The sequence below is a fragment of the Bufo gargarizans genome, chromosome 3 (assembly GCF_014858855.1).
Source record: "Bufo gargarizans isolate SCDJY-AF-19 chromosome 3, ASM1485885v1, whole genome shotgun sequence".
Taxonomy (NCBI): Eukaryota; Metazoa; Chordata; class Amphibia; order Anura; family Bufonidae; genus Bufo; species Bufo gargarizans.
In genome coordinates, this window is record NC_058082.1 from 215,288,212 (window position 1) to 215,360,300 (window position 72,089).

The window sequence follows — 72,089 nt, forward strand, 5'->3', positions numbered from 1 at the left end:
TGAGCGTTCGCGATGGAGCGCTCTGTATGCGCGATTGTACCGGCGTTTACAATCGCGCATACAGAGACAAGCGAACGCCCATTGTCGCGCGTTCCCGAAAGTCTATGTGCGGGAACGCGCGACAAAACGCCCCAAAGAAGCTCAAGAACTTTTTTGAGCGTCGGGCGTTTTACAGCGCGATCGTACGCGCTGTAAAACGCCCAGGTGAGAACCATTCCCATAGGGAAGCATTGGTTTCTCCTTGTTGAGCGTTTTACAGCGCGTAGGAACGCGCTGTAAAACGCTCAGTTGTGAACCCAGGGTTCGGCTACTTTCACACTTGCGTTCAGAGCGGATCCGTCTGGTGTCTGCACAGACGGATCCGCTCATATAATGCAGACGGTGGATCCGTTCAGAACGGATCCGTCTGCATTATATTGTAAAACAATTTTGAAGTGTGAAAGTAGCCTCAGACGGATCCGTCCAGACTTTACATTGAAAGTCAATGGGGGACGGATCCGTTTGAAAATTGAGCCATAGTGTGTCATATTCAAACGGATCCGTCCCCATTGACTTACATTGTAAGTCTCGACGGATCCGTTTGCCTCCGCGCGGCCAGGCGGACACCCGAACGCTGCAAGCAGCGTTCAGGTGTCCGCCTGCTGAGCGGAGCGGAGGCCAAACGGTGCCAGACTGATGCATTCTGAGCGGATCCGCATCCACTCAGAATGCATTAGGGCAGTACGGATGCATTCGGGGCCGCTTGTGAGCCCCTTCAAACGGAACTCACAAGCGGAGCCCCGAACGCAAGTGTGAAAGTAGCCTTATTACTGTAGGTTAAATGCTCCAGAATTCTAGCTCAATATGTACCACAAAAGTGGAATACATGTACTGTGCCCCCATTATGAGTTTTAGGGTGTGGCAAAAAAAAGGGGGGGTGGGGGAATAGTTAAGGTCCAAACTAAGTCAGCCAACTGGTGGTATAAAATCAGTTAAGCCATGCAAATTATCATGGTATAATAACCAACTTCACATACAACCAAGATATCAATTGAAATATAAAAGATAATCTGCTAAATAAGTCGCCAAATTATACACCATATTGTACTTGAAAGATCATTGTTTGTGCAAACTTGCTTCTAACTAGGCACTTAAAGGGAGTCTATCAGCAGTTTTGACCATGTGGTAGATAAGAGCCTGGGAAATCATGACAAACATAAATTTTTGGGAGATTTTATTATCAGAAGTATTGTGAATAAGAAATTTTATTCCGCCAGGTTCTACTCCTGAGGGTGTGCTGGAGGCAGAGCTTCAAGGTGAAGTGCTCTCTGCATTGAGATGCTTCATGGCCCCTCCCCTCTGCTCTGAGTGACAACTGTAGCGGTCTCTTCGTTGGATGCTACAGCTACCAAGAGAGGTTGGTATAGCAGCTCAGTGCAGAATGTACATCACAGTCAAGGTCGGTTTTTAAGGCATTTGTGGGACCAGCAGAATAAATGTTCATATTCACACAACTCCTTATAATAAAAGATCTGCAAAAGGTATGCTTGACCTGCTCTCCCTCGTCCCATATCTAGTGGTTTCAGCGGTTAAGCATGTCAGAATTGCTGCCAGGCTCCCTTTAAACTATGAATGCATGCACTAAAGCCATTCCCAGGCAATTCAGGCCTATTGAATATCAATCATATTAGGCTAAATGGTTTGCAACATTATAGTCTAGGACAGCAGAGTGGCCATCATAATAGTGGTTACAATACCTAAACTGTTAAATTAAAATCTGTACATAAGTAGCAACTCCTCAGATATAAACCATGGCTTTAAAAGGAGACATCATCTTACTTTGTATGTTGTCTATATGTATTAGTAGTTATTGCACATGTCCCTATTTAAGATTTAGCATACTTCTATGTGCTATTTATTCTCTTTTGTGTTTGCCGTTTGCTGGCCCATCATAATAGGACTTACTTTTGTACATTAGGAAAATGGATGCTAATGCCAAGACAGCTCCAAGCTGTGGTGGGCCACAAGGGCTATATTCTTGTGCAATTCCTGAGAAGAGGGGAACAACTATGCGTCCCACTGATGTCACAGACTGTCCAACACCAATAAGCGTACCACTTCCATGCTTCTGACCTAGTGTGAGTTCTAGGTCCACAATGCATGTTCTTCCTATACTTGTAGAGAAAGCCAAGAACGTTGAAGACAGTACAACAGTCCACATCTTGGGTGCCACGGAATACAAGAGGATGGAAAAGAATGTGAGAATGCTGGAATGTAACAACATTGTATAAATATTATATTGATAAAGTCTCGACAGTGGTCCCAGCGAAAAACCAGCAAGAGCTCCCAGAGTGCTACCATAACTTATTAAATAGCCAGTCATCCGTGGAGTCAGGTGGAATCTTTCTTCCATTGCCAATGCAAAGTTGCTGTAGTACAGCATCACAGCAACTGCCATGAGCAGACGAACTAAAAATATGTCCCACATCTGAGAAAAAGCCACGCCTGTGACTTTATTAAATACATATATAATCTGTGCCCATAAAGTATGTGCAGGTTCGTTTGGTATTTCTTCATTGAATTCCTGTGAGGCGTGAACAGGATTATCAGATTTAGATGGCATACTATTGTGCGTGTTCACATGGCTACTAGGTGTAACCATGTTGGTTCTGTCTGTAGACTGTGGCATCATCCAAACAAGACCTAAAAATGAAAATATTACATAAATGACTTGCTGTATGTGTCTATGGGTACAAAGGAGCAACAAAGGCACACTAAGCTAAGTAAAATGGGTTGACCATCTTTCAGTGGATCTGGCTGAACTTCGTTGGACATCCTGTGTGTAAAGGTCCTTTTAGGGAGAACACCAGAGAAGAGAGTTACTAAAAAGAGAATGACCGCTTATTTCAGAGGGCCATTGCAAATAGATCATTCATCAACTCTAGAGTGATTGGCAGCTGATCCCACACATGTTCAACTGGTCACAGATGGGCCTACTAAAGTAAATGGAATCAAGGTGTCCAATGTAGACTAGTCCTAAGAGCAAATGGCAAACATTTTCAGTTACTTTCCGGTTTGTCCATTAGGTCACTATCAGCAGTCCAACAGACTGCTGATATCATGTAGCCACTTTAACTCTTCCACTGCTGCAACAATTTCCATACTTCTGACCTAGACAAAGATAAAGCCTGAATTCTAAAACTAAAATAACAATCATATAATAAACAACACCTACCTATGTCTTTTATAATGACATGAGCATGTAGAACAATAAACCTTACTGATAGGGCCAGGTTCCTGCATATTTATCTCGCCTTACCCTGTCAGTGAAGAAGGGAGAGAGGGACTTGGCCAGTGTACTTAACTGCTCATCTGCATATGGATTAACCCCTTCATTAACTTCTACTGTACATGTAAGGCAGATGTCAGGTCTTCAATGGTGGTGCCCAATCAGTAGCTGACCTGGTGCCATAGCTGCCAAGTTTACGCTGTTTTAGGGCTCATGTACACGAGCGGCCCATGCTACAATGCAGGGCACTGTCCATGTGTACGCCATTTGCGGATGTGTACACATTGACTTGAATGGGTCTGAGATCCACAAGAGACCGCAAAAAATAGGACATATTCTATTTTTTTGCAGTGTGGAGGCACGGACCAAGATCCCCCGGAAGAGCTTCTGATCCGTGCCTCAACTACGCTCTGTATTAATGATTAGATTGCCCACTAAATAGCCATCATAGAACAGTCCATTTACAATATACCAATACAGTGCTGCCACCTGCTGGCCTGTATTGGTATAACCTAGTAATAGATACAAAAGCCCTTGAGGCTTCCGGCTATTACTATACCGTAACAGGTTCTCCGATTTCAGCTAGGAAGCATTGTTACGGGAGCGGTAGTGCACATCTCTATTTTCTGGACCGCTAAGATGGCGTGGTTGGATGGCTATCTTTAAACTGGCAACTTCTGCAGTACATGTATGGCGGAGGTTGCCAAGGGGTCAAGTGGACGTTATCAGTATATTCAGCTGAGCTGGCCCTACAAGACACTGTGCATGGTTTAAGTCTTGTGACCGACTTCCTTTAATCCACATATCAAAGTAGTAAACCACAACAACTTACAGTATATTCACCTATAGTGCAACAAACGTGAATCAAACAGCTCCACACAGTACTATCCCGGAGAACTCAAGACTGTTGCACTTTGGGTGAATATATTGTAAGTCGTTATACTTTACTATTTTGATATTTGAATAAAAGAAGCATTTAAAATAAGAAGGTTTCTTATGGCGCATGACAGTTTTGTGACTGCAATTTTCAGGAAGGAGCTATAGCTGTGACGGTACTAAATACCCTTTGGCATAAATATAATCTATTGAACGTATATACCTTATACATTGCAGAAATGTCACCCCGTGCTTTACACTCATCAGAGCCTGTGTGCAATTTCATCAAGGTTTAACCATGTATAAGGCCTCTGTTCAGTGTTTTTTTGCGGATAGAAGGGGGACCCATTCATTTCAATGGGTCAGCAAAAAATGCTGATAGTTCATCCGTTTGTGTTCAGCGTCCGTTGTCAGTGTTTCCCTTCAGCAAAAAAAATAGTGCATGTCCTACTTTTTTTACATTTGCGGAGAAGGATAGGCATTTATTACAAGGGCTCTGTGGAAAAAATATCTGTTTTTTTTAGCAGTTGCAAAAAACAACTGCATGAGGCCTAAAAATCCACAAAAACCTGAGTTTGTGACATGGTTTATCCCAAGCAGAGCTTGGAATACATCACACCTCCCAGAAACAAACATTACAAAACATCACTTATACCTACAGTATTGCTGGATTTAAATGGCCCAGTTTTCGGGAATCAATATTCATACAAATTTTTATTCCCGATAATCGGTCCATGCAAAGGTGCCACAGGTCGCCCGATGAGGAGAAAAAATGATCTTTCTTGTGGACACATCAATCATTATTTCTGGGCAGCAGATCATGCTGTGTAATCAGCGTTCTGCTGCCCAGAAACAATGAATCTGTATGAGGATGAGCGATAGCAATATCGATCACTTGTCTCCATACAGTGGAGTGATCACTGCATGTAAAGGCAGCCCCTTCCACCACTGACTAATGCCTCCTTCCCAATAATTGTCTTCTCGCTTGGCATGTGTAAATGTGTCTTATGTCTATGTGCACATATCTTCACACACTCACCATAACCGAAAACAAAAACTATCCAGGAACCAGATGCCAGAGTTTACGAGTGGCCCGATTAGGTGTAGGAGTTGATTATATGTACAACTGGTACTCATTTAGAGGAAAACAAAGCATCCCCTAAATGTGACAATTAGTGGTTACTGAAAGGCTGTACAAGAGAGATTACACGGATTAATTAGGTCTTTGTTGGAGGGTACAGTTAGAGTTCCTGTTGCCGATTCAATGCCAGAACCCTACAGACCCCATTCTAAGTCAAGGGTGTAAGTGGGGCACAGGTAGTAACTGCTGTATGTTGGATCCGGCAGAGTACTGTGTCTTCCATAGTGAATGGGAACCAGAACGCAAGTGTGAACATACCGTAGGTTTATTTCTTACATTTTACCCTATTTTTCATGGGAATTCTTGTTCAGGAAAGTCCATATTTGTGTGTTGTTTGCCGATTGCTTTATTTAGACCCCCTACAAATAGGGAAATTATGTTGGTAGCCATTATAGCATTAAAACGTTATTTCCATCCCATACATTGGGGGTGTATCACTAGGAGGTAGGACCTGCACCTATACCTGAAACGGAGCCCGCAATGTCCTGGAGGGCGCACTGCGCATGTGCAGCCGCTCTCCATTCATTCCTATGAGGGCACCAAAAATAGCTGAGCGCTAGCTCAGTTATCTCTGTCAACCCCATAGAAGTGAATGGAGTGATGGCCATACTTGTGCGGTGCACCACCGATTCATTTCAATAGTACTTCCAAAAATATTGAAATATCAGCTATCGCACAGCTAAGTAGCGGTTCAACTGAGAGAACACAGGGTCGTACAACCCAGTGCACACCATGTTCTGATCAGCGGCTGCACTCTGTGTCAGTGAACCCTTAGGCTGGTTTCACACGGGCGTTGCGGATTGGGGCCGGATGCGTTCAGGGTGCGTTCAGTGAAACTCGCACAATTTTGCAAGCAAGTTTAGTCAGTTTTGTCTGCGATTGCGTTTAGTTGTTCAGTTTTTTCCGCGCGGGTGCAATGCGTTTTGATGCGTTTTTCACGCGCGTGATAAAAAACGGAATGTTTACAAACATCATCTCTTAGCAACCATCAGTGAAAAACGCATCGCACCCGCACTTGCTTGCGGATGCAATGCGTTTTTCACGCAGCCCCATTCACTTCTATGGGGCCAGGGCTGCGTGAAAAACGCAGAATATAGAACATGCTGCGATTTTCACGCAACGCAGAACTGATGCGTGAAAAACAACGCTCGTGTGCACAGACCCATTGAAATGAATGGGTCAGGATTCAGTGCGGGTGCTATGCGTTCACGTCACGCATTGCACCCGCGCGGAAATCACGCTCGTGTGAAAGGGACCTTATAGATGTCCGGACTCCGCAGTGCTGTTCCTCATGCCCCTGATGAAGCCTGGGACGTCCTGGTATTGTGCTGAATGGAGGAGATGATTCCTGTGCACCTAACTCAAGGGTGAAGTGAGATCTTCTGAGAGTCGCTGGCAGTCGCACAAGCCTGGCTCATTATACCCTCCTACTAATGGCACCTGGCAACCTCCCCGCAGCACAACATTAGGAAGAAGGGAACATAAGAAAAGTATAGGACCCAGCCAGACCTCAGTGACCATCAGTGAGCTCTGGCCCAGATACACCCGCACGTACACTACAGAGCGCTCCAGCAACTCGCTCTGTCAGCCCTGAGAGCAGCTGCGCACAGAGCCAGATCAACCACATTTTTTTCATTTCAGTGTAATGACTCAGCCAGGAGCAACAACTGGTCACTGGCACATCAGGGGTTAACAGCTACTACAACCCCAGCAGGGGAAGGATGCACGGCCAACAGGTGCGGGGTGACAACCACTGGTGGCAGACTTGCAATAGACCATGAATCTGTATTGTTATTCACCACCTCATTGCCTGGTGTCAGTATGCGCTGTCATAGCGAATCTGGCATTTAATTCATGAACTAGGTGGCTCAGGATGAGCACAACTATAATACAGCAGTGCAGGACAGCCACTACACTCAGTGTTTGTGACCCCTGAGGTGGATGTTGGAAGATTAACCCAATGTTGGTTGTCCATTGTGTGAAGTGGTACTTGATGGGGTTACTATTAGGCCTCCTGCAAACGAACGTGTGCGCCCCGTGGTTGGGACGCAATGCACGAACACCGTCAGTGGGGCAGCCGCAGCGGATCGCGGACCAATTCACTTTAATGGGTCAGTGATCCGGCCGTTCCGCAAAAAGATATGATATGTTCTATCTTTTTGCGGAACGGAAGTACGGGACGAAACCCCACGGAAGCACTCTATAGTACTTCCGCTCCGTGCTTACGTTCCGCACATTCCGCATCTCCGGATTTGAATGGGTCTGCATCTGTGATGCGGAATGCCCACGGAACCCGTGTATTGCGGATCCGCAAATGCGGTTCGCAATATGGCAATGGGGCGCACACGTTCGTGTGCAGGAGGCCTTAATGTGAGAGACATGGTTTTATCAATTCGGACCTCCATGAGCCTTACATTAATAGCAAGTAACCATGCATCCGAGGACTATATATTTGTGTGGGTTTCCCCCAAGTATCAATTTGGTATCAAGTATTGGGATCAAAATCAAAGTTCAAATTCTGGTCTCGTGATATTCTGGTCATATAGAAACGGTGCTTACATGGCAACCTTGTGATGTGAATTCCCACTTTAAGTTATTATTTTGTAACTTTTCCTGGAAGTACAGTATGTTTTTTGGGTCAGTGATTAGTGTTTTCTATGGGTTCACAAATAATATACTACATATATCGTAATTTATGAGATTCACAGAAAGATGATCCACCAGTGCTCATGACTAGCAGTAAACCCTTTACCAGTTTGAAGTGGAAGTAGATAACTGAGAAAAATAAAATAGCAGTAAAATCCTGATTAACTCCTTACCTGCATTGATAAGGAATATGCAAGTACAAAGTATGGAGGTAATATAAAAACCACCCTGCAGCTCTGTGAGGTAACCACCAACGACAGGTCCCAGGATAAACCCCATGCTGGAAGCCGAATTAAACCTTCCCATGACATGGGGACGCTCTTTCTCAGATACAAGGTCAGAGAGGAATGCTTTTGAAATCGAAAGTGAATGTTTAAAAATTCCTATAAAAAAAGGAAACATATCTTTTTAGCAATATTTAACAATAAAGTTTTCTCATTTGTGCTATTGAGAGAATCATCTGTGTACACATCTGTCTCTCACTAAATCAATGCAAGCAGATAAAAATCATTTCTTTTTAGTGAACCACCAGTTTTTTCTTATGTAGGTCTTTTAAACTCAACAAATAATTTACACTGGTCAGTCGAAGCACTGAAACATCCTGCCTATTTTGTGCAGGTGTCCCTTGTGCCGCCAAAACAACGCTGACTTCACAAGACCTCTGGAAGGTGAGGAGTCCTCTGGAATCAGGCATCAAGGCTACTTTCACACTCGCGTTTTGGGGCGGATCCGTCGTGGATCTGCAAAAATTGATCTGTTACAATAATACAACCGCATGCATCCGTCATGAACGGATAATCCAGAGACGGAACGGAGGCAAACTGATGCATTCTGAGCGGATCCTTTTCCATTCAGAATGCATTAGGGCAAAACTGATCCGTTTTGGACGGCTTGTGAGAGCCCATGACGGATCTAACAAACGGAAAGCCAAAACGCGACTGTGAAAGTAGCCTTAGACGTTTTCAGCTGATTCTTTAAGTTCTGTAAGTTGTGAAGTGGGGCTTCCATGATTTCCCAGCAGAACATTGTCCAGAGCATGCCTGCTTGTCTTCTTTCTATAGTGCATCTTAGTAACACCACAAGATGTGTGTATTGATACCTTCCTAGCATAGCCAGCATTAACTGCTCCGTAATTTGTGCGGGAATCTTCTGTGGATTCACATCTTAGTGGCTAGCCTTCACTCCCTTGGTGCATCAATGAGCCTTGGGCAACCATGACCCCGATGCCGGTTGTCCTTCCATGGACCATTTATGGTAGGTACAAACCACTACATACCAAGAACACCCCACAAGACCTGCCTTTTGGAGGTGCTCTGATCCTGTCTTGAAATCACAACTTGGCCTTTGTAATTTTTCCTGCTTCCCACTTGTCAAATGCAAGAATGGACTCTTCATGTGCTGTCTAATATATTTCACCCTATAGATGCCACCATACCAAGATAAATAACGCTATTCACTTCACCTGTCAGTGGTTTTAATGCCGTAGCATATTCATTTAGGGCTATCTTGTCCAACCTATACTGTTGACTGCAATGTAGTCTTGAGAGGTCTTAGATCTATTTAAAAAAAAGCAACAAGACCTTTTAAAAGGGGATTCTCGTCACCCTGTAGAGAGCTCTAACCCTGCTCATTCAAGTGAATAGAGATGGCATCGGTGTTGAGCACAGAAGAAACTGAAGGAGCGTTATCATGAGGGTCCCTACGGTTGGACCTGTAATCATCGGTGAGTAAAGGCATATCCTAGATATATGTCATCATTTATTGTGCAAGAAAAACACTTTCAGGATTGTCTCAGGGTTTTCACATGTTGGATTCTAAGGACATATACAGTATTCTATTTCACTTTTCTGCTTTGCCTTTATTAAAGTTATTTATTTCAATTATCCAATTGCAGTTGAAATTGAGGTCAACAGCAGCTAACAATAAGACTGGGTCTCTTTGGGATTCACCATAGAGTTCCGCTGTAAAAAAAAAAAGGTTTTTCCCCCCAACTTATAGGTTAAACAGATGGCAAAAACATGATGTGAACCCATGTGCACTATACTGCTTAGCAGAAATTTTTTAGAGTAATTGTCTGGGTTGTGAATACGGTTCTCACATCATACTCTTGATTTGAGAACTTTTATAAGTAAGATATCTACCCAAAAAACAGTAAGGACGTTAAATCACAAATGATCCACCTGGATCCTCAGCTCATGTACGGGTAACTTTTCATTTTTTTATTTATTTATTTTTTCCTCTCAGTTTCTCATTATAGTAACTATGGAAGAATTTTTATTTTTTTGGTAACTTTTCATTTTAACAAATACTTACCCACAGGTATTCTAGCAATTGCATAGATATATATGTTAATGGATAAACCAAGAAGACCATATCCAAGCGCACTAATAAGAATACAAGTAATTAGTGCATACCGTCTTCCAGCGATGTCACTCCAACTCCCCTGCCAACATAAAAGGAAAAACATTTCAGTCTCTTAAAGGGAACCTGTCACACTGAAAATGCAGTGCAACCACCAGGCAGAATGTTACGTAGCAGGAGGAGCTGAGCAGATTCCTGCTCATTCTGGGCTTTGAAGTCCAGGAGTCGGTCCTATCAGTGACTGACAACCTTCCCTCTATGACTGTGTATACAGAGATAGCTGTCAGTCACTGATAGGACCGCCTCCCTGACTTCAAAGCCCAGAATTAGTAGGAATTTAACTGTATAAATTACAAATTATACTGAATCTTTTCCCACAAAACTATATACTTGCTCTACTCCTCCCATTCAATCACAGGCTGCTGCAGATTGCAGTTCATTTTCATGGGGTTGGCTAATTGCATATTAGGCCATGTTCACATTGTCGTTCTTTATTTCAGTCGTTCTGCTCCATTATAGTAGTAAAACAACAAAAATAAGGGAAACGCTGGATCCGTCACATAACAAACATGAACTGTGCCCGAAAGGGAGGGACACAACGGACTACAATGGAGTCCACCAGCTTTCCAACATGGACCCTGGCATTTTACTGTATAAAATAATGCGGCATACTGCCCTATTTTGTCCTGTATTTTGGATGAAATAGGCCCCTAATGAAGCTTCCAGTGCAGATCTGAGAGTAGTTCCATATGGCGACCCCTAATGAAGCCTCAGATGCAGGTGTGAACATAGCCTAACAGCCCCTTTATACTGCTCAAGCTGAGCAGACCATTGTTTGAAGGAAGCGTTCCTTCCCGACAATCGCCTGCTCGTCAGTGGAGGAGACCACCGCATTTACATGCAGCAATCTCTTTCACGGTATGGGGAGGAATGATCTCTAATGCCATCACTCGTCCCCATACTGAATCACCGTTTGCCAGCAGCAGAGGCTGTTTAGACGGCACAATCTGCTGCCAGCAAATGTTGATTTAGGTGTCCGCACAATCGATAATATTACCCGATGAACAAGCGTAACCTTTACACCTAAGAAAGGCTTGCCAGTGATGATCTGCCCAATGCTCGGTCAGTGTAAAGGGGCCATTATGCAGTTCCATATGGAGGCCCATAAAGTGCCTACTGTTCTGCACACTTGGCTTTACTGTGTGCATGGAGGTTACTACAAGAAGAAAGCAAACACAATGCAAAATGAAACAAGGGTAAAAAATAAAATTGTTGCTCTCTGCAAACATTGAAAAGTCTTAGCAGCGGGTAAAAGTGGGTATTGCCTAGAGACATGTGGTACATGTGCTTTTTATTTCGCTGTGTATGTACCGGTATGTAGTTTCTTCAGTGAAGTAACCTCTCTGTCAGGATATGATTAGAAATTCTGGAAACACAGCTGAATATTATATAAAGGAAGCTGTGGTCAGATGGGATTAAAAGCAAATGTCTAGCAGATTAACAAGAGAGCGTCCGCTCGCTCCATATAAGGTCCAGAGTGGTAGCTACTCCCATAAAGGCACCGCCATTTACATTACAGATCAATGTGGGATTACTCGCCATGAATCATCAGGCATGCAGAGGCAAAATATCCCCCCACGGTGATACCAAAAGGATGCAAAAGCATCCAGGACCCAGCTGTGTCCAAATTATTACTGCCAAATGGCTTCTCACAAGTTTCACTCAATATCCTTCTGCTCCGGGTCATCTAGCCTTTCTACCTATCTCACTGAGTGATCCATAAGGCTTCTGAAATGTGGAGGTTTTCAGCTTAGGTAACTAGCTATAGGTAAAAAAAAACACTAGTCGTCGTATAGTAATATAAAAATAATAGTTATATCAAAATTGTTAGTCTGTGCCAAGTGAGCAGGACCACTTTAACCATAAGGCCCTTGGCTGCCCTGAACCCACCGAAGAAGCATTGCATGACATGATGTGACGTGAAACAATCTAAGAAATGTATGGGAAAATACAGTATATATGATGTTACCAACATAATGCAGTACATACACCTTTAACAGGACATTGCATTGTACTATCTGCACTACGTAACTGGGCACTGCATAGAGATACTTATCTGTGCAATGTACCGTACGCACATTTATATGGGTAATCACCGTTAACCAGGGCAAAGTCCCTACTGTTAATAATGGACTGTATTTTGTGCACTGTATTACACAAGTATGCAGACACTTTCTGATACTGCTACTATCAATGACAGTGTAGTAAGGAAGCAGGGTGGTTCAAGTCAGTGTAAATGTTGTTCCTATATCCTATATACTTCCCCTATATACACCGCTCAGATGACCATTTAAAGGGGTTGTCCAGTACTTTTATAATGATGACCTATTCTCGGACTAGGTTATCAATATCTGATTTAGGGGGATCTGACACCCTGCCAATCACATGGTCAGCAATAGCTACAGCGCCAGAAGAAGGCCCCAAAGCTACACAGGTCTGTCCACTATGTAGTGGAAGGAGCTGGTTACTGCAGCACTGCTCCCATTCACTTCAATGGGGGCAATACTGCAGTAACCAGCTCTGTCCAGTACACAATGGACTGTGTAGTTCTAGCTCGGGAGCGACTGCAGAACAGCTGACTGGTGGGGTGTAGGGTGTCGGATCCCTAGCATTCGGAGAATAGGCCATCGATATAAAAGGAGTGGGAAAACCTGTAACAGTAAGACAGCTCTCACTTTGACAGATACAAGTGGGCATTTATAGAGAGGGTAGACTGAAGCAGCAGCTCTAACATACTGGGATGGGGGCAAGTTATCTTGTGACGTGGAATCCTTGGGCCCACCAATTTGTTATAATGACATCAAATATAGCTTTTAAAAAATACTCAGCATGACTCTTACCACAATTGAGCTAGAAAACAGTTGAAGGATACCATAGCAGGAACCTAAAAATGAATGTGGATATTACTATTAGTTCCAGAAGCCAAGAATCTGATTGTGCCAAAAGACACTCAATTGCCTTTTCAGATGCATGTTAATTCTGATAGTGACTGACGTGAAGGAACCACTTCCCCTTCTTAAGGCCCCTTTCAGACGAGCGAGTGTCACGGTCCGGACTCGCAGCACAGAACCCGTACCGAACTTCCAGCACTGCCAGGGTCGCATAGCATTATATTGATTTATGATGCTATGTAACCCTTAGAGGTCTGGAATGTATTCAATAACACTGACATAGTGGTGTTAGTGTTATTCTATACATTCCAGACCTCTAAGCGTTACATAGCATCATGAAGCAATATAATGCTATGCGACCCTGGCAGTGCTGGAAGTTCAGGACGGGTTCTGAGCTGCAAGTCTGGAGCGGGACACTCGTTCGTCTGAAAGGGGCCTAAAGGTTTTCTCCGGTACTTAGGTGCTGATGACCAATCCTCAGGATAGATCATCAATGTGAGATCTGCAGGTGTTCGCCTCCCAGCTCCCAAGCCAATCAGCTGTTTATACTGGTTGCAGCGCTAGAACAACACAGCTCCATCCACTGTGCAGAGGCTGTACCTGGCTGCTGCAGCATGGCTCCCATTCAAGTCAGGTGAATGAGAACTGAGCTGCCATATGCGAGAACGGCCACTATACAGTGCACAGGCGTAGAACATGGTGTAAATGTAAGACCGATAGGAAGCTATCTTACGTTTAGAGCGTTGGTGGATGCGCTGAAGTTATGGAGAGGCAGGAGCCCCTACATAACTTCGGCGCATCCACGCCAGCTAAAGGGCTTATTAAGACAGGCGTGTAAAATGCTGGTCTTAATAAATGACCCCCACAGTCCTTTCATTTCATTTCTCCCTCAGTATAGAAGCTACTTTTCATTTCTGCAGATTACACAGAAATATGATTTTAAATGTATTTATTTTATGCACTTATATATAGCCCTACTATATACCGCAGCGCTTTACAGACATTATCATCCAACTGTCCCCAATGGGGCTCACAATCTAAGGTCCCTATCAGTATGCCTTTGGAGTGTGGGAGGAAACCAGAGAACCCAGAGGAAACCCACGCAAACATGGGGAGAACATACAAACTCCATGCAGATGTTGTCCTTGGTCGGACCCCAGCGCTGCAGTGATAACCACTGGGACATCGTGCTGCCCATATGATGTTAAATTACTACTGCAGCTCATCTTACTTGTAATCTTATAATAGGGCAACAGGGTGTATGGCTGGCATTACACTATGGTGGGCAGTGGGTGCATGTCCTTGCCTCCAGCTAGAGCTGTCTGCAATGTGGCAGGAGGGATTCCTCAGAATTTACATAAACCACCTTGACAGTAACTTACCAGAAAGGCCTCATGCACACGACAGTTTATTTTCACGGTCCGCAAAAACGGGGTCCGTAGGTCCGTGATCCGTGACCGTTTTTTCGTCCGTGGGTCTTCCTTGATTTTTGGAGGATCCACGGACATGAAAAAAAAGTCGTTTTGGTGTCCGCCTGGCCGTGCGGAGCCAAACGGATCCGTCCTGAATTACAATGCAAGTCAATAGGGACGGATCCGTTTGATGTTGACACAATATGGTGCCATTTCAAACGGATCCGTCCCCATTGACTTTCAATGTAAAGTCTGGAGTTCTTTTATACCATCGGATTGGAGTTTTCTCCAATCCGATGGTATATTTTAACTTGAAGCGTCCCCATCACCATGGGAACGCCTCTATGTTAGAATATACTGTCGGATATGAGCTACTTCGTGAAACTCAGATCCGACAGTATATTCTAACACAGAGGCGTTCCCATGGTGATGGGGACGCTTCTAGTTAGAATACACTACAAACTTTGTACAAGACTGCCCCCTGCTGCCTGGCAGCACCCGATCTCTTACAGGAGGCCGTGATCAGCACAATTAACTCCTCAGGTGCCGCACCTGAAGGGGTTAATTGTACTATCATATCCCCCTGTAAGAGATCAGGGCTGCCAGGCAGCAGGGGGCAGACCCCCCCCCCCCCTCTCCAGTTTGAATATCGTTGGTGGCACAGTGTGCGCCCCCCATCGGGCCCCCCGTCCTCCCTCTAGTGTAATAAATCATTGGTGGCACAGTGTGCGCCCCCCATCGGGCCCCCCTTCCTCCCTCTAGTGTAATAAATCGTTGGTGGCACAGTGTGCGCCCCCCATCGGGCCCCCCCTTCCTCCCTCTATTGTTATAAATTGTTGGTGGCACAGTGTGCGCCCCCCATTGGCCCCCCTCCCTCTATAGCAGTAACAACATTGGTGGCAGTGTGCAGCCTCCCATCCCCCCCCCCAGTTTGAATATCGTTGGTGGCACAGTGTGCGCCCCCCATCGGGCCCCCCGTCCTCCCTCTAGTGTAATAAATCGTTGGTGGCACAGTGTGCGCCCCCCATCGGGCCCCCCCTTCCTCCCTCTATTGTTATAAATCGTTGGTGGCACAGTGTGCGCCCCCCATCGGCCCCCCTCCCTCTATAGCAGTAACAACATTGGTGGCAGTGTGCGGCCTCCCATCTCCCCCCCCCCCCCCCCGATCATTGGTGGCAGCGGAGTTCCGATCGGAGTCCCAGTTTAATCGCTGGGGCTCCGATTGGTAACCATGGCAACCAGGACGCTACTGCAGTCCTGGTTGCCATGGTTACTTAGCAATAGTACAATAGTAGAAGACTCATAGTTACCTGCTTGCTGCTGCGATGTCTGTGTCCGGCCGGGAGCTCCACCTACTGGTAAGTGAAAGGTCTGTGCGGCGCATTGCTAAAGAACTGTCACTTACCAGTAGGAGGAGCTCCCGGCCGGTCACAGACATCGCAGCAGCCAGCAGGTAAGTATGAATCTTCTACTGTTGTACTATTGCTAAGTAACCATGGCAACCAGGGCTGCAGTAGCTTCCTGGTTGCCATGGTTACCGATCGGAGCCCCAGCGATTAAACTGGGACTCCGATCGGAACTCCGCTGCCACCAATAATGGGGGGGGGGGGGGAATGGGGATATGATAGTACAATTAACCCCTTCAGGTGCCGCACCTGACGGGGTTAATTGTGCTATCATATCCCCCTGTAAGAGATCGGGTGCTGCCAGGCAGCAGGGGGCAGTCTTGTACAAAGTTTGTAGTGTATTCTAACTAGAAGCGTCCCCATCACCATGGGAACGCCTCTGTGTTAGAATATACTGTTGGATATGAGTTTTCACGAAGTGAAAACTTAGATCTGAAAAAGCTTTTATGCAGACGGATCTTCGGATCCGTCTGTATGAAAGCAACCTACGGCCACGGATCACGGACACGGATGCCAATCTTGTGTGCATCCGTGTTCTTTCACGGACCCATTGACTTGAATGGGTCCGTGAACCGTTGTCCGTCAAAAAAATAGGACAGGTCGTATTTTTTTGACGGACAGGATACAGGGATCACGGCCTCCGCTGCAAAACGGTGCATTTTCCGATTTTTCCACGGACCCATTGAAAGTCAATAGGTCCGCGAAAAAAAACGAAAAACGGCACAACGGTCGTGTGCATGAGGCCAAAGGCTGAGATATATTTAAAGAGTATTGTAGTATTTCTGCCATTTGCATTGTGTAATAATTTAAGTTCTTACCTATTATCCCTGCTGTAGTTGGACTTGCCCCCAGTGATTTCATATGATGGTTCAGTAATGGCACAATCATGCTGACACCAAAGAGGTCCTAAGGGGGGAAAAAAAGCACATTTCAGCATAGGCTAAGTGCACATCACATTTTTGCCATCCGTTTAACGTATTAAAGAAAGTATATACGGTACGTTAAGGGATAGGGATGCCTCAGACAGACGCCATAGATTGGGATTAGTTCACCATATAGTAAAAAACAAACAAACAAAAAAAAAAATGTTCACATATAATTTTTTTTACTGGAATCTTTAGAATACAAAAAAAGTGTTTTTCGCTTTTGCATCTTTTTTTTTTTACAATGTATCGTTAAACGAATGGGAAAAACGTGATGTGAACCCACACTTATAGACACTAGATATAAATAACATTCTACTTTATGAAGTGTTGCAGTATTATTCATTCTGTATTGTTGTATAGATACAATGTGAAAAGAAAATCCAAACTAGATTTAAGCCCTGCACCTTTAGAAAAGTTCAAAAAGTCCCAAATAATGGTGCAAATAGGGCATGTCCCATAATTTACACCTTTTTCACGCCACAATAGTAAATACCCCTGATTTTCTTAATGGGTTTCTATACTAGGCTGGAGTCATGGTGGAGTAAGAAAAAGGTAATGCATGAATGCATGCTGGAATGTACGTTACAAAGAATGTACCCCCCTGATTATGGCCTTTATATAGATCACTTAGTGCTTGCCGGGACTAGAAACACTGGCCCCGATTTACTATTGTGTGTACACCAAAAATCTATCTAAAAAAGTGGGGCAAATTGGCATATCTAGGGTTTGTATTTCTCGACAATTCTGGCACAAAAATCAGCCTCAAAGTAAGCCAACCAATAGTTGGTACAGAGTCAGACAAAAGCGTCTATCCATGCATCATATGTACCATCTCACCCGAACCACTGTGATAAATCTGGTGGAGCTCTAGGGTCAGTCTAAGCTTACACCATCTATAGGATTAGTAAATCTGCCCTACTGTTCCTATATCATGTGCATACACTCTGCATAATACAGGCATTCCCACATTTAATAGACAAGAGGCAGCAGTACAGTGATGCATTAGAAAACGGCACCCTCAACCTTTGCCTGTAGGTATCTAGAGAGCCATTATTTATACCCCTGAATTAATAAGAAGTGGAGAAATCTTGTAATACAAACTTATTATTCTAATACACTTGATATGATTATCACATTATATATTAACACATCTATTAACAGTTTAAGTGTCTCTAAAACTTTAATCAGACATAACCAGCCTTTCAAGCTCTCCGTCCCTAAGATAATTGAACACAGAATATTGTATACAGTTGTTACATAGTTCTTGCAAAATGTAAGGGCACATGTAAAAATAGCAATGTATGCAAGGTCATTCTGTATGTTAACCGTGTACCATACCAAGAGAAGGACATGCCAGGACCAGCGGCAGCCATTCTATATATTACCTTCTGTCTGTTAAAAGTAAATGATAAATATGCTCTCTGCAGTTTCAAGTGACCTTCACAACCATGGAAGAGCTGACATGACTTCACTGTACACCACACACAGCCATGGTAGGACGTAAATATCATGGATGTGGACTCGATGTAGATAATCACTAGGGTGCACATATCAATATCATGGACGTGGCACTAGATGTAGATAATCACCAGGGTGCACATATCAATATCATGGATGTGGCACTCGATGTAGATAATCACTAGGGTGCACATATCAATATCATGGACGTGGACTCGATGTAGATAATCACCAGAGTGCACATATCCATATCATGGATGTGGACTCGATGTAGATAATCACCAGGGTGCACATATCAATATCATGGACATGGCACTCGATGTAGATAATCACCAGGGTGCACATATCAATATCATGGACGTTGCACTCGATGTAGATAATCACCAGGGTGCACATATCTATAACATGGATGTGGACACGATGTAGATAATCACCAGAGTGCACATATCCATATCATGGATGTGGACTCGATGTAGATAATCACCAGGGTGCACATATCAATATCATGGACATGGCACTCGATGTAGATAATCACCAGGGTGCACATATCAATATCATGGACGTTGCACTCGATGTAGATAATCACCAGGGTGCACATATCAATATCATGGACATGGCACTCGATGTAGATAATCACTAGGGTGCACATATCAATATCATGGACGTTGCACTCGATGTAGATAATCACCAGGGTGCACATATCAATATCATGGACGTTGCACTCGATGTAGATAATCACCAGGGTGCACATATCTATAACATGGATGTGGACTCAATGTATATAATCACCAGAGTGCACATATCTATAACATGGATGTGGACACGATGTAGATAATCACCAGGGTGCACATATCAATATCATGGACGTGGACTCGATGTAGATAATCACCAGAGTGCACATATCCATATCATGGACGTGGCACTCGATGTAGATAATCACTAGGGTGCACATATCAATATCATGGACGTTGCACTCGATGGAGATAATCACCCAGGGTGCACATATCATGGACGTGGCACTCGATGTAGATAATCACTAGGGTGCACATATCAATATCATGGACGTTGCACTCGATGTAGATAATCACCAGGGTGCACATATCAATATCATGGACGTTGCACTCGATGTAGATAATCACCAGGGTGCACATATCAATATCATGGACGTTGCACTCGATGTAGATAATCACCAGGGTGCACATATCTATAACATGGATGTGGACTCAATGTATATAATCACCAGAGTGCACATATCTATAACATGGATGTGGACACGATGTAGATAATCACCAGGGTGCACATATCAATATCATGGATGTGGACTCGATGTAGATAATCACTAGGGTGCACATATCTATAACATGGATGTGGCACTCGATGTATATAATCACCAGAGTGCACATATCTATAACATGGATGTGGCACTCGATGTAGATAATCACTAGGGTGCACATATCTATAACATGAATGTGGCACTCGATGTATATAATCACCAGAGTGCACATATCTATAACATGGATGTGGCACTCGATGTAGATAATCACCAGGGTGCACATATCTATAACATGGATGTGGCACTCGATGTAGATAATCACCAGGGTGCACATATCTATAACATGGATGTGGCACTCGATGTATATAATCACCAGAGTGCACATATCTATAACATGGATGTGGCACTCGATGTAGATAATCACTAGGGTGCACATATCTATAACATGGATGTGGACTCGATGTAGATAATCACTAGGGTGCACATATCAATATCATGGATGTGGACTCGATGTAGATAATCACTAGGGTGCACATATCTATAACATGGATGTGGCACTCAATGTATATAATCACCAGAGTGCACATATCTATAACATGGATGTGGCACTCGATGTATATAATCACCAGAGTGCACATATCTATAACATGGATGTGGCACTCGATGTATATAATCACCAGAGTGCACATATCTATAACATGGATGTGGCACTCGATGTAGATAATCACTAGGGTGCACATATCTATAACATGGATGTGGACTCGATGTAGATAATCACCAGGGTGCACATATCTATAACATGGATGTGGCACTCGATGTAGATAATCACCAGAGTGCACATATCCATATCATGGACGTGGCACTCGATGTAGATAATCACTAGGGTGCACATATCAATATCATGGACGTTGCACTCGATGTAGATAATCACCAGGGTGCACATATCATATCATGGACGTTGCACTCGATGTAGATAATCACCAGGGTGCACATATCAATATCATGGACGTTGCACTCGATGTAGATAATCACCAGGGTGCACATATCTATAACATGGATGTGGACTCAATGTATATAATCACCAGAGTGCACATATCTATAACATGGATGTGGACACGATGTAGATAATCACCAGGGTGCACATATCAATATCATGGATGTGGACTCGATGTAGATAATCACTAGGGTGCACATATCTATAACATGGATGTGGCACTCGATGTATATAATCACCAGAGTGCACATATCTATAACATGGATGTGGCACTCGATGTAGATAATCACTAGGGTGCACATATCTATAACATGAATGTGGCACTCGATGTATATAATCACCAGAGTGCACATATCTATAACATGGATGTGGCACTCGATGTAGATAATCACCAGGGTGCACATATCTATAACATGGATGTGGCACTCGATGTAGATAATCACCAGGGTGCACATATCTATAACATGGATGTGGCACTCGATGTATATAATCACCAGAGTGCACATATCTATAACATGGATGTGGCACTCGATGTAGATAATCACTAGGGTGCACATATCTATAACATGGATGTGGACTCGATGTAGATAATCACTAGGGTGCACATATCAATATCATGGATGTGGACTCGATGTAGATAATCACTAGGGTGCACATATCTATAACATGGATGTGGCACTCAATGTATATAATCACCAGAGTGCACATATCTATAACATGGATGTGGCACTCGATGTATATAATCACCAGAGTGCACATATCTATAACATGGATGTGGCACTCGATTTATATAATCACCAGAGTGCACATATCTATAACATGGATGTGGCACTCGATGTAGATAATCACTAGGGTGCACATATCTATAACATGGATGTGGACTCGATGTAGATAATCACCAGGGTGCACATATCTATAACATGGATGTGGCACTCGATGTAGATAATCACCAGGGTGCACATATCTATAACATGGATGTGGACTCGATGTAGATAATCACTAGGGTGCACATATCAATATCATGGACGTGGCACTCGATGTAGATAATCACTAGGGTGCACATATCTATAACATGGATGTGGCACTCGATGTAGATAATCACTAGGGTGCACATATCTATATCATGGACGTGGCACTCGATGTAGATAATCACTAGGGTGCACATATCTATAACATGGATGTGGCACTCGATGTAGATAATCACCAGAGTGCACATATCTATAACATGGATGTGGACTCGATGTAGATAATCACCAGGGTGCACATATCTATAACATGGATGTGGCACTCGATGTAGATAATCACCAGAGTGCACATATCCATATCATGGACGTGGCACTCGATGTAGATAATCACCAGGGTGCACATATCAATATCATGGACATGGCACTCGATGTAGATAATCACTAGGGTGCACATATCAATATCATGGTGTACATATGAGTTTTAACCAGTTTCTGTAGTGTTTAGCAGTCAGATACTGTAGATCAGTCCGGAGGAAAGCTTGACTTTCTTAGCAGCTTGGAAATAACAGCTTCTATAGACACCAATAAAAATAAAAAATAAAGAGATGGGTGCCTGCCGCCACTTTAAGAAAAAAACATCTTCATACTGACACAAAGACTGTCTCCTTCACACTTCACCTTCTTTAGTGTGATCTACCTTTAGTTTTCTCAGATAATATTCACATTATTTACAGGTTTTTGGGAACAGCTGCCTCACAACTATTGCTGCACCCAAGGGACCAACGTAAGCTTCCACCACAATGAGAGAATTAGTTATTTTCTTTTGGAATACACTAGTGCATCTCAATACATTAAAATATCATAGAAAATTTAATTTCGGTATCTCATTTAAAAAAAATAAAACTCATATACAGTACTACAGTAATGTTTGTGATTATGGCTTACAGCTAATGAAAACCCATAAGTCAGTATCTCTGAAAATTATAATATTGGGAAAAAATTCTATATTGTAGGTAGAGTTGTTGCGGTTATCGAAATATCAATACCCAATCAATACAATACCGGGATTTGACATTTATCGATACTAGGTTGCCCTACTGCTGCTGTCAGCGCGCTCATGTTCCCTCAGCAGCACAGGGGAGAATGAGTACCTCTCTCCCTTCCCCCTGTGCCCCCGCTGCTGCCAATAAGAAGAGAGAAGAGCGGAGGAGGGGCGGGCGCACTGCACCACCAATGAAAGTTAAAGGGTCACCTAAACAACGCCTCCCAAACCACCAGCATTACCTTAAAGTAGCCAGCAGTATGTTTCTAAAGATCCTTTTCTTCCTCCGGCCAGATGCACCAAAATCTTGAAAAACAAACTTTAATCCCCTGTACGCGCTATGTAACAGCAGAGTTTGAAGTCAAGGGGGCAGCGGCATCCTCAGTTCAAGCCAAGATAACCACGCCCCCTTTCCCTGCCCCTTCGCTTTTAATTGACAGCCAAAAGATAATTTTCGGCTGTACAGCAAAGCCGGCTCCTGGGTGTGAGCGCACATCAGAACGTTCATATGCGCGGCTGTCAATCAGAGGTGAAGGGGCTGGGAAAGGGGGCGTGGTTATCCTGACTTGAAGCGAGGAGGCCGCTGCCCCCTTGACTTCGAACTCTGCTGTTATAGAGCACATGCAGGGGATTAAAGTTTGTTTTTCAAGATTTTGGTGCATCTGACCGGAGGAAGAAAAAGGATATTTAGGAACATACTGCTGGCTACTTTAAGGTAATGCTGGTGGTTTGGGAGGCGTTGTTAGGTGACAGGTTCCCTCGTTTAATACAAATACAGGGGCCAGTAGCAGAATCACATAGCCGCGATCAGCGGCAGTTAACCCCTCAGGTGCGGCTCCCAGCTATGTGATTCTGCTGTCGGCACCTGTATTAAAGGTAAATTATCATTGGCAGTGCAGTGCGCCCCCCCCCCCAACCCCCTAGTATTAAAATCATTGGTGGCAGTGGCCACAGGGTCCCCTCCACATTGGTGGTAGTGGCAGCTTCTGATCGTAGCCACGGCAGTGTAATCCTGGGGCTCTGATCGGTTACCATGGCAGCCATGCCACTGCTGAAGCCCTGGCTGCCATGGTAAGCTCCCTGCTGCTGTGTGCACAAAGCCCAGGGCAGCAGGGAGAGTGTGAAGTCCTATTCACCCTGATAGAGCTCTATTAAGGTGAATAGGACAAGGGAATTAAAGATCCCGGGTTCTAGCCCTTAAGGGGGGAAATAGTTATTAAATTAAATGTAAAAACAAAAAAAAGGTTTTAAAAAAACTTACCAAATTATTAAGTATAAATCCCCCACTTTTCCAATTTTACATATAAAATATATAAACAATAAATAAACATATCACAAATCGCCACATCCGAAAAATCCAAACTATTAAAATATAAAAAAAAACTCCTATGCAGTAAACCCCGGAACAGAAAAAAAAAACTGCGCAATGCGACATTTTTTTAAATGTGGAGTGCACGCGGCTTTTTGGGCGTTTTATTTTTTCCGCTTGGTATCGAGTATCGCAATACTTTTTTATGGTATCGAAATCTAATAAAAATGTTGGTATCCCAACAACCCTAATTGTAGGCTCATGGTGTCACACTCTAATCATGATAAAACACCTGCAAAAGTTTTCTAAGCCTTTAAATGGCCCCTTAGTCTCGTTCAGTAAGATACACAATCATGAGGAAGACTGCTGCAGGGGCGTAGCTATAGGGGGTGCAGAGGTAGCAGTCGCTACCGGGCCCAGGAGCCTGAGGGGCCCCAAAGACCCTTGTGCTGCAGTATAGCAGTATAGCAAATGCCGGCTGGAGGGAAGGGGTTAGGTCAGGAATTTGGCATGGTGGGGAGGGAGTTGCCGTTTCAATTTTTGCCTCAGGCAGCATGAAGGCTATGTGCTTCCCTGCCCCTGGCAACAAAGCACTGAGGGAAGGGGGGCCCAGGCTGAACTCTTGCACCGGGGCCCATGAGCCTTTAGCTACGCCCCTGCAGGCATGTCTTCAGTTTTTTTCGCCGGCGATAAAACCGTAGCATGCAGCTCAATGGGGTGTGTCCTTTCCGCTGCAGCTCTCTCCCTGTAACTGCCAAAGCTTCTAATAGAACATATGGCAGGTTGCAGTTGGAGATTTAAACTGGGCATGTGCGACCAGCTCAGTGAGACGGACCAAAAAATAAGGAAAAGAACAAACAGCAGGGGGCACTATACAGATACATTTTATTGAATAACTCACTGGCTATATTACATTTTTAATTACATGCAACTACAAAAGTATTCAGATCCAGATGCTGGTTTGAATAATGTAGAATATGTTTTGTGACACAACCCCTTTAAATAGTATAGGACTCAAAGTTCAAACCATTGTGCTGTGTTCATGTTTCCTCTCCTTATTGTGTGAAGCTTTTATACTAATCTATTTTTTCATTAAAAGATTGTATTTTTTTGCTAAAAATTATAAATTGTCATTCTTTAAAGTGAAGGTTATCTGATGATCTTATACGATATATCAGTATAAAAAAGCAGTCCGTGCCTTTAGTGTGATTGCACTGTAGATATGGAGAACTTACAGTGCATTCATTCCAGACAGGAAGTATTCATGATATGTAGGTTCCCCCTGTAACAGGGAGAAGTCTGTCAATCAGGAATACATTACATTCCTGTTGCTGGCATTGGCCTGAAACAAGTAAACTGTATGTTTTCATATATGCAAATGAGCCTCTAGGAGCAACAGGGGCGTTTCTGTTACACCTAGAGCCTCAGCTCTCTCTGCAGCTGCCGTGACCTCTGCAGAAGGGTCTGGGATCCAAGGAGTTATTGTGATTGCCTGGAGCCGGGAAGGAATTTTTACCCCTAAAAGCAGGAAAATTGGTTTCTACTTCATGGAAATTTTTTGCCTTCCTTTGGATTAACTTAGAGGATAACTGGCTGAACTGCATGGACGGATGCATTTTTTTCCGCCTTAATAATGTATGGGGGTAATACTGATCTTCCTACAGTGGTCTGTTAGTAACAGTACGGTGGTAATATTCAGTCACTATTTAGCTGTATTACTAGTAGTCATAGTGCGGCATTATCTAGATTGGGGGCCACTCATGTGACGGGTGCTGACCCCCTATCTATGCCCCAGAGTCATGCCACCGATGACATCACAGATAGTGTTTCTAAGGAAACAAGAAGTGTTATCGTGCCAGGATTCTAATGATGACATCACAAAGGGTGGCTTAGTATGAGAGCGGCCATCTTGAATGTACTTTATTAACCTACCCTTAATGGAGATATCACTAGTGGATAGAGTATTACCTGGGGGGGATCATTTATTTTGAGACTTGTACTAGTTTTCCGGCTATAATAACAGTCACAAACTTTAGCACATGCTAATTTTATGGAAAAATTTGTAACTTTAAATATTACACTTTTAAATATTGGTAACTCGCCCCTTCAGGATCCAGCTCTCAGCTTACTTAATATACCCTTAGGATACCCATAGAAAATAGGGTCTGAGTACGATTTGTGCAATTTGATCATTAAGAGAAATAAAACAAAATTTTTAAAAACAATAAAACACTATGTTTATTTATAAAAGGTTTTAAATGAATTTTCTGCAGCTTTGGCTCCGTCTTCAGAATTGGCTGGATTCAGGTCCGCTAACTTGTAGAGAGGAGGTCGGGGGTCGCACCTCTGGCAGATTTTCATGGACAGAATATTGTCACCAGAGGTTCCTGATGTTATTTTGTAGTCGGATCCTAGAAGAGAAAATACCTAAATAAAAAAAACTGTTTACAAAAACACAAGGAGAAGACGGAGGGAAGCGGCCAAACTTACCGGACCTGTTGGTGCTCTGCTCATCTTCATTGGAATTTCAGATGGTTTGGATGGTAAAACCATCTATAAATGGTAAGTGGGCCCCAAGGGGTAGATGGTAAGTGGGCCCCAAGGGATAGATGGTAAGTGGGCCCAAATAGGTAGATGGTAAATTGCCCCAAGGGGTAGATGGTAAATGGGCCCCAAGCTGCAGATGGTAAATGGCCCCAAGCCGCAGATGGTAAATGGCCCCAAGCGGCAGATGGTAAGTGGGGCCAAGCAGCAGATGTTATATGGTGGCCAAGGGGCAGATGGTATAGTAAGGGCCTATCGGCAGATGTTATAGCCGGCGGCAGATGATACAGCTTGGCCGCTTTCTCTTCCGGGTACTTGAGGCCCTGATGTTAATGATGTTCCCCGGAAGGTCCTCCATCTCCACATCCTCCGGATACTGGCGAGGGCCAACGTCCATTTTATCATCACCGTGATCGGACTTCATGTCAACATCATCGGGATACTGTGGAGGGCCGACATCCATTTTCTCTACTGCATTCATCACAGGAATAGTCTTTGGCATCAACCTCCTCTTCTTCCAGGACTTCCCCATGGTGAGAGCCAGCTAGAGATACTGACACTGCTGTCAGGGTGTGACCCCAATTTATGGGATTAGACCACACCACCTGATTATTATGTCATAAGTAAAGTCATGTCCCATTATGACATCACAAGTAAAAAGGTCATGCAAGAGGAGGAGGGGCCAGGGGGACAAGCATCTATTGATGACATCACAAGAAGTGCCTTAGCATGAGAGCGGCCATATTGGATGTACTGAACTCACGTTTTTAATATCACATCATGTACATACATGTTCTTCCCTGAAATTTTCTTCATGTTTGTTCATTCTCTTCACATAGATTTTGGGATGAGGGGTGGGATACATGACCACAGAGGACTTTGGTCCCTATAGAAGCCAATCACATTGCAGCTTTCTATTTGGCTATTTGAAAATAAAAGCTGCGCTGTGATTGGTCGCTATGGGCAACAAAGACAGTTTTACTGTTAATCTGACCCGATGTGTTAGATGATGGGAGTGATATAATGTGTAAGAGATGGTGGGAGTGATAAATTATGTATAAAATGATGGGAGATATGCATTGTGTGTGACATGATGGGAATAAAACATTGGTTGTATGATGGTGGGGGTGATAAACTGTGTATGGGAGGATGGGAGTGATACATTGTGTGTGAAATGATTGGAGTGCTTACAGATATTTATCTATAATGTAATATTTTCACAACAAAAAATATTTTAAAGATATTTCTGATACTTTAGAGTGGATTATTGTATAATATACAGGACTATACATGGGGTGCAGTATAATATACAGGACTATACATGGGTACAGTATAATATACAGGAGTATACATGGGGTGCAGTGTAATGTACAGAAGTATACATGGGGTGCAGTGTAATGTACAGGACTATACATGGGGTGCAGTGTAATGTACAGGACTATACATGGGGTGCAGTGTAATGTACAGGACTATACATGGGGACAGTATAATATACAGGACTATACATGGGGACAGTATAATATACAGGACTATACATGGGGTGTAGTATAATATACAGGACTATACATGGGGTGCAGTGTAATGTACAGGACTATACATGGGGTGCAGTGTAATATACAGGACTATACATGGGGTGCAGTGTAATATACAGGACTATACATGGGGTGTAGTATAATATACAGGACTATACATGGGGTGTAGTATAATATACAGGACTATAGTTGGGGTGCAGTGTAATATACAGGACTATACATGGGGTGCAGTGTAATATACAGGACTATACATGGGGTGCAGTGTAATATACAGGACTATACATGGGGTGCAGTGTAATATACAGGACTATACATGAGGTGCAGTGTAATATACAGGACTATACATGGGGTGCAGTGTAATATACAGGACTATACATGGGGTGCAGTGTAATGTACAGGACTATACATGGGGTGCAGTGTAATATACAGGACTATACAGGGGTACAGTATAATATACAGGACTATACATGGGGTGCAGTGTAATATACAGGATTATACATGGGGTACAGTATAATATACAGACTATACATGGGGTGCAGTGTAATATACAGGACTATACATGAGTAGTGATGTCACAAACATAAAATTTTCCGTTCGTGAACGGCGAACGCGAATTTCTGCAAATGTTCGCGAACGTGCGAACCAGGCGAACCGCAATAGTCTTCAATAGGCGAATTTTAAAACCCACAGGTACTCTTTCTGGCCACAATAGTGATGGAAAAGTTGTTTCAAGGGGACTAACACCTGGACTGTGGCATGCCGGAGGGGGATCCATGGCAAAACTCCCATGGAAAATTCCGTAGTTGACGCAGAGTGTGGTAAGTTGAAATCGCAATGCGATTTATAGAACTTGAATTAATTGCATTGCGATTTCAGCTTTCTCAAATCCGACAGTACATTCTAGCATGGAGTCGTTCCCATGGTGATGGGGACGCTCCATGAGCACGCAAGTCGGCAGAAGTTCTAAGTTGAAATCGCAATGCGATTTATAGAACTTGAATTAATCGCATTGCGATTTCAACTTAGAGCTTCTGCCGACTTCCGTGCTCATGGAGCGTCCCCATCAACATGGGATCGACTCCATGCTAGAATGTACTGTCGGATTTGAGAAAGTTGTAATCGCAATGCGATTAATGCAGGTTATATTAATCGCATTGCGAATTCATCTTAGAGCTGCTGGGTTCCTAATGGTTGTATTGCTAGTATATAACGAAGATTGAGAATATAGTGCTGTATTCGTTATATTCGTCAATTCTAGCAATACAACCATTAGGAACTTAGCTCGCAATGCGTTTAATATAACCTGCATTACTCGCATTGCGATTACAACTTAGATCTGAGTTCCTAATGGTTGTATTGCTAGAATTGACAACGAATATAGCACTATATTCTCAATCTTCGTTATATTCTATCAATATAACCATTAGTAACCCAGCTCTAAGTTGTAATCGCAATGCGATTAATATAACCTGTATTAATCGCATTGTGATTACAACTTTGTGACACTGCAGCTTCAGAATTAATCTAAGATGGATGCTGTCCTTGCTTTTTGATAGGCGGTAGGAGGGTCTGGAAGGGAGGGTATGCTGATTGGCTGGAGTGTGTCTGCTGACTGTGAGGTACAGGGTCAGAGTTTGCTCAATGATGACGTATAGGAGGCGGACCGAACATCTCATATGTTCGCCCGCCGCGGCGAACACGAACAAGCTATGTTCGCTGGGAACTATTCGCCGGGGAATAGTTTGGGACATCTCTATACATGAGGTGCAGTCAGGGGCGTAGTTATAGGGGGTGCAGAGGTAGCAGTCGCTACCGGGCTCAGGAGCCTGAGGGGGCCCAAAGACCCTTGTGCTGCAGAAGAAGACACCAGTATTATAGCAAATGCATACTGGTCAAGTTGCCGGCTGGAGGGAAGGGGTTAGGTCAGGAATTTGGCATGGTGGGGAGGGAGGTGCCGTTTCGATTCTTGCCTCCGGCAGCATGAAGGCTATGTGCTTCCCTGCCCCTGGCCACAAAGCACTGAGAGAAGGGGGGCCCAAGCTGACCTCTTGTACCGGGGCCCATGAACCTTTAGCTACGCCCCTGGACTGCTGACTTGACAGTTGTCCCCAGAAGACAGTCATTGACACCCTCCACAAAGAGTGTAAGCCAGAAAAGGTCATTCTTAAAGAAGCTGGCTGTTCACAGAGTTCTGTAACCAAGCATATTAATGGAAAGAAAAATGTGGTAGAAAAAGGTGCACAAGCAACAGGGATAACAGCAGACTTGAAAGAATTCTCAAGAATTTGGGGGAGATTCACAAGGAGTGGACAGCGGCTGGAGTCAGTACTTCAAGAGCCACCACACAGACGTATCCAGGACATGAGATACAACTGTTGCATTCCTTGTGTCAAAACATTCATGATCCAGAGACATCGTCAGAAGCATCTTACTTCGGCTAGGCCTCTTTCACACTTGCGTTGTCCGGATCCGGCGTGTACTCCACTTGCCGGAATTACACGCCGGATCCGGAAAAACGCAAGTGTACTGAAAGCATTTGAAGACGGATCCGTCTTCAAAATGCTTTCAGTGTTACTATGGCACCCAGGACGCTATTAAAGTCCTGGTTGCCATAGTAGTAGTGGGGAGCGGGGGAGCAGCATACTTACCATCCGTGCGGCTCCCGGGGCGCTCCAGAATGACGTCAGAGCGCCCCATGCGCATGGATCATGTGATCCATGCGATCACGTCATCCATGCGCCTGGGGCGCCCTGACGTCACTCTGGAGCGCCCCGGGAGCCGCACGGATGGTAAGTATGCTGCTCCCCGCTCCCCACTACAGTTTACCATGGCTGCCAGGACTTTAGCGTCCCGGCAGCCATGGTAACCATTGAGAAAAAGCTAAACGTCGCATCCGGCAATGCACCGAAACGACGTTTAGCTTAAGGCCGGATTCGGATCAATGCCTTTCAATAGGCATTCATTCCGGATCCGGCCTTGCGGCAAGTGTTCCGGATTTTTGGCCGGAGCAAAAAGCGCAGCATGCTGCGCTATTTGCTGCGGCCAAAAAACGTTCCGTTCCGGAACGGAAGACATCCTGATGCATCCTGAAGGACGGACTGTCCATTCAGAATGCATTAGGATAATCCTGATCAGTATTCTTCCGGCATAGAGCCCCGACGACGGAACTCTATGCCGGAAGACTATAACGCAGGTGTGAAAGGGCCCTAAGGAGAAAAAGGACTGTTGCTCAGCTCTCTAAAGTCCTGTTTTCACATGAAAGTTTCCACAGTCAGTGATAGTTTAGGGAGCCATGTCATCTGCTGGTGTTGGTCCCTTGTGTTCAGGCTCGGACTGGCCCACAGGGGTACAGGGGAATTCCCCGGTGGGCCCCTGAGCAAGGTGGGCCCCTAGTCTCCCACCCCCTGCACAAGTGGCACATAACACAGCAGACTTACTGCACTACATACATATATTCCATGTACAGCACCTCAACCAGCCTATGTTCATATAAAAAACTTGTTAGATTATTTATTATATTTGAATGTCTCTGTACGGTGGGCCCCCAAAATAAATTTTACTGGTGGGCCCTAGGTACACCAGTCCGACACTGCTTGTGTTATATCAAGTTGTCTACCGTGAAATTTTAGAGCACTTCATTCATCACTCTTCTGACAAGCTTTATGGAGATGCTGATTTCATTTTCCAGTAGGACATGACAACAGCCCACACTGTCAAAAGCACCAATACCTGGTTGGTTCAATAACCACTGTATCACTGTGCTTGGTTGTCCAGCAAACTCTCCTGACCTAAACCCTATAGAGAATCTATAGGTTGTCAAAAGGAAGATGAGAGACATCAGACCCAACAATGCAGATGAGCTGAAGACCAAACTGGGCTTCCATAACATCTCATCAGTGCCACGCTGCATTGATGCAGTAATTCATGCAAAATGAGCCTTGACCAGGTATTGAGTGCATATACTGTACAAACTTTTCAGTAGGCCAACATTTCTGTATTAAAAATACTTTTTTTAATTGGTCCTATATAATATTATAATTTTCTGAGATACTAGCTTTTGGGGTTTTATTAGCTCTAAACCATAATAACCATTAAAAGAAATAAAAACTTAAATAGATCACTCTGTGTGTAATAAATCTATATGAGTTTCACTTTTTGAATTCAATTATTAAAATAGATTAACTTTTTGATGCTATTCTAATTTACTGAGGTGCACTAGTATATATAGCACATATAGCATATACCATATATAGCACGTGTAGTGCTCACACTGTTAAATTCCTCAGCATTGACCTCTGGGAGGACAACTCTAGAAGCAGGGGTGATTGTCTATGAACCTATGTATTTTATACTGTCTGTACCGACAACCAATATACTGCATGTGTTAAGAAGAATTACAGTAAAATAAACTGCATAAATACATTGCGTCATTGCATTGTCCTTAACTCCTTAGTGACCAGCCTGTTTTGGGCCTCACTGACCAAGTGTCTTTCTTCCTTTTTTCATTGTCGCCTTCCAAGAGCTATAACTTTCTATTTTTCCGTCTATGTAGCTGTATGGGGGCTTGTTTTTTGCAGGAGAAGTTTGACATTTTGGGGTACACATAACTTTCTGATGAACTTTTATTAACTCTTTCTGGGAGGGACATGGGGAAAAACTGCAATACAGCCACTGAGTTTATACGTTTCAAATTTTGCGGCGTTCATTTTTCTGCATAATTAACATAATATATTTATTTTCTGGGTCAGTATGATTACAGTGATACCAAATACATCGGGTTTTTTACGTTTTACTACTTTTGTGCAATGAAAGTCTTTTTTTTTTTTGAACAAAAAAAATATTTTTGCATTGCCTCATCCCAAGACTCATAACTGTTTTATTTTTCGTTCTACAGAGTTGTGCGAGGGCTTGATTTTTGCTGGAGAATTGTAGTTTTAATAGGTATAATTTTGGGGTAAATAACACTTTTTGATCGCTTGTTTTTTTTTTTCAGTTGAAACAAGTTAGCAATTCTGGCATTTTTTTTTTCACCATAGGGGATAATTTACATGATGGGTCATTACAGACGTGGCGATAACAAAAATGTGGGGGAGATTTTATTTTAGCCATTTTTTTTTTATCTTTTGCATTTAAGTGTATTTTTAATGGAACAAAAAAAAAGAGTATTTTTTTTATTTAATATTTTTTTTTACCACTTCATAGTCCCACAAGGGGACTAGAACAGCCAATCTTTTGATTGCTTCTAAAATACAATGCACTATCCCTACGGTGCATTGCATTTTAATGTCAGTGTAATACTGACACTGACCAGCAGACTGCACCAGAGTGAGCACAACCTGCTGGAGAACACTCAAGGCAGGTTTGGGGCCTACCTACACCAGGTCCCAGCCTGTTTAGACACACATTGTTGGCACCCAGCGATCGCATTTGTGGGGTGCCGAAGGGAGACAGAGGGAGTCCGCTCCTTCTGTCCCTGCTTACAAATGACGGGCACCATTGCCTGTGGCATGTAAGGGGTTAAACAGCCTGGACTAGCACTCCTGCTAGTCCAGGCTGTTAGAGCAGGAGCATGTGAAAAGGCGGTGGCCCAGCCTAAAGCCCCTTAGTGACCGGCATAAAAAGGAAAATAGGTGGTCACTAAGGGGTTAAAGGGGTTTCTGGGATTATTATGGTTTTCAACAGACATGCTCTTGTAGTTATCTTCCCTATTCTTTTTTTCAATGTAGACACTTCTGACGCGTTTTCACCATGTCAACATATCACTCTGGTTTCCATTCTTTAGTAGAACTTCCTGTTACTGTATCCATCCAAACCCATGATACACTTGTCCTTTCTCTGCCACAGCTCCAGCACGGCCCCTAACAACACCCAGCTAGTTTATAGCTCCTCCCATCCAGCTATTTACATAGACACTCCCCTATCACTGCCCCTAACAACACCCAGCTATTTTATAGCTCCTCCCACTCAGCTATTTACATAGACACTCCCCTATCACTGCCCCTAACAACAACCAACTACTTTATACCCCCTCCCACCCAGCTAGTTACATAGACACTTGTAGTGCTCTAGAGCGGGAGTAATGTTAAAATTTGCCCGTTTCCCATATGCAATGTTATAAACTTCTTACTTTATTTAACTTGAAGGAGCAGCTAGCTCAGGCCTTTCCTCAGCATAAAATCCGAGAAGTTAACCCTATGTCTCGCCTGTATTGTTTTGCACTTGAATTCCTCCAGTAAAGAAGCACACTGGTTAACTGCAGACCCTGACTGTCTGGACTTATTTCCCATTGGGGTGCACCACAGCTTACCATCCCTTCCAGAGAGCCACCGCAAACCAGGCCCCTTAACACTCCCCCATCACTGCCCCTAAAAACACCCAGCTAGTTTATAGCTCCTCCCACCCAGCTAGTTACATAGACACCCCCTATCACTGTCCCTAACACCACCCAGCTAGCTTATAGCTCCTCCCACCCAGCTAGTTACATAGACACTTCCCTATCACTGTCCCTAACACCACCCAGCTAGCTTATAGCTCCTCCCACACAGCTAGTTACATAGACACTCCCCTATCACTGTCCCTAACACCACCCAGCTAGTTTATAGCCCCTCCCACCCAGCTAGTTACATGGAGACTCCCCTATCACTGCACCTGTATAGACATACCATCACAGGAAATAAGAGAGAACTGCCTGGACATGGTTATGTGACCACAGCCCAGAGCAGAAGATTAAAGGGAGCAATAAAAGGATAAAAAGTGCTGCCCATAATTATTCATACCCCTGGCAAATTTTGACTTAAACTTACTTTTATTCAACCAGCAAGTAATTTTTTGACGGGAAATGACATAGGTGTCTCCCAAAACATAATAAGATAATGTACAAGAGGCATTATTGTGGAAAAAAAATCATTTCTCAGCTTTTATTTACATTTGAGCAAAAAGTGTCCAGTCCAAAATTGTTCATACCCTTCATAAACTGTTACAGTCTGTGGGAAAATCAAAAGTTATATACCATTCCAAATAGTCCAAGCTGTTCTAAAGCCTCCTAATTACCCTGATTAATTGGGAACAGCTGTTTTAATCAACTCAACAGGTGAAAAACAGCAACTCTCTGCAGTTGGTTTGTGGACAGTCATGGCTAAGACAAAGGCGCTCAGTGAGGACCTGCGGCTGCGCATTGTGGCTGCTCACAAGTCAGGAAAGGGCTGCAAGGCCATTTCTAAATGTTTTCAAGTTCCAGTGGCTACAGTGCAAAGTATTATTAAAAAATACAAGATGTTCCGCACTGTGGAAAATCTTAGAGGACGTGGTCGGAAGCCAAAAGTGACACCTGTGCTGGCCAGGAGGATAGTTAGAGAGGTGAAAAAGAATCCAAGGATCACCACCAAGGCCATCTTGGTGAATCTGGGCTCTGCTGGTGGCAATGTCTCAAGGCAGACAATCTAACGGACACTGCACACTGCTGGGTTCCACGGATGCAGACCAAGGAGGACGCCACTTCTCCAGATAAGGCACACAAAAGCTTGCTTAGCCTTTGCAAAAGCTCATCTGGACAAAGAAGACTTCTGGTCTTCTGTATTATGGTCAGATGAAACAAAAATGTAATTGTTTGGCCACAATGATGTTTCCTTCATTTGGCGTAAAAAAGGAGAAGCCTTCAACCCAAAGAACACCATCCCCACTGTCAAACATGGTGGTGGGAACCTAATGCTTTTGGGGGTGTTTTTCAGCCAATGGACTAGGGAACCTAATCACAGTAAACGGCACCATAAAAAAAGAGCAACACATGAGGATTCTCAACGACAACATCAGGCCGTCTGCAGAGAAACTTGGCCTTGGGCACCAGTGGACATTTCAGCATGACAATGACCCAAAACACACACAGCAAAAGTGGTGAAGAAATGGTTAGCAGACAACAACATTAACATTTTGGAGTGGTCCAGCCAGACTCCAGACTTGAATCCAATTGAGAATTTGTGAAGGGAGCTACCTTTTTGCTCAAATGTAAATAAAAGCTGAGAAATGTTTTTTTTTTTCACAATAATGCCTCTTGTACATCGTCTTATTATCTTTTGGGAGACACCGCATGCTGCGGTATTTTGTCTGTCCAAAAAACGTACAGTGACTGAACTGAAGACACCCTGATGCATACTGAACGGATTGCTCTCCATTCAGAATGCATGGGGATAAAACTGATCAGTTATTTTCCGGTATTGAGCCCCTAGGACAGAACTCAATACCAGAAAAGTTTAACGCAAGTGTGAGCAAGTACCCTTACTTTTTTATTTGTCCGTCAACATAGTTGTTAGGGGTTAGTTTTAGCGGGATGGGCTGTAGTTTTTATTGGTATCATTTTTGAGATGCATATGACTTTTTCTGATCACGTTTTATAAAAAAAAATTGGGAGCTGAGGCAAAAAAACTGCTATTCTGCCATTGTTTATTTTTATTTTCTTACAGCGTTCACCACGCGGGATTGGTACCGTGATCAGTTTATAGATCAGGTCATTCCGGAAGCGGCGATACCAATTATGTGTCGTTTATTTAATTTTTTAATCACTTATAAATGAGTGGATGTGGAAAAAGACAATTTATTTTATTTTTAATTTACTTTTTTCAATTTTTTTTACATTTATTTTTTACTTTTTTTTATTTTCACAATTTTTTATTTATTTTTTATCAAGTCCCACTTGGATCTTGAAGATCCAGTGGGGCTTAATGGCTGTACTATACTTTGCAATGCTCTTGGTATGGCAACCATCCGCTGCCATCGCAGCCCGATGGTTGAGAGAGGGAGCCCCCTCCCTCTATTAACCCCTTGGATGCCGCTGACAGCAGCATGTAAGGGGTTACAGCAGAGTGTCAGCATACAGCTGACACTCGCTGCTGATGGTGGCGGCTCAGGATTAGAGCCGCCGCCTCCATCAGATACAGAAGGGGGACCGCAAAAGGGGATAAGGGCTGGGGAATTTGGAGGCAGAACGCACAGAAAGGGGGGCACAGATCGGGGTGCACATATTGGGGGCACACAGCAGCCAGTGCCTGAAACCCGCACTTTTACACTGCAGCAATCTGATTAGTTTGTCTGCACAGACTAACCAATCGGAGTGATTGCCGGCAAGGGACCAATCAGAGTGGCATTACTGGACTCTGCACTGTCCCTGACAGCGGCAGTTGCAGGGCAGAAGCTTTAATCCAAGCGTTTGGCAGCGCTTGGATTAAAGAGCTGTCGCGTTTATTTACGTGCTAGCTGCACGGGGTGTGTTCAGATAGCAGGTATATAGCCGTATGGCAGTCGGGAAGGGGTTAACTTTATGTAATACTACTGGTTTGCTTAGCTTTTTTATTTATAGGACACTAACCGATGCAGGCTGGGCTGGAAGCAATTACTGGCTTGCTTGTTTTGATAGCACTCATTTCCATTGGATTCATCCAGTCTGTATGGTAGTATACAGCGGTGTATACTGCGCTCTCCTCCGCTGAGTCACTACATAGCACAAGGCACTCACAGCATATGTCTATGCCTTGTTAAAAGCACGGCTGGTATTTCTGGGGCAAATGCTTAGGGAGTTAGCTAGAGCAGCTGGTGGCTAAATGTAGCTACCGTTCACTTTAGAATTCTAGTCCTCAATCATGCTTTGGAAACGGAACGTAATAAACCTTTACAATTTCTTAGATTTTCTAAAGGCTGATTTAAAAAAGAAAAACATTTACAAGAAAAGCAAGAACTGATTCATTTCATTCCGGACACAAATTTGGTTCTGGTCTTTTTTTTACCTTTCTACCTTACCAGTGTAAGGCCTCTTTCACACTAGCGCTAGGCATCCTGCAGGGAAAAGCCTGCCGGATGGCTCTGCGTTCCAGCATTACCGAAAACTTGTAAGTCTCCGTCCGGCCCCATTAACTATAACGTGGACAAGCAGAGATCTGGCAGCAACACGTCAAATATGCCGAGAATCAGCTTGTGGCCATGCGGTTTTCTTCCAGCTGATTCTTGGCATATTTGCCAGGTTGCGTCCAGATCTCCGCCATTATAGTTAATGGGGCCAGACAGAGACAAGGTTCTGGCAATACCAGAATGCAGAGAGATCTGGCAGGCCGTTCTCTGCCAGAACAGCCTGCCTGATCGCTAGCCCTAGAGTGAAACTAGCTTAAGCGCTTGCGAGTTTTTTTGGGCACCTGTGTTTTTTGTTGTTTTTTTCAGTGGCCTTTTTTTTTGGGGAGTTCTATGCACAAAATGAGGGTCATTTATTAAGGACCAGTGTTTTATGCCGGTCTGTGATACTGCCACACACCTCGTCATAAATGAGGTGCATCCTACGGCAGTACATGCCACAAGATTCAACTCCACCGCAGTCCCTGACTAGAGTAGATTTCAGTCATCCTTTACGCCTGGCAACAGTTGGTGGTGCCTCCACCACTCCTCATCGGCGAGGATGGTGTAAAAATATTATGGGGTTTTGCAACTTTTTTGTGCAAAAAACTGGCGTAGGGGACTTTACTCTAGCATTTTCCCCTATACAGAAATGCAACAGCTACAGCATGCTATGTTTTTGAAAAGAAAGACAAAAAAGGACACCTAATTAACAAAAACGCCATAGACCTTCAATGACTGGAGTTGGTTTACAGCAAGAAAGGCTGCAAAAAAACCCCCACAGAAGTGCAGAAAAGCCCTGCTAAAAAACAATGGGGTAGATTTATCAAAAGTTTTGTAAAGGAAAACTGGCTTACTTGCCCATAGCAACCAATTAGATTCCACATTTCATTTTTCAGGTTTCTATCGGAAAGTAAGCCAGTTTTCCTTTACATCTGTTTGATAAATCTCCCCCTAAAACAGCCTTAAAGGGGTTGTCTCATCATAATCAGGATATGCCCCCATTGTCTTATAGGTGTGGGTCCCACCGCTGGGACCTGCACCTATATAGAGAACAGAGCCCCGCAAGGTGGTGGCTGGAGGACTCCATAGCATACCGCGCATGCAGTCGGCTATTTTCGCCGGCCCAATAGAAAATTATTGGAGGGCGGCTACGCATGCGCAGTGCTCCCTCCTTCACTTGTGGGGCTTCATTATCGATATAGGTGCGGGTCCCAGTGGAAAACAGAAGAAAAAACTGGATACTGTTTAAATAAAACAGGATCCTGTTGCATCCGTTATGCACATTTGGCATCCGTTTGAGCCATTTCTATCCGAGATCCGTTTTTTCAGACAGAAAAAAAGTCTTGCACGGATCTCAGATGGAAATGGGTCAAACGGATGCCAAATATCCATAACGGACGCAACAGTATCCTGTTTTTCTTTCTGTTCTTCTGATGGATCAGAAGAATGGAAAATGAAACGGTGATATAAAACCAGCCTTACTCCTTTACAAGTTCTACAGGAATTAAAAGGTTTTTCCAAGATCTTAATACTGATGACCTATCCTCTATCATCAGTATCTGATCGGTGGGGGTCCGACACCTGGGACCCACACCAATCAGCTGTTTGAGAAGACACCGGCACTGCGGCGTTCTCTGTACTTACCAAGGATAGGATCCTGGGGATAAGTCATCAGTATTAAAGTCTCAGAAAAAAGGTGAAATTTAAAAATATAATTTACATTTTATTTTTTATTTTTACAGATTTTCCATTTTAATTAGTTTTTCCCTACACCACAGCAAGGGTTAACAATAAAACAAACTTTAATATTGACTACCCTGATTCTGCACTTTATGGAAATATCCCATACTGTATGTGGTCGAAAACCACTATACGGGTACACTGCAGGGCTTAGAAAGGAAGGAGAACCATATGGCTTTTGGAGGGCAGATTTTGCTGGAATGGTTTTCAAGCACTATGTCGCATTTCTAGAGACCCTGAGGTACCACTACAATGGAAACCAAAAAAGTGACCCCAAAGTGAGCACTTTGACGCCACATAGATTTTAGAAACACTTGGTCGTGAAAATAAACAAATACATTTTATTCCAATAAAATGCTACATAAGCCCCAAATTTTTCATTTTCACATGGTGTAACAGGAGAAAAAGCAACCCACAATTGCTTATGCATTTTCTCCTCAATATGGCAACTCCCCATATGTGGTTGGTTGTAAACTGCTGTATGGGCACACTGCGGGGCTCAGAGGGGAAGGACCACCATTTGACTTTTAGAGTGCAGATTTTGTACACCGAGCGTCAGAATGGACACGGAGTCATGCGGCTCTGCCCACTGGTAGTTAAGCTACTGTAGTTTGTAATTACTTTTAAGTCCCTTATCACTATAGGGCACCTTAGGGATTCCTCCTGATCACTTGCATCTTTAGTACGGGACATCTTCTTACATTGGTGGTAATCCCTATCTCTAGACTCATAGTTGGAGTTATTCACTTCTGATACTTAGAATATTCAGAGTTTAGCAAATATGTAATCAGCCATTGTGTATTCAGCTATTTGTGTACTCAGCAACTAGCATATGTGTATCCAGCAATTAGTGTATTCAGCTCATTTACCCAAACAATTGTGTATTTAGCAATTAGTGTACTCAGCTTATTTAACCTAGACTGCGTATCCCCTGATGAGTTACTGCAACGAAACGTGGCACGTCGGGAACTTCTTTCCAGGGTGCACTAGGGACAGATATCCAGGCGGGGTCGCCCCTTTCGGTGCGGGTGCTCTGCATAGGTAGGCAGGGTTTCTTCAGCTCCCTTCCCCTTACAGGACAATTTAGGGAGAGCTGTTCCTGCTGCCACCTCTGCATAGACATTCAAGAGCCACTCTGCCTCGCATGTGTGACACATTGGAGAACTCCTATCTTCCGCTTGGCGGTACAAGGACCACGCACCAGAGCTGGCACTGATAACAACCTAGGGGCTTTTGAACGATAAATATTCAAAATAACCATCCATCGCATCTGGACCGGTGAGATGGTTCAATTTTTTCCTCCCCCATGTTGTATCCTATGGTCCTAACCTGCCTGGTGACGTATTTTAGTAAGTTGTAGCCAAAGTGTGGTGTACTGCACACAAGTGTTCTACAATTGTTGTATGTCTTGTATGTCGGTAGTGAAGACGGTCCTCTAGACCTTCTATTGAGGCCGTCTTCACTACCGCACTCAGCAGGGAGGAGAGACAGCGCTCGGCTGAGCACTTAAGACTCATCATTATAGAGAAAAATGAGGCGCTCAGATCCAGGACCCCCACTATATTTCACAGCAAGGCCACTTACCCCGCCAGTGAGGATCGCGCACCTCCTTCCTCACTCCGGCAGCCGGCTCAAACTGACCACTCACAAAGCTCCTTACTGTAAGGAGTAGGGTTGTTGCGGGTATCGAAATTTTTATATTTAATCAATACTTTTGTCCCAGTATCGATACGATACCAGGATTTCCATTTTGTTCTATACTGGGCTGTGCTTCTGCGCAGTCTAGTATCACAGAACACGAGCGCGCTGCTGTGAGCACGCTCAGGTTCCCTCAGCAGCACAGGGAGAAGGAAGCAGTGTCTCCCTCCCCCTGTACCGACGCTGCCACCAATGAGTAGAGAGGGGCGGGCGCACTGTGCCACAAATGATAGCACGACTTTAAATGGGTCCGGACTTTAAGTTACCAGGCTACATAGAGCGGCACCCAGGAATCTCCCTGCACTTACTATTATTCCTTGGCGCTGCTCCGTTCGCCCGCTGTGCCCCCATTACTGTCTCCTGCTCCGTATGCTAATTACTACTATCGGAGCAATGGGCAGGAGACAGCTTCTCTCCTGGGCGTTCCTTCTCCTTGGCTCTAGCGCTGTCCAATCGCAGCGCAGAACGTCACAGCCAGGGAGAAGGAACGCCCAGGAGAGAAGCTGATGGCTTCTGCCCATTGCTCCGATAGTAGTAATTAGCATACGGAGCAGGAGACAGTAATGGGGGCACAGCGGGCGAACGGAGCAGCGCCAAGGAATAATAGTAAGTGCAGGGAGATCCCTGGGTGGCGCTCTATGTAGCCTGCTGATGAAAGGTCATCTTTAACTTTTAATACAGGAGGCAGGTGCCGGCAGCAGAATCGCAAAGCCGGCACCCTGCCTCTGACAGGGAGCTGCTATCAGTGCGGCACCTGAGGGGTTAACTGTCACTGATCTGCTGCCAGTACCCGCTTCCTGTATTAAAGGTTAACTATCACTAGAGTGCGCACCCCCCCCCCCCCCCCCCCCAGTATTAAAATCATTGGTGGCAGTGGCCACAGGGTTCCCTCTCCTTCTCATTGGTGGCAGTGGCAGTTCCGATCGGAGCCCCAGCAGTGTAATCCTGGGGCCATGATCGGTTACCATGGTAGCCAGGACACTACTGAAGCCCTGGCTGCCACAGTCAGCTCCCTGCTGCTGTGTGCACTATGGACAGGAGAGCAGGGAGAGTGTGAAGTCCTAGTCACCCTGATAGAGCTCTATCATCAGGGTGAATAGGACAAGGGATGAAAAGATCCCAGGTTCTGGCCCCTAAGGGGAAAAATTGTTATTAAATAAACTGTAAAAAACAAAAAAGCAAAAAACTAAACAAAAACACACGTATAAATCACCCCCTTTCCCAATTTTACATATAAAATATATAAACAATAAATAAATAAAACATATCACATATCGCCACGTCCGAAAAGTCCAAACTATTAAAATATAAAAAAAATCTATGCGGTGAACGCCAGAACAGAAAAAATATATAAAAGCTGTGCGATTCGCCATTTTTAAAAATGCGGAATGAACGTGGCTTCTTTGGTGTTTTATTTTTTTCGCATGTATCGAATATCGCAATACTTTTTTATGGTATTGAAATAGAATAAAAAATTTGGCATCGCAACAACTCTAGTAAGGAGCCTTGTTATTGGTTGTTGCAGGCAGCAGCATTGCTGCGCTGCCCGTCCCGTTCACAGCATTCACTGCACTTATGAATGGCAGGGAAAAGTCATATCAGTACGCCTTAGACTTTTTCCAGCGAGTAAAATTGCCTGAACATGGCGCTTATACAGGCGTTATTGCGACCTCTGCTGGCCAGCTTGTGTTACTAGAGACATTCACCCCCTAAATTGCTATGCAACATTTGAGGCCTACTTTGGTAATATTTACTACACTGTGTTAGGCTACTTTCACACTTGCGGCAGGACGGATCCGACAGGCTGTTCACCATGTCGGATCTGTCCTGCGGCTATTTCGCCGTGCCGCCGTTCCGTCCCCATTGACTATAATGGGGACGGGGGCGGAGCTCCGGCGCAGCACGGCGAAAGCCACCGGACTAAAAAGCCTGACATGCAGTAATTTTAGTCCGGCAGCCTTTCGCCGTGCACCGCCGGAGCTTTGCCCCCGCCCCCATTATAGTCAATGGGGACGGAGCAGCGGTCCAGCGGCACGACAAAAAAGCCGCAGGACGGATCCGACATGGTGAACAGCCTGTCGGATCCGTCCTGCCGCAAGTGTGAAAGTAGCCTTACAATTAGAGTGGCTTAGACGTGTCAAAATATTGTAAAACTGTGAGAAGTGACCCTATTTCGGAGACCACTGCCCTCAAGGAATTCATCTAGAGGTGTAGTGAGTTTTTTAAACCCACAGGTAGTTTAAAAAAAATATGTACTGTATTTTTCACCCTATAAGACGTGACCCCAATGTTCATAAGACCCCCAATCAGCCCTCAGATCAGACCCTCACTGTCAAAAGATCGCCATTCAGACCTCAGATCAGACCTCATAGTAGACAAAAAAATAAATAAATCAACGTACCTCTCCCACTCCAGACGCCGCCGCTCCTGAGATCCAGCACTCTTCCAGGTATTCCTGCCGCGCTGTGCTGTGACCCGATGTCGCACAGCGCGAGGTCACAGAACGCGCTGATGTCATGATGAACTGCATGAGAAGACTAGGAATCGGTGAGTAAAGAGCCCGCACAGGGGAGCGCTGCATTCACCGCTTCTACTAATCTGTGTTTCCATAACGGAAGCGGTCATTAGTATTCGCCTCATAAGATGCACTGACATCCCCCCCCCCCACACTTTGGGGGTACATGCATAAATTAGTGCAGGGTAAAACTTCAAATTTAGTTATAAAATTTGTGTATGAAAATTTTTGTCAAATTTGTTTAAAAAAAAATTGCGCAAATTTGTTCATATAAATTGTAGCACCAGTTAGGCACAAAAAAGTGCCGCACCAATTGCTGTAAAATACAGACCTCAGGTCAGACCCCCATTCTTCCTCAGACCTCGGATCAAACCCCCAACCCCATCAGCCTGCTGGATCTGCATGCCGTACATCTGAATGTTCATACTACTGGCTACGGCATTGCAAACTGGGAAATCTGTGGCAGAAATCCACAACCACAATTGGCATGGACTGAAAAACAGCGACACATGTCAGGTTATGGGCGGATTGTCTGGCAGAAAATGCCCACGGCACATGGATTTGACGGGTAGCCGTAACTCAAGGTTGTTGGTTTTTATTTATACCTGGGCACTGTGGATCAGCGGACAAATGCAAATCATCTTATGACAATGGGTGATGTATTGTAAAGACGGATGGAACCTGGCGCAAACTGATAGCGCCATCAGATATCATCATTCACATCTTTCACAGGTAAATGTGACTTTCAGTCCATAATATGGAATATAATATAACTGTCATATAATGCACCATATCTCCAAACAGGCTATGAGGGACATGCTGTAGTAATAGCACTATATTCCATACAGACAGATGCAGAGATCACTGAAGGACAGAACTCCTGAATATGTCCTGCGGCTTCCCTGCGGATTCTGAGCAAGGTGTGAATATGACCATAGCGCTGTGATACAGTAACACATAACCCCGCCCCCCGTCACTCACCAAGAAGCCCACCAAGTGCAGGCGCCGCTGCAGGCTCCGCCCATTCGGCGTGCTGTTTGGACCGCGAGTCCCCATCACCCATCTGGACAGGAGCCCCTACAGTACAGCCCGTCAGTGCAGAACTCCTGCACCCACAACCCGGAAACTGCCGAGCATGCCGGCGGAAACTACCGAGCCTTTCTGCGCATGCGCCGAGCTCGATGCCAGGTGACGTGGAGGGCGATAGTGCCGGTCATAGTGCAGTGTGTATGAGCCCCTCATGTCATGGTATGGGACAGCTCCATCACATAAAAGCCACAGTGTCCTCTTTTCAAAGGAATACTACAGCAAGAATTGTCCTTCACACCCTCCTATAGGGTACCTAGCCCAATTCATTTGCAAGTGACCCCTTTTTACCTCTAAAAGACACTCTACAGGGGGCGACTCCACACCAAGCGTTTCACACAAATGGCCAGCGGTTAAGAAAGGACACATCCTTCCCTGGCGCAATGTCCGGACAGAGGTTGCTGGAAGCCAAGGTGGGGGTCTGTCTGCGGTTGAGCTCCATTCAGTTGGGCTTAAAGGGGTTTTACAGGACTTTAGAACTGATTAAATATTCTCTGGATAAGGCCTCATGCACACGACAGTATTTTTTCACGGTCCGTAAAACGGGGTTCCGTTGTTTCGTGATCCGTGTCCGTTTTTTCTTCCGTGTGTCTTCCTTGATTTTTGGAGGATCACCAGACCAGAAAAGTGAAAAAAAAATCTAAGTCAAGTTTGCCTTGAAAATGATAGGAAAAAAACGGACACGGATCACGGACGCGGATGACAATCTTGTGTGCCTCCGTGTTTTTTCACGGACCCATTGACTTGAATGGGTCTGCGAACCATTGTCCGTCAAAAAAATAGGACAGGTCCTATTTTTTTGACGGACAGGAAACACAGACGCGGATGACAAACGGTGCATCTTCCGAGTTTTCAACGGACCCATTGAAAGTCAATAGGTCCGCAGAAAATCACGGAAAACGGAACAGCGGACACGGATGCACACGGCCGTTGTTTTGGTCCTCATTCGAGCCACAGTTTTGGCGGCTCGGATGCGGACCCATTCACTTTAATGGGGCCACAAAAGATGTGGACAGCACTCCTTGTGCTGTCTGCATCCGTTGCTCCGTTCCGTGGCCCCACAAAAAAAAAAGAAAAATAACCTGTCCTATTCTTGTCTGCGCTTTGCGGACAAGAATAGGCAGTTATATTAAAGGCTGTCCGCGCCGTTCCGCAAATTGTGGAACGCACAGGGACGCCATTTGTGTTTTGCGGATCCGCAATTTGCGGACCACAAAATACACAACGGTCGTGTGCATGTAGCCTTAGTCATCAGTATCTGATAGGTGGGCACGCGACACCCGGGATCCCCACTGATCAGCTGTTTGAGAAGGCACCGGTACTCCGTATTGCCACGACCTTCTCTGTGCTTGGGTCGAGTGACAACACGTTCAGCGGTCACATGGCCTAGGCGCAGCTCAGCCCCATAGAAGAGAATGGGGCTGAGCTGCTATACAATGTACGGAGCTGTACCTGTTGAGCAGGGAGAAGGCCCCACCGATCATATACTAATGAGTATAAAAGTTTTGGAAAACCGTTTTAACTTCAAGTGGGTGTGCGATATTCACATTGAAAAGGCATGGCGGGTTATGCCATGTGGATGGAACCCAAAAAATGCCATAATAACAACAGCTGGTTTGCCCACCAGCGTTTTCTTCATAGCGTTTTTTTACCCTATAAAGAAGACGATATGAAAACGCCAAGAGCTACAGCAAGCTGCATTTTTTTTTAAAGGGAGCCAGAAAGACAAAAATTGCCACCTAATTAGCAAAAAAAAAAAAAAAAAAAAGCGTATATGGGCCCTGTGTTTAATATGTCTTATAGACCTTCAGCTTATGAAAAAGTACCCAAAAAGTAGGTTCTGAAATCTCAAAAATGCAGAAAAACACCAGGAAAACATGTGTGAAAGCACCATCAGGCTTCATTCACATGTAACATATTGCAGCATTTTTATTTTGGGTAAACAAATGTTATTTTTAACCCCTTAAGGACCCTTTCCGTACATGTACGGTGCAGCTGGCCGTGACTTAAGGACCAGTGCCATACGTGTACAGCGCAATGTCCGCTGGATGCTGGGGCAGGATGGCGGGGGGATTGGGGCACCATGGCTGCTCTTACCAGCAGGCATCCTGCTGGAAAATGAAGTCACCATCTCCATAAAGCTCATCTGCAGAAGGAAGCATGAAGTGCTCCAAAGTCTCCTGGTAGATGGCTGCATTGACTCTGGACTTAACCGCCTCCGGACCGCCTAACGCAGGATCGCGTTCCGGAGACGGCAGCTCCAGGCACAGTCACGCATATACGCGTCATCTCGCGAGACGCGAGATTTCCTGTGAACGCGCGCACACAGGCGCGCGTTCACAGGATCAGAAGGTAAGCTAGTGGATCTCCAGCCTGCCAGTGGCGATCGTTCGCTGGCAGGCTGGAGATGCGATTTTTTTAACCCCTAACAGGTATATTAGAAGCTGTTTTGATAACAGCGTCTAATATACCTGCTACCTGGTCCTTTGGTGGTCCCTTTTGCTTGGATCGACCACTAGAGGACACAGGCAGCTCAGTAATAAGTAGCACCAAGCACCACACTACACTACACCCCCCCTGTCACTTATTAGCCCCTTATTAACCCCTGATCACCCCATATAGACTCCCTGATCACCCCCCTGTCATTGATCACCCCCTTGTAAGGCTCCATTCAGACGTCCGTATGTTTTTTTATGGATCCACGGATACATGAATCGGATCCGCAAAACACATACGGATGTCTGAATGGAGCCTTACAGGGGGGTGATCAATGACGGGGGTGATCACCCTGGCATTTTAGGGGCCCAAATGTGTGCAAAGTAGTTTGAAATCAAAATCTGTAAAAAATGGCCTGTGAAATCCGAAAGGTGCTCTTTGGAATGTGGGCCCCTTTGCCCACCTAGGCTGCAAAAAAGTGTCACACATGTGGTATCGCCGTACTCAGGAGAAGTTGGGGAATGTGTTTTGGGGTGTCATTTAACATATACCCATGCTGGGTGAGATAAATATCTCGGCAAAAGACAACTTTTCAAATTTTTTTATACAAAGTTGGCATTTGACCAAGATATTTATCTCACCCAGCATGGGTATATGTAAAATGGGGTCATTTGTGGGGGTTTTCTACTGTCTGGGCATTGTAGAACCTCAGGAAACATGACAGGTGCTCAGAAAGTCAGAGCTGCTTCAAAAAGCGGAAATTCACACTTTTGTACCATAGTTGGTAAACGCTATAACTTTTACCCAAACCATTCTTTTTTTTACCCAAACATTTTTTTTTATCAAAGACATGTAGAACAATAAATTTAGCAAAAAATTTATATATGGATGTAGTTTTTTTGAAAAATTTTACAACTGAAAATGAAAAATGTCATTTTTTAGCAAAAATTTCTTTTAATTTAGATTAATAACAAAAAATGTCAGCAGCAATAAAATACCACCAGCTCTATTAGTGAGAAGAAAAGGAGGTAAAATTCATTTGGGTGGTAAGTTGCATGACCGAGCGATAAACGGTGAAAGGAGTGTAGTGCAGAAGTGTAAAAAGTGGCCTGGTAATTAAGGGGGTTTCAGCTAGGGGGGTTGAAGTGAAGCACAGTGGACCAACACCAGCAGATGACATGGCTCTGGACCTCAAGCATCTTGTATTGTGTGCCTCTCCATTCTTCTTCCAGATTCTGGGTCCTTGGTTTCCAAATGAGATGCAAAAGTTGCTCTTATCAGAAAAGAGGACTTTGGACCACTGAGCAACAGACCAGTTCTTTCTTTCTTTAGCCCAGGTAAGACGCTTCTGACGTTTGTTGTTCAGGAGAGGCTTGACAAGAGGAATACGACATTTGAAGCCCATGTCCAGGTTCCATCTGTGTGTGGAGGCTCTTGATGCACTAACTCCAGCCTCAGTCCACTCCTTGTGAAAGTCCCCAACACTTTTGAATGGCCTTTTCCTGACAATCCTCTCCAGGCTGCGGTCATCCCTGTTGCTTGTGCACCTTTATCTTCCACAAGTGTCCCTTCCACATAACTTTCTATTAATGTGCTTTGATACAGCACTTTGGGAACATCCAACTTATTTTGAAATTACCTTATGAGGCTTTCCCTCCTTATGGAAGGTGTCCATGATGGTTTTCTGCACAACTGTCAGGTCAGCCGTCTTTCCCATGATTGAGATTCCTACTGAACCAGAGTGAGAGACAATTTAATGGCTCAGGAATAGGGATGAGCAAACTCGAACTGTAGTTCGGGTTCGTACCGAATTTTGGGGTGTCCGTGACACAGACCCGAACCCGGACATTTTCGTAAAAGTCCGGGTTCGGGTTCGGTGTTCGTCGCTTTCTTGGCGCTTTTGTGACGCTTTCTTGGCGCTTTTTGAAAGGCTGCAAAGCAGCCAATCAACAAGCGTCATACTACTTGCCCCAAGAGGCCATCACAGCCATGCCTACTATTGGCATGGCTGTGATTGGCCAGAGCACCATGTGACCCAGCCTCTATTTAAGCTGGAGTCACATAGCGCCGCCCGTCACTCTGCTCTGATTAGCGTAGGGAGAGGTTGCGGCTGCGACAGTAGGGCGAGATTAGGCAGATTAACTCCTCCAAAGGACTTGATTATTGATCGATCTGCAGCTGTGGGTCATTGAGCTGCTGATACTCAATTGCTCACTGTTTTTAGGCTGCCCAGACCGTTTGTCAGTCACATTTTTCTGGGGTGATCGGCGGCCATTTTGTGTCTTGTGGTGCGCCAGCACAAGCTGCGACCAAGTGCATTTAACCCTCAATGGTGTGGTTGTTTTTTGGCTAAAGCCTACATCAGGGTGAAGCTGTCACACCAAGTGCATTTAACCAGCAATAGTCTGTTTATTTTTTGGCCATATACTACATCAGGGGCAAGCTGCGCCCGTCACCAAGTGCATTTAACCCTCAGTAGTGTGGTTGGTCAAGCTGTCACACCAAGTGCATTTAACCAGCAATAGTCTGTTAATTTTTTGGCCATATACTACATCAGGGGCAAGCTGCGCCCGTCACCAAGTGCATTTAACCCTCAGTAGTGTGGTTGGTCAAGCTATCACACCAAGTGCATTTAACCAGCAATAGTCTGTTCATCATTTTTTGGCCATATACTAAATCAGGGGCAAGCTGCGCCCGTCACCAAGTGCATTTAACCAGCAATAGTCTGTTCATTTTTTGGCCATATACTACATCAGGGGCAAGCTGCGCCCGTCACCAAGTGCATTTCACCCTCAGTAGTGTGGTTGGTCAAGCTGTGACACCAAGTGCATTTAACCAGCAATAGTCTGTTCATTTTTTGGCCATATACTACATCAGGGGCAAGCTGCGCCCGTCACCAAGTGCATTTAACCCTCAGTAGTGTGGTTGGTCAAGCTGTGACACCAAGTGCATTTAACCAGCAATAGTCTGTTCATTTTTTGGCCATATACTACATCAGGGGCAAGCTGCCCCCGTCACCAAGTGCATTTAACCCTCAGTAGTGTGGTTGGTCAAGCTATCACACCAAGTGCATTTAACCAGCAATAGTCTGTTCATTTTTTGGCCATATACTAAATCAGGGGCAAGCTGCGCCCATCACCAAGTGCATTTAACCAGCAATAGTCTGTTCATTTTTTGGCCATATACTACATCAGGGGCAAGCTGCGCCCGTCACCAAGTGCATTTAACCCTCAGTAGTGTGGTTGGTCAAGCTGTGACACCAAGTGCATTTAACCAGCAATAGTCTGTTCATTTTTTGGCCATATACTACATCAGGGGCAAGCTGCGCCCGTCACCAAGTGCATTTAACCCTCAGTAGTGTGGTTGGTCAAGCTGTCACACCAAGTGCATTTAACCAGCAATAGTCTGTTCATTTTTTGGCCATATACTACATCAGGGGCAAGCTGCGCCCGTCACCAAGTGCATTTAACCCTCAGTAGTGTGGTTGGTCAAGCTATCACACCAAGTGCATTTAACCAGCAATAGTCTGTTCATTTTTTGGCCATATACTAAATCAGGGGCAAGCTGCGCCCGTCACCAAGTGCATTTAACCAGCAATAGTCTGTTCATTTTTTGGCCATATACTACATCAGGGGCAAGCTGCGCCCGTCACCAAGTGCATTTAACCAGCAATAGTGTGGTTATTTTTTGGCCATATCCCAGTCTAATTCTGTCACTAAATCCATACCGGTCACCCAGCGCCTAAATACTAGGCCTCAAATTTATATCCCGCTAAATCTGTCGTTACCGCTGTACTGTTGTGGCTGGGAAAGTTATTTAGTGTCCGTCAAAGCACATTTTTTGTTCAGGGTTGAAATACAATTCCCAATTTAGCAATTTCATAATTTAGTGGTTCCTGCTATATCAGAGCTATTTGAAATCTATCCCTAAAAGGGTATATAATATTCAAGGTGCACATAGGGTCATTCAGAATAACTTCACACACACGCTACTGTGCATTTCCAAGTCTAATTCTGTTAGTAAATCCATACCGGTCACCCAGCGCCTAAATACTAGGCCTCAAATTTATATCCCGCTAAATCTCTCGTTACCGCTGTCCTGTTGTGGCTGGGAAAGTTATTTAGTGTCCGTCAAAGCACATTTTTTGTTCTGGGTTGAAATACAATTCCCAATTTAGCAATTTCATAATTTAGTGGTTCCTGCTATATCAGAGCTATTTGAAATCTATCCCTAAAAGGGTATATAATATTCAAGGTGCACATAGGGTCATTCAGAATAACTTCACACACACGCTACTGTGCATTTCCAAGTCCAATTCTGTTAGTAAATCCATACCGGTCACCCAGCGCCTAAATACTAGGCCTCAAATTTATATCCCGCTAAATCTCTCGTTACCGCTGTCCTGTTGTGGCTGGGAAAGTTATTTAGTGTCCGTCAAAGCACATTTTTTGTTCAGGGTTGAAATACAATTCTCAATTTAGCAATTTCATAATTTAGTGGTTTCTGCTATATCAGAGCTATTTGAAATCTATCCCTAAAAGGGTATATAATATTCAAGGTGCACATAGGGTCATTCAGAATAACTTCACACACACGCTACTGTGCATTTCCAAGTCCAATTCTGTTAGTAAATCCATACCGGTCACCCAGCGCCTAAATACTAGGCCTCAAATTTATATCCCGCTAAATCTCTCGTTACCGCTGTCCTGTTGTGGCTGGGAAAGTTATTTAGTGTCCGTCAAAGCACATTTTTTGTTCTGGGTTGAAATACAATTCCCAATTTAGCAATTTCATAATTTAGTGGTTTCTGCTATATCAGAGCTATTTGAAATCTATCCCTAAAAGGGTATATAATATTCAAGGTGCACATAGGGTCATTCAGAATAACTTCACACACACGCTACTGTGCATTTCCAAGTCCAATTCTGTTAGTAAATCCATAACGGTCACCCAGCGCCTAAATACTAGGCCTCAAATTTATATCCCGCTAAATCTGTCGTTACCGCTGTCCTGTTGTGGCTGGGAAAGTTATTTAGTGTCCGTCAAAGCACATTTTTTGTTCAGGGTTGAAATACAATTCCCAATTTAGCAATTTCATAATTTAGTGGTTCCTGCTATATCAGAGCTATTTGAAATCTATCCCTAAAAGGGTATATAATATTCAAGGTGCACATAGGGTCATTCAGAATAACTTCACACACACGCTACTGTGCATTTCCAAGTCCAATTCTGTTAGTAAATCCATACCGGTCACCCAGCGCCTAAATACTAGGCCTCAAATTTATATCCCGCTGAATTTGAATACAATACGTTGGGCCAAATAATATTTTTGTTGTTGTGGTGAACCATAACAATGAGGAAAACATCTAGTAAGGGACGCGGACGTGGACATGGTCGTGGTGGTGTTAGTGGACCCTCTGGTGCTGGGAGAGGACGTGGCCGTTCTGCCACATCCACACGTCCTAGTGTACCAACTACCTCAGGTCCCAGTAGCCGCCAGAATTTACAGCGATATATGGTGGGGCCCAATGCCGTTCTAAGGATGGTAAGGCCTGAGCAGGTACAGGCATTAGTCAATTGGGTGGCCGACAGTGGATCCAGCACGTTCACATTATCTCCCACCCAGTCTTCTGCAGAAAGCGCACAGATGGCGCCTGAAAACCAACCCCATCAGTCTGTCACATCACCCCCATGCATACCAGGGAAACTGTCTCAGCCTCAAGTTATGCAGCAGTCTCTTATGCTGTTTGAAGACTCCGCTGGCAGGGTTTCCCAAGGGCACCCACCTAGCCCTTCCCCAGCGGTGAAAGACATAGAATGCACTGACGCACAACCACTTATGTTTCCTGATGATGAGGACATGGGAATACCACCTCAGCATGTCTCTGATGATGACGAAACACAGGTGCCAACTGCTGCGTCTTTCTGCAGTGTGCAGACTGAACAGGAGGTCAGGGATCAAGACTGGGTGGAAGACGATGCAGGGGACGATGAGGTCCTAGACCCCACATGGAATGAAGGTCGTGCCACTGACTTTCACAGTTCGGAGGAAGAGGCAGTGGTGAGACCGAGCCAACAGCGTAGCAAAAGAGGGAGCAGTGGGCAAAAGCAGAACACCCGCCGCCAAGAGACTCCGCCTGCTACTGACCGCCGCCATCTGGGACCGAGCACCCCAAAGGCAGCTTCAAGGAGTTCCCTGGCATGGCACTTCTTCAAACAATGTGCTGACGACAAGACCCGAGTGGTTTGCACGCTGTGCCATCAGAGCCTGAAGCGAGGCATTAACGTTCTGAACCTGAGCACAACCTGCATGACCAGGCACCTGCATGCAAAGCATGAACTGCAGTGAAGTAAACACCTTAAAACCAAGGAAGTCACTCAGGCTCCCCCTGCTACCTCTTCTGCTGCTGCCGCCTCGGCCTCTTCTGCTGCTGCCGCCTCGGCCTCTTCCTCTGCCTCTGGAGGAACGTTGGCACCTGCCGCCCAGCAAACGGGATGTACCACCAACACCACCACCACCACCTCCGTCACCAAGCGTCTCAACCATGTCACACAGCAGCGTTCAGCTCTCCATCTCACAAACATTTGAGAGAAAGCGTAAATTCCCACCTAGCCACCCTCGATCCCTGGCCCTGAATGCCAGCATTTCTAAACTACTGGCCTATGAAATGCTGTCATTTAGGCTGGTGGACACAGACAGCTTCAAACAGCTCATGTCGCTTGCTGTCCCACTGTATGTTGTTCCCAGCCGCCACTACTTCTCCAAGAGAGCCGTGCCTTCCCTGCACAACCAAGTATCCGATAAAATCAAGTGTGCACTGCGCAACGCCATCTGTAGCAAGGTCCACCTAACCACAGATACGTGGACCAGTAAGCACGGCCAGGGACGCTATATCTCCCTAACTGCACACTGGGTAAATGTAGTGGCAGCTGGGCCCCAGGCGGAGAGCTGTTTGGCGCACGTCCTTCCGCCGCCAAGGATCGCAGGGCAACATTCTTTGCCTCCTGTTGCCACCTCCTCCTTCTCGGCTTCCTCCTCCTCTTCTTCCACCTGCTCATCCAGTCAGCCACACACCTTCACCACCAACTTCAGCACAGCCCGGGGTAAACGTCAGCAGGCCATTCTGAAACTCATATGTTTGGGGGACAGGCCCCACACCGCACAGGAGTTGTGGCGGGGTATAGAACAACAGACCGACGAGTGGTTGCTGCCGGTGAGCCTCAAGCCCGGCCTGGTGGTGTGTGATAATGGGCGAAATCTCGTTGCAGCTCTGGGACTAGCCAATTTGACGCACATCCCTTGCTTGGCGCATGTGCTGAATTTGGTGGTGCAGAAGTTCATACACAACTACCCCGACATGTCAGAGCTGCTGCATAAAGTGCGGGCCGTCTGTTCGCGCTTCCGGCGTTCACATCCTGCTGCTGCTCGCCTGTCTGCGCTACAGCGTAACTTCGGCCTTCCCGCTCACCGCCTCATATGCAACGTGCCCACCAGGTGGAACTCCACCTTGCACATGCTGGACAGACTGTGCGAGCAGCAGCAGGCCATAGTGGAGTTTCAGCTGCAGCACGCACGGGTCAGTCGCACTACAGAACAGCACCACTTCACCACCAATGACTGGGCCTCCATGCGAGACCTGTGTGCCCTGTTGCGCTGTTTCGAGTACTCCACCAACATGGCCAGTGGCGATGACGCCGTTATCAGCGTTACAATACCACTTCTATGTCTCCTTGAGAAAACACTTAGGGCGATGATGGAAGAGGAGGTGGCCCAGGAGGAGGAGGAGGAGGAAGAGGGGTCATTTTTAGCACTTTCAGGCCAGTCTCTTCGAAGTGACTCAGAGGGAGGTTTTTGGCAACAGCAGAGGCCAGGTACAAATGTGGCCAGCCAGGGCCCACTACTGGAGGACGAGGAGGATGAGGAGGAGGTGGAGGAGGATGAGGATGAAGCATGGTCACAGCGGGGTGGCACCCAACGCAGCTCGGGTCCATCACTGGTGCGTGGCTGGGGGGAAAGGCATGACGATACGCCTCCCACAGAGGACAGCTTGTCCTTACCCCTGGGCAGCCTGGCACACATGAGCGACTACATGCTGCAGTGCCTGCGCAACGACAGCAGAGTTGCCCACATTTTAACCTGTGCGGACTACTGGGTTGCCACCCTGCTGGATCCACGCTACAAAGACAATGTGCCCACCTTACTTCCTGCACTGGAGCGTGATAGGAAGATGCGCGAGTACAAGCGCACGTTGGTAGACGCGCTACTGAGAGCATTCCCAAATGTCACAGGGGAACAAGTGGAAGCCCAAGGCCAAGGCAGAGGAGGAGCAAGAGGTCGCCAAGGCAGCTGTGTCAATGCCAGCTCCTCTGAGGGCAGGGTTAGCATGGCAGAGATGTGGAAAACTTTTGTCAACACGCCACAGCTAACTGCACCACCACCTGATACGCAACGTGTTAGCAGGAGGCAACATTTCACTAACATGGTGGAACAGTACATGTGCACACCCCTCCACGTACTGACTGATGGTTCGGCCCCATTCAACTTCTGGGTCTCTAAATTGTCCACGTGGCCAGAGCTAGCCTTTTATGCCTTGGAGGTGCTGGCCTGCCCGGCGGCCAGCGTTTTGTCTGAACGTGTATTCAGCACGGCAGGGGGCGTCATTACAGACAAACGCAGCCACCTGTCTACAGCCAATGTGGACAAGCTGACGTTCATAAAAATGAACCAGGCATGGATCCCACAGGATCTGTCCGTCCCTTGCCCAGATTAGACATTAACTACCTCCCCTTAACCATATATTATTGGACCCCAGGGCACTTCCTCATTCAATCCTATTTTTATTTTCATTTTACCATTATATTGCGAGGCTACCCAAAGTTGAATGAACCTCTCCTCTGTCTGGGTCCCGGGGCCTAAATATATGCCAATGGACTGTTCCAATGTTGGGTGACGTGAAGCCTGATTCTCTGCTATGACATGCAGACTGATTCTCTGCTGACATGAAGCCAGATCCTCTGTTACGGGACCTCTCTCCTCTGCCTGGGTGCTGGGCCTAAATTTATGAAAATGGACTCTTACAGTGGTGGGTGACGTGAAGCCTGATTCTCTGCTATGATATGAAGACTGATTCTCTGCTGACATGAAGCCAGATTGTCTGTTACGGGACCTCTCTCCTCTGCCTGGGTGCTGGGCCTAAATATATGCCAATGGACTGTTGCAGTGGTGGCTGACGTGAAGCCTCATTCTCTGCTATGACATGCAGACTAATTCTCTGCTGACATGAAGCCAGATCCTCTGTTACGGGACCTCTCTCCTCTGCCTGGGTGCTGGGCCTAAACTTATGAAAATAGACTCTTACAGTGGTGGGAGACGTGAAGCCTGATTCTCTGCTATGACATGAAGACTGATTCTCTGCTGACATGAAGCCAGATTGTCTGTTACGGGACCTCTCTCCTCTGCCTGGGTGCTGGGCCTAAATATATGCCAATGGACTGTTGCAGTGGTGGCTGACGTGAAGCCTCATTCTCTGCTATGACATGCAGACTGATTCTCTGCTGACATGAAGCCAGATTGTCTGTTACGGGACCTCTCTCCTCTGCCTGGGAGCTGGGCCTAAATATATGCCAATGGACTGTTGCAGTGGTGGCTGACGTGAAGCCTCATTCTCTGCTATGACATGCAGACTAATTCTCTGCTGACATGAAGCCAGATTGTCTGTTACGGGACCTCTCTCCTCTGCCTGGGTGCTGGGCCTAAATTTATGACAATGGACTGTTGCAGTGGTGGGTGACGTGAAGCCTGATTCTCTGCTATGACATGCAGACTGATTCTCTGCTGACATGAAGCCAGATCCTCTGTTACGGGACCTCTCTCCTCTGCCTGTGTGCTGGGCCTAAATATATGCCAGTGGACTGTTGCAGTGGTGGCTGACGTGAAGCCTCATTCTCTGCTATGACATGCAGACTAATTCTCTGCTGACATGAAGCCAGATCCTCTGTTACGGGACCTCTCTCCTCTGCCTGGGTGCTGGGCCTAAATTTATGAAAATGGACTCTTACAGTGGTGGGTGACGTGAAGCCTGATTCTCTGCTATGACATGAAGACTGATTCTCTGCTGACATGAAGCCAGATTGTCTGTTACGGGACCTCTCTCCTCTGCCTGGGTGCTGGGCCTAAATATATGCCAATCGACTGTTGCAGTGGTGGCTGACGTGAAGCCTCATTCTCTGCTATGACATGCAGACTAATTCTCTGCTGACATGAAGCCAGATTCTCTGTTACGGGACCTCTCTCCTCTGCCTGGGTTCCGGGGCCTAAATATCTGAGAATGGACTGTTCCAGTGGTGGGTGACGGGAAGCCAGATACTCTGCTATGGGACCTCTCTCCAATTGATTTTGGTTAATTTTTATTTATTTAATTTTTATTTTAATTCATTTCCCTATCCACATTTGTTTGCAGGGGATTTACCTACATGTTGCAGCCCTCTAGCCCTTTCCTGGGCTGTTTTACAGCCTTTTTAGTGCTGAAAAGTTCGGGTCCCCATTGACTTCAATGGGGTTCGGGTTCGGGACGAAGTTCGGATCGGGTTCGGATCCCGAACCCGAACATTTTCGAGAAGTTCGGCCGAACTTCTCGAACCCGAACATCCAGGTGTTCGCTCAACTCTACTCAGGAACCCTTTGCAGGTGTTATGGATTGATTAGCTGACTAGAGTCTGACACATTGAGCCTAGAATACTGAACCTCTTCACAATATTCTAATTTTCTGAGATTGTGAATTTGGGGTTTCATAAGCTGTAAGCCATAATCATTCAAATTATAACAAATTTTTTTTTACTTTTTTTCTCTACTCATTTTCTCTATATTTCTAATTTATTACAAGCTCCTTCATGTGTGAAAACACAACATACATACCCCTCACACTAAATAAAGGTTTACACATTTTAAACGTCACACGACAATAAAATAAAAATGGCCCATCTGTCCCAACGAGTATACTCAGCTGAAGAGTCATACCCCATCCTTGCCTCCGATACCGGGTCTGCCAGTGAGGGAGAAGAGGATGCCACTTTCCTCTACTCCCTCATTATAATCATCCGCTGATGAGGGACCCTCTAGAATGCGCCCCAGGGTAGCAGCAGAGGCAGCCCCCCAGAGTGAGCCCATATGGACCCCACCCCCTGACGATTATCAGCCCCAAATTTCGGCTTTTGAGGGCAGCTCCGGAGTACAGATAGATTGTGCGGGCTTCACTGAACTAGATTTTTTCTAAATCTTCTTCTCTGAAGTTTTTGTAAATGTAATGGTGGTCCAAACCAATTTATACGTTCAACAATTCATTGCTCAGAACCCTACATCAGCATACGCTAGACCCCTAGGTTGGACCCCAGTAAGTGCAGCAGAGATGATGAAATTTTGGGGAGTCATGCTGCATATGGGTTTTGTAAAGAAGCCAAACGTTAGACAATATTGGAGTTCGGACATTTTCTACCAGACTCTAATTTTCAGTAAGACCATGACCCGGAAGCGATTTGAGTCAATTAGGAAATTCCTACACTACAATGACAATGCACGGTGCCCACCCCAAAACGACCCAACATTTGACCGTCTGTTCAAAGTTAGGCCTGTCCTTGACCACTTTAACACCAAGTTGTCTGAGGTGTACAACCCAGAAAAAAATGTCTGTGTAGATGAGTCCCTATTACTTTTCAAAGGGAGGATTAGATTCCACCAGTACCTGCCTAGCAAACGGGTAAGGTATGGCATTAATAATACAAACCTTGTGAGAGTAGCTCCGGGTACACCCACAAGTTCTGCATTTACAAAGGAAAAGATTCCCAGATAGAACCCCCATAATTCCCCCCCATCTTAGGAGATAGTGGGAAGATAGTGTGGGACTTACTGCACCCAATGCTAGATAAGGGTTACCACCTCTATGTGGATAACTATTATACTAGCATACCCCTATTCCCGTCCCTAACTGCCAGAGGTACTGTAGCTTGCTGCACAGTGTGCAAAAATCTGAGATGCCTCCCTATATCCCTGACAGGGCAACCACTGAGAATGGGTGAAAGTAGGGCTCTCCTCCACGAGAACATGCTGAAGGTTAAGTACAAGGACAAGAGGGACGTCCTTGTACTGACCACCATTCACACTAACACCAGCTCCCCTGCTCCTGTATGAGGTATCACAACCACTACCCCCAAACCAGTTTGTATCCTGGACTAAAACAGGCACATGGGAGGGGTGCATCTTTCTGAAGCACTACAATGCCAAACCAAAAACTAAAGTGTGGTACAAAAAGCTGGCCGTACATGTTGTACAGATGGCAATGTGCAATGCGTACGTGCTATTTCAGTCTGAAGGCCACACAGGGACTTTCCTTCAGTTCCAAGAGGTGGTTATCAAGGCCCTAATTTTTCAAACCCAGGCCGGGGAGGGTCCCAGTACTTCAGGAAGTCATGGTGCCCGTGTTGTACCAGGGCAAGTCCCCCAGACAGCAAGTAAGGGAAGGACCCCAAAAAGATGCAGGGTGTGTTCCAAAAGGGGGTTAAGGAAAGACACCATTTACCACTGCGAAACCTGCCCTGTGCATGGAGGAGTGTTTTAAAATCTACCACTCATCCATGGAGTATTAATTTAATTTCATCTGTGATGTACCCTGTAGTTTTACCACCTTATATCTCTGATTTAGGCTACTTTCACACTAGCATCAAAATTTTACAGTATTGAGTTCCGTCATAGGGGCTCAATACCGGAAAAAAAAACGCTTCAGTTTTGTCCCCATTCATTGTCAATATGGACAAAACTGAACTAAAGGGAACGGAATGCTCCAAAATGCATTCCGTTCCGTTCCCAGAATGGAGAGAAAACCGCAGCATGCCGTCCTGGGATGCAGAGCAACTCAATGGGGACGGATCACTTTTCTCTGGCACAATCTGCCACAGTAGAAAACGGATCCGTCCTCCATTGACTTTCAATGGAGTTCAAATGGATCCGTTTTGGCAATGTTAAATAAATGTTATAAATAATACAACCGGAATCGTTCAAACGGATGCAGACGGTTGTATTATCTGTAAGGGAAGCGTTTTTACTGAACCCTGCCGGATCCAGCAAAAACGCTAGTGTGAAAGTAGCCTTAGTCCGCATAGCTTACATATCCACTTTCCAACAACCACTACATATTCTTTTCTGTGAGACAACTGTTAGGTCAAAAGTGCCCTTAAAATGTTCGTACGAGGGTTCGCTTTCTAAAATGGGGTCACTTCTTGGGGTTTTTAATTTCTGGGGACCTCAGGAAGTTTTTAAATGCAACATGTCACCTAATTTCCATGTCTGCCAATTCAGGCCAGCCAGCAAAATCCATATGTTGCTGTTTGCCTGCTGTGCACCCATACAGCAGGCTACAAGCACATATGGGGTGTTTGCAAAATGGGGAGAAAATAGGGAACACATACTGGGGTGCATTTTCTCCTTTAACCCCTCGTGAAAGTGAAAAATTGGGGTTTGCTAGTATTTTTTATTTTCACAAATGTGTGCTTTGAAATCCTTTAACAAGTGTTTCTGCCTTCTGTGAGACACCTGTTTGTTGAAAAGTACCCTTTCTACCACTTAAAATGTTTGTACAGGGGTGCTCTTTCAAAATGGGGTCAGTTCTTTGAGGTCAAAGTGTTCACTACACACCTTACAAGATTCCTTGAGGGGTGTAGTTTCCAAAATGGGGTCACTTTTTGGGGGGTTTCGACTGTAGGGCCACCTCAGAGTGCTCCTTCCACACTGAAGCCTACTGTGCGCGCCTATACATAATTTTTTGAGCACGTATGGGGTGTTGCCTTATTCGGTGGGAAATGGGGAACAAAATGTGGGCTGCATTTTGTCCTGTTACCCTTTGGGAAAGTGAAAAATGTGGGTGTAAAGCAACTTTTTTGTGAAAAAAATTACAAATTTTCATTTTCACTCAAAGTGCTCACTACACACCTTGAAAGATTCCTTGAGGGATGTAGGTTCTAAAATGGCGTCACTTTTTGGGGGTTTCCACTGTAGGGCCACCTCAGGATGTCTTCATATGCGATATAGCTCCCAATTACCATTCCAGCTAAATCCGCTCTCCTAAAGCCATATGGTGCACCTTCTACTCTGAAGCCTGCTGTGTGCCTATACATCATTTTTTGAGCACGTATGGGGTGTTGCCTTATTCGGTGGGAAATGGGGAACAAAATGTGGGGTGCATTTTGTCCTGTTACCCTTTGGTAAAGTGAAAAATGTGGGTGTAAAGCAACTTTTTGTTTCATTTTTTTTTTTTTTTTTCATTTTTACTCAAAGTGCTCACTACACACCTTGAAAGATTCCTTGAGGGATGTAGTTTCTAAAATTGTGTCACTTTTTGGGGGTTTCCACTGTAGGGCCACCTCAGGGTGTCTTCATATACGACATAGCTCCCAATTAGCATTCCAGCTAAATCAGCTCTCCTAAAGCCATATGGTGCACCTTCCACTCTGGAGCCTGCTGTGTGCCCATACATCAGTTTTTGAGCGCACATGGGGTGTTTCTGTAAACTCCATATTCAGGGTAATCGATTTTGAGCTTTGTTTGGCTGTTAACCCTTGATGTGTTGCAGAAAAAATAGATTAAAATTTAAAATCTGCTAAAAAAAAGTGAAATTTTGGAATTTCATTCCCATTTTCCTTTAACTCTCGTGGGGCACCTAAAGAATTAACAAAGTCTGTAAAATCAGTTTTGAATAGCTTAAGGGGTGTAGTTTCTAAAATGGGGTGATTTATGGGTGGTTTTTAACATGTAAGCCCCAGAAAGTGACTTCATACCTGAACTGGTCCTTAAAAAATTTGGTTTTGGAATTTTTATTTAAAATTTTAAGATTTGCTTCTAAACTTCTAAGCCTTTTAACTTCCCCAAAAAATATAATTGTCATTTTCAAAATGATCCAAACATGAAGTAGACATATGAGCAATATAAAGTAATAACTATTTTTGGAGGTATTACTATCTATTATAAAAGTAGAGAAATGTAAATATGTAAATTTGCTAATTTTTCTAATTGTTTTGTAAATTTTGTATTTTTTATAAATAAAAATGAAATATTTTGATTCAAATTTACCACTGTCATGAAGTACAATATGTGACTAGAAAACAATCTCCGAATGACCTGGATAAATAAAAAGCGTTTTAAAGCTATTACCACATAAAGTGACACATGTTAGATTTGCTAAAAATGGCCTGGTCCTTAGGGTGAAAAATGGCTGGGTCCTGAAGAGGTTAAGTCTATGTGGTTTTTTTTTGAGTGCATAATGCTCATCCTGTTACATCCTGGCCAATTGACACTGCATTATTTTTTTGTATGCAGTTTCCTAACTTTTTGTGTCCCCGTTTTTTTTTTGTTTTTTTTTTAATTGCAGCACTTTTTCATAGATTTAATCAGCATGACCAAGCCTACCCTACTACTTCTTTAACTTTTTTATACACTTACTTTAAGTCCCCCTAGGGGACTTTAACATGTGATTGTCTGATCATTTCTCCCATAGACTGCAGTGATTTAGTATTGCAGTCTTTGTGAGAGTCAGTACGCTCCTATAGAAACTTTTCTATAACAGGCCTCTGAGCCTTCAGAGGGCCTGAGGCTGTCAAAGCAGTCAAACGGCTCACAGGAAAAGACCTCTCAAATGCCGTGGTCGCAAATGACCACGGCATCTGAGGGTTTAAAATTCTTCAATTGGCGTTATTGCTGATCATTGACTCTCTCTCCAGGTGTCTGCTGTGTAAAACAGCAGGCACCTTTTGGCTATAGTATCTTATCATCTTCTGGTCGGGTGCCATCTTTAAAAACCTGACATTCACCGTACATGTGTGGGGGATGTCGGGAAGGTAGGCTGTTCATTCTTTTTGTTGTTCTAGACTTCTTCTGTTTTCCCCTCTGGGACATTTATAGCATATCCACAAGACAGTCAGGTCAATTGACTATTTTAAAAAGTGCTACTGAATGGAGAGAACCATGCATGTTCTGCCACCTTTACATTCCCAGCTGGGCACAAAGGGAGCCATGTTCTAGTTTTTTTTCCCATCTGGGTGAGATGATTGGAATGGGAGGGAGGGTTAGGGAATAGAGATAAATGATCTTATGTGTTTTATGATGTTTGTTAAGATAGTAATGGGTCTGAGGAGTGGGATCCACACCTATCAGACTTTTATTCCAGCTTGAGAATATGCCATAAATGTGCAAGATGGGAGTACCCCTTTAAAATGAGGCCTCCTAAGAACAGAGAAACTGTATAAACTGCAAGTAAACATCAACTGTATAATATACAGATAGTAAGCAGAGCAAAGAATGTCATTTGGCACAACTCTTCGGACATTACAATGTGTTATTGTTTTAGAGCCCTGCAGGAAAACCTGGTGCATTATTTTGAAAATGGTTATCCTTCGAAAATGATCACCTATCAACAGCATATAATGGATATAACGGATCGCCAGGACCACCCTCGATACTGAGAGCAAGGGGTCCCTGAATCCCCTCTGAATGTAGTGATAGTGCATCTCTCTATATATTTCTGTGGGACGGTTGGAAGTGAATAGACCCATGTGCACTATCACTCCATTCACAGAGTGAACTCAGGGATCACTCATTCTCAGGATCGCTGGGGGTTCACAGCAGTCGGACCCCCTGTGATCCATTATTTATCACTTATCCAATAGATAGGCAATGCGTGATTTTTTGGGAAAACCCCATAAACTCTATTGCACTGTACTAGAAATACAAAGCTTTTGTGTCATCATATAACAGTTTAACAATTACTGAAGGGTACAGTTTGTGCTCTTATTAATGTTGTATTGATGGATGTGATATGTTCTACTAGTAGATGAAGTGAAACTAGCCTTCATGCCATCCCCTGACTCCTCAAAAAGGTCAGTTATTTTGGACTGGACCCTCCCTGTCATAGCAACATAGCAGAGCTGCTTCATCAAGGTCCAAAAATAGAAGCCCTTGCCCGTATTTCACTCTACTAGTTAGTTGCCTGCAAACCGCTCGAGGAGATAGTACATACCAACCAGAAGAGGAAAAGCTTATCTAGAAGGGATTGTTTATGTTAAAAAATCTGTTACACCCGCAGAAAGCATGAAGCTCAGCATTGGGATATTTTTTGGTGGTCTTTTTGGTGCTTTGGGAATTTTAGTTCTTTTGGTGGCATTTGGATCAGACTATTGGCTACTTGCCAGGGAGATTGAAAAATGCTCAAAAAACCGAACAGAAGGGGTTAGTGTCATTTTTATCATCTGGATGGACTTCTGTCATCTTTATTATTGCAGTATAAACATCATCTACCTGTGTATTTATCATGTGTATTTCTTTCTATGTCATCCATAGGTTGTTGACCCAGTCATTCTGCATCATGAAGGTTTCTTTTGGAGATGCTGGTTTAATGGGGATATAGTATCGGATAATAACACCATGGCAGCTTTTTGGATCAGTAAGATACATAGTCAATAGATATTCTTTTAGTTATATTATACCGATATTAACCATTTGTATGTATTAAACTTATTACAGTTGTGACACGCCCTTTAAATACCTTAACCATGGTTCAGTCCTTGCAAGTGATTTATTCAGTTTTTTAGCCCATATTGGGAGATATTATTAGTACCGGTTTTTGAGTTATAGCAAGTAAATTATATAATTAGAGATGAGCGAATTTCATATTTCAAATTTGTTTGCGCTTCGTTTGGTTGTAAAAGCAGAATTGAGTTATGGATTCCGTTACCAAGGACCATAACGCAATTCTGTGACGGAATGCATAACGGAATGCCTTAAGAGGCATTCATTCCGTTATTAATTCCATCATAATAGAAGTCTATGGCCTGCACAAGGGATCCGTCCCGTTTCTGTTATGCAGGGGAGTCCTCTCCTGCATAACGGGACGAATCCGTTATGCAGGCCATAGACTTCTATTATGACGGAATGAATAATGGAATGGCATTCCGCTATGCATTGCGTCATAGAATTGTGTTATGGTCCTTGGTAATGGAATCCATAACTCAATTCTGCTTTTACAACCAAACGAAGCGCAAACGAATTTCATAACATGAAATTCGCTCATCCCTAGATATAATCAGATAATTTTACTGTATTTTTAGGAAGTTATTTTTTTATTTATTTAAAATGTTTTAGCAAAAGATCTTTTAGGAAGAAAGGTATAACCCTAACCATAATTACATAATTATTTAGTAATAGTATTAAGAAGTATTCGTATTGTAGATTAGTTTTACTTTTTTTAACTGTACAAAGCATTAAACATTAAATTCCTTTCCATTTTCAACATCTCTGATTGCTGTCAGTGAGTGAGGGCATCTTCATTTACTGTTTGAAAACTTGTCCTGATTACATGAAACTGACAGGTGTGCAGGTTGTTTTTTGTTCTCAGAAATCAGGCAAGGGTTTTATGCTCTTGGTCTAAATCATATTGCGATTTGCAGACAGCTAAAAGAGATGTTAAAATGTTTGCCTAGTAATTAGATTTTTATTAGATTCTATTATCACATGGGGTTTATATAATTTTACTTTTTAGAATTAGTGATTTTTAAAAATACCTTTATTAGTGATTATCTGGGTATAGGTATGTATATACCAACAGAGTGTGCTACAATTTCACAAGAATTTGTATATATATATTTCTTATGACCGGGGAGTAGTAGCCCCTACACATAACATTTACTAGTGATACAATACGTCAGTAGGTTTAGGAAGTTCGAGGATCCAGTCAAATTATTAATAAAGATAATAGATAGTAGTGAGACAAGGTCTGAGAGAAGGGGCAGGGCAGACAAACTGCTTACCCTATAAGGCCCTCAAAAGACTGCTCAGCCCAGGGTGACCCCCTGATGGTGGAGGTTCCCTGTCCCCGAACCTAAAAACTAAACAAATCCCTAGGTTGACCCTAGCCAGGGAAAAATATTATAATAACGATAAATCAGGAATGGAGGGTGGTTAAGTATAGATGGGGTCACCACCTACCCCTTCCAGAGGATTAGAAAAATAGGGATGAGATTCACAATTATATTATAGGAGTGAGAGAGAGTTTCAGATAATACGGAAATCACCATCCCACTCACGAGTACAATACGCACGTTTTTAAATTATGCACATCTTAATACATATATACCACGACGCGTTTCGCCTGTATACAATCAGGCTCATCAGGAGGTAGATAAAAAAACGAACAGAGTCCAATTAAGATGTAGATGTGATTAATAATATAGATGGTGAAAATGAAGCGATACTTAGCTACCGATGTTCAATAGGGAAGGCGTGGATAGAACATTACCAGAGGGCATGATAATTACAGCCATAAGGGATAAACCTAGAAGGATGTAAATAAAAGTATGAGGAGGACGCTTAGGTCAAAAAGTCACCACAACTCTAAGTAAAAGTCATTGTAAGAACACTAAGATAGACTTTGAGGACTTACATGATGATGGTGCTGGCAAAGTCTCCCCCAGTAGCCTGTTTTAGGCCCAGGTACCGTGTCATTGGAATCGCAGCCCATTTATAGGGACCGATTCCAATTTCCGGACGCCGGAGGCACACTTCCGGTTTCCTGGAACGCATGGTGGAACGCATTGGGCCTCCGCGTCTTACGTCACTTCCGGCGCCGTGGAACGCATCGTGAGCCGCATATGGCTCGATGCCGGCGCCGGAGGGCGACTGTGGCTGGCATTCAATGCAGATTAACGCAACAGCTGATTGCAGGAATGGGAAGAGGCCAGTATAGATTTATTATATATAAAATTGGGAGCTAACGATAATAGAATCCTCGGGTGAAGGAATGTGTCACGGTACCTGGAGGCATAAAAGGCCCTCATTGTCAGCCCCCCTAAAGAAAAAGTATCACAGAATGAACCAAAGATACTAATGAGAAATATAGATCATGATGTGAAGAACATATAAACCTGTCTCAATGATAGTTTCATTAAAATTGAGAGGTCCTATGTAGTATTTGAAGATAAGGGTAATCGATAATTTTTAACCCATTAGTCATATAGTGCTTTTCGCACTGATAGGCACAGAAGCCCTGGGTCACATACCAATAATTCAGTAAAGAATTTGCTGAGGAAAGTAAAAATTGCCCCAGATTGCCATATGCGGCTCACGATGCGTTCCACGGCGCCGGAAGTGACGTAAGACGCGGAGGCCCAATGCGTTCCACCATGCGTTCCAGGAAACCGGAAGTGTGCCTCCGGCGTCCGGAAATTGGAATCGGTCCCTATAAATGGGCTGCGATTCCAATGACACGGTACCTGGGCCTAAAACAGGCTACTGGGGGAGACTTTGCCAGCACCATCATCATGTAAGTCCTCAAAGTCTATCTTAGTGTTCTTACAATGACTTTTACTTAGAGTTGTGGTGACTTTTTGACCTAAGCGTCCTCCTCATACTTTTATTTACATCCTTCTAGGTTTATCCCTTATGGCTGTAATTATCATGCCCTCTGGTAATGTTCTATCCACGCCTTCCCTATTGAACATCGGTAGCTAAGTATCGCTTCATTTTCACCATCTATATTATTAATCACATCTACATCTTAATTGGACTCTGTTCGTTTTTTTATCTACCTCCTGATGAGCCTGATTGTATACAGGCGAAACGCGTCGTGGTATATATGTATTAAGATGTGCATAATTTAAAAACGTGCGTATTGTACTCGTGAGTGGGATGGTGATTTCCGTATTATCTGAAACTCTCTCTCACTCCTATAATATAATTGTGAATCTCATCCCTATTTTTCTAATCCTCTGGAAGGGGTAGGTGGTGACCCCATCTATACTTAACCACCCTCCATTCCTGATTTATCGTTATTATAATATTTTTCCCTGGCTAGGGTCAACCTAGGGATTTGTTTAGTTTTTAGGTTCGGGGACAGGGAACCTCCACCATCAGGGGGTCACCCTGGGCTGAGCAGTCTTTTGAGGGCCTTATAGGGTAAGCAGTTTGTCTGCCCTGCCCCTTCTCTCAGACCTTGTCTCACTACTATCTATTATCTTTATTAATAATTTGACTGGATCCTCGAACTTCCTAAACCTACTGACGTATTGTATCACTAGTAAATGTTATGTGTAGGGGCTACTACTCCCCGGTCATAAGAAATATATATATACAAATTCTTGTGAAATTGTAGCACACTCTGTTGGTATATACATACCTATACCCAGATAATCACTAATAAAGGTATTTTTAAAAATCACTAATTCTAAAAAGTAAAAAGATGTTAAAATGTAATTAAATTAATGCAGTTAACCACCAGGCTTACTAGAAAGTTGCTGAACTTTTCCTAATGTAGTGTTTGTGATCTATGTACATAACACTGGACAAACCTTTTAAACAGGACCTATCACCGTGAAACATAGTGCAATCTGCAGGCAGCATATAATAGAAGAGAAGCTGAGCAGACTGGTAGTTTTATAGGAAAAGATTCAGTAAGGCCTCTTTCACACGGGCGTCCCGGATTTGCTCCGGATGCGTCGCGTGTGCATTGCGGGAAACCCACGCAAGTGCGCACGCAATTTCTATCAGTTTTGTCTGCGATTGCGTTGTGTTGTTCAGTTTTTATCGCGCAGGTGCAATGCGTTTTGCACGAGCGTGATAAAAAACTGAATGTGGTACCCAGACCCGGACTTAGGTGTTTTGCAGATTTTATTATTTATAAGGGAAAATAATAGCATTCCTAATACAGAATGCTTACTAAAATGTCGATTGAGGGGTTAAAAAGATAAATAAAATTAATTCACCTTATAAACTTGATCGCGCAGCTGGCATAGTCTTCTTTCTTCTTCTTTCAGGACCTGCAAAAAGACCTTTGAAGACGTAATCGCGCTCACCACGTGGTGAGTGCAATGACGTCAGCGCAGGTCCTGCTGAATGAAGATAGAAGATCCTTCTGAGCCTAGCCGCATATTTAAAGGGAATCTGTCACTAGCGATTTACCCAATTTATTTTTTCATGAATCCATGTTTAACAGAGTACCTGTTTTCCATCTGTATTGTTCTTTTGATTGTGAGTCTTGTTATTTCTTCAAAAAATCGATTCTTCTGATATGTAAATGACGCTGTAAGGAGTCCAGAGGGGCGTTATTCTTTCTCCACGGTGCCCAGGAACGCCCCTCTGAAGTGCCGTGCCCGCCTAAGTTTGAAAACTAATAACGCCTCCCAGTTCATCTAAATCGCCTCCCAGAGGCGAGGCTGAGTGCTCAACACCCGCCCCCCAGCCCCGCGCTCTGCAGCAAACACCCCGATCCTCCTCTCGCCGGCATCCCAAATCCCGCGCAGGTGCAGTGCCGTCAGTCATCTTATCATAGCGCAGGCAATCACCGGCACTGCGCCTGTTTGAAGCAGAGCGCGGCGCTGAGGAGGGGGGCGGGTGTTGAGCACTTAGCCTCGCCTCTGGGAGGCGATTTCGATGAACTGGGAGGCGTTATTAGTTTTCAAACTTAGACGGGCACGGCACCTCATGGGGGCGTTCCTGGGCACCGTGGAGAAAGAATAACGCCCCTCTGGGCTCCTTACAGCGTCATTTACATATCAGAAGAATCAATTTTTTTAAGAAATGACAAGACTCACAATCAAAAGAACAACACAGATGGAAAACAGGTACTCTGTTAAACATGGATTCATGAAAAAAATAAATGGTAAATCGCTAGTGACAGATTCCCTTTAAGGACAGCCAGGTGCTGCCAAAACCCGGACCAGCACTTAAAATACGGTCCGGTATTTGACCTCACCTGGCTGTGAATCAGCCCAGCAGCACATGCTGGGAGTAAAATACCTGTTTTCCCAGACCAAACCTCTCACTGTGTCACAGTATGTATACAGAGATAGCTGTCAGTCACTGATAGCTGTACACAGGGGAGGTGTTATCAGTGATTGATAGCATTCTCTGTGTAAGTGTGTATACAGAGATAGCTGTCAGTCACTGATAGCTGTACACAGGGGAGGTGTTATTAGTGATTGATAGCATTCTCTGTGTGTGTATAAATAGATAGATGTCAGTCTCTGATAGTTGTACATGGGGAGGTGTTATCAGTGATTGATAGCATTCTCTGTGTAAGTGTGTATACATAGATAGCTGTCAGTCACTGATAATTGTACAAAGGGAAGGAGTTATCTGAGATGGCATTCTCTGTGTAAGTGTGTATACATAGATGTCAGTCACTGATAGTTGTACACAGGGGAGGTGTCATTGATTGATAACACTCTCTATGTAAGTGTGTGTACAGAGATAGCTGTCATTCACTGATAGTTGTACAAGGAGGGAGGTGTTATCAGTGATTGATAGCATTCTCTGTGCAAGTGTGTATACGTAGATGTCAGTCACTGATAGCTGTACACAGGGGAAGTGTTATCAGTGATTGATAGCATTCTCTGTGTAAGTGTGTATACATAGATAGCTGTCAGTCACTGATAGCTGTATACAGAAGAGGTGTTATCTGTGATATCATTCTCTGTGTAAGGCCTCATGCACACGACTGTTGTGTGCATCCGTGTCCGTTGTTCCGTTTTCAGTGATTTTCTGCGGACCCATTGACTTTCAATGGGTCAGCTGAAAACTCGGAAAATGCACCGTTTGTCATCCGCGTCCGTGATCCGTGTTTCCTGTCCGTCAAAAAAATAGGACCTGTCCTATTTTTTTGACGGACAACGGTTCGCGGACCCATTCAAGTCAATGGGTCCGTGAAAAAACACGGAGGCACACAAGATTGTCATCCGCGTCCGTGATCCGTGTCCGTTTTTTTTCTATCATTTTCAAGGCAAGCTTGACTTAGATTTTTTTTTCACTTTTCTGGTCTGGTGATCCTCCAAAAATCAAGGAAGAAACACGGAAGAAAAAACGGACACGGATCACCGAACAACGGAACCCCATTTTGCGGACCGTGAAAAAATACTGTCGTGTGCATGAGGCCTAAGTGTGTATACATAGATAGCTGTCAGTCACTAATAATTGTACAAAGGGAAGGTGTTATCAGAGATGGCATTCTCTGTGTAAGTGTGTATACATAGATGTCAGTCACTGATAGTTGTACACAGGGGAGGTGTCATTGATTGATAACACTCTCTATGTAAGTGTGTGTACAGAGATAGCTGTCATTCACTGATAGTTGTACAAGGAGCTAGGTGTTATCAGTGATTGATAGCATTCTCTGTGCAAGTGTGTATACGTAGATGTCAGTCACTGATAGTTGTGCACAGGCGAGGTGTTATCAGTGATTGATAGCATTCTCTGTGTCAGTGTGTATACATAGATAGCTATCAGTCACTGATAGTTGTATACAGGGAAGGTGTTATCAGAGATAGCATTCTCTGTGTAAGTGTGTATACATAGATGTCAGTCACTCATAGTTGTACACAGGGAAGGTGTTGTCATTGATTGATAACACTCTCTATGTAAGTGTGTGTGCAGAGATAGCTGTTAGTCACTGATGGATGTACATGGGAGGGAGGTGTTATCAGTGATTGATAGCATTCTCTAGGTAAGTGTGTATACATAGATAGCTGTCAGTCACTGATAGTTGTACACGGGGGAGGTGTTATCAGTAATTGATAGCATTCTCTGTCTAAATGTGTATACATAGATAGCTGT

At 44.4% G+C, this 72,089-nt stretch overlaps 2 protein-coding genes across 2 annotated transcripts in view; one reads left to right on the plus strand and one right to left on the minus strand.

The window, feature by feature from the left end:
- Positions 1 to 724: 724 nt before the first annotated feature.
- On the minus strand, positions 725 to 45,053 carry MFSD9 (major facilitator superfamily domain containing 9). Its single transcript, XM_044286763.1, has 6 exons — positions 44,912 to 45,053; positions 16,880 to 16,967; positions 13,193 to 13,236; positions 10,245 to 10,374; positions 8,105 to 8,314; positions 725 to 2,682 (listed from the first exon to the last, which is right to left on the minus strand). The coding sequence occupies exons 1-6, from the start codon at positions 44,984 to 44,986 to the stop codon at positions 1,895 to 1,897; spliced, it is 1,335 nt and encodes a 444-aa protein (XP_044142698.1). The 5' UTR covers positions 44,987 to 45,053; the 3' UTR covers positions 725 to 1,894.
- A 19,420-nt stretch (positions 45,054 to 64,473) lies between these two features.
- Positions 64,474 to 72,089, plus strand: part of TMEM182 (transmembrane protein 182) — a 20,901-nt gene continuing 13,285 nt past the window's right edge. Inside the window, exons 1-2 of the mRNA XM_044287447.1 lie at positions 64,474 to 64,718; positions 64,830 to 64,932. Coding sequence (XP_044143382.1) covers positions 64,581 to 64,718; positions 64,830 to 64,932 — 241 coding nt within the window. The 5' untranslated portion in view covers positions 64,474 to 64,580. The remainder of the gene's footprint in view (positions 64,719 to 64,829; positions 64,933 to 72,089) is intronic.

Bases quoted from the DNA above. Each gene is read 5' to 3' on its own strand.
- MFSD9 (XM_044286763.1), bottom strand. From the start codon at position 44,986: ATGGGGACTCGCGGTCCAAACAGCACGCCGAATGGGCGGAGCCTGCAG. The intron at 16,968-44,911 runs GTGAGTGACGGG...TTCCCCCCTTAG, and splicing joins TGCACTTGGTGGGCTTCTTG to GACCTCTTTGGTGTCAGCAT. The intron at 10,375-13,192 runs GTAAGAGTCATG...TTATGTTGGCAG, and splicing joins TGTTTTCTAGCTCAATTGTG to GGGAGTTGGAGTGACATCGC.